This window comes from Canis lupus, chromosome 35, assembly GCF_011100685.1.
Source record: "Canis lupus familiaris isolate Mischka breed German Shepherd chromosome 35, alternate assembly UU_Cfam_GSD_1.0, whole genome shotgun sequence".
Lineage (NCBI taxonomy): Eukaryota > Metazoa > Chordata > Mammalia > Carnivora > Canidae > Canis > Canis lupus.
The window spans coordinates 24,180,255-24,232,417 of NC_049256.1; the positions used below are offsets into that span (position 1 = coordinate 24,180,255).

The 52,163-nt window shown below is 40.9% G+C and overlaps 2 protein-coding genes, 1 long non-coding RNA gene and 1 pseudogene across 5 annotated transcripts; 1 reads left to right on the forward strand and 3 right to left on the reverse strand.

The window, feature by feature from the left end:
- Positions 1-472: 472 nt before the first annotated feature.
- LOC111094035 lies at positions 473-2,435 on the reverse strand (annotated as a pseudogene).
- A 19,257-nt stretch (positions 2,436-21,692) lies between these two features.
- On the reverse strand, positions 21,693-27,782 carry LOC102153227. The gene is made up of 4 exons (XR_005384405.1): positions 27,226-27,782; positions 26,882-27,149; positions 25,636-25,740; positions 21,693-22,736 (listed from the first exon to the last, which is right to left on the reverse strand). It is a non-coding gene; the product is annotated as an uncharacterized LOC102153227 (long non-coding RNA).
- Positions 27,783-27,833: 51 nt separating this feature from the next.
- GMNN (geminin DNA replication inhibitor) lies at positions 27,834-37,223 on the forward strand. Of its 3 annotated transcripts, none has more exons than XM_038584290.1 (7): positions 27,834-27,977; positions 29,650-29,707; positions 33,466-33,543; positions 34,155-34,302; positions 34,907-34,989; positions 35,265-35,375; positions 36,853-37,223. In XM_038584290.1, exons 2-7 carry the CDS (start codon positions 29,657-29,659, stop codon positions 37,012-37,014), a joined length of 633 nt encoding a protein of 210 aa, XP_038440218.1. In that variant the 5' UTR covers positions 27,834-27,977; positions 29,650-29,656; the 3' UTR covers positions 37,015-37,223. The 3 variants fall into 3 exon arrangements, with proteins under 3 accessions (XP_038440218.1, XP_038440217.1, XP_038440219.1); XM_038584289.1 differs by lacking the exon at positions 27,834-27,977 and adding an exon at positions 28,191-28,342; XM_038584291.1 differs by lacking the exon at positions 27,834-27,977 and adding an exon at positions 28,453-28,536.
- A 10,686-nt stretch (positions 37,224-47,909) lies between these two features.
- ARMH2 (armadillo like helical domain containing 2) lies at positions 47,910-50,588 on the reverse strand. Its single transcript, XM_038584286.1, has 2 exons — positions 50,251-50,588; positions 47,910-48,426 (listed from the first exon to the last, which is right to left on the reverse strand). The coding sequence occupies exons 1-2, from the start codon at positions 50,516-50,518 to the stop codon at positions 47,999-48,001; spliced, it is 696 nt and encodes a 231-aa protein (XP_038440214.1). The 5' UTR covers positions 50,519-50,588; the 3' UTR covers positions 47,910-47,998.
- Between the last annotated feature and the right edge of the window lie 1,575 nt (positions 50,589-52,163).

Here is a 52,163-nt window from a genome sequence, read left to right on the forward strand (position 1 = left end):
TAGTCTTTAGTTAGACTAAAAGTATATCATAATCCCAGGATATGTATCTTTCTTCATGATTCCTTTCTCCTAATTATTTTAGTGAATTCATAAGAAAGCAGCCCTGTCAAGATTATTTGATTATTAAAAAGGTCTGAATGGGACTCATCAGCTAGATATTTGAGAGCATTCAATATGTAATATGGAAGAGAAAATTGATAAGGCAACTATTTTACTTTAAAAAGCCAACCAGGGATCCCTGGGTGGAGCAGCGGTTTGGCACCTGCCTTTGGCCCAGGGCGCGATCCTGGAGATCCAGGATCGAATCCCACGTCTGGCTCCCGGTGCATGGAGCCTGCTTCTCCCTCTGCCTGTGTCTCTGCCTCTCTCTCTCTCACTGTGTGCCTATCATGAATAAATAAAAATTAAAAAAAAAAAAAAGAAAAAAGAAAATATAGCTTTAAAAAAAAAAAAAAAGCCAACCAAGACCAAAACCAATGCTTTCATGACTTCCTATTAATATCAACTGTTTTACTTCTGTTAAATCTGTGGCTGCCACAGTTTTACCATACTTGGGAAATAATAGAAAATTAAAAAGGAAACTATCTTCCCTTTTAAGATAGTTCCTTTTTTAAAAAAAGTTTCTATTCCAGTAATAAACATACATTGCTTATTAAAGATCATCTCATATGCTGTTTTCTACATTTTGTTGATTTAAACATCCAACTTTATTGTTCCTTTAAAAAATAAATAAATAAAACACCCCACTCAAGGATTCAGCAAGCCTCTTTCCTTGTTCCTTATCTGATGCATCAGCGCTGTTCACTACTCTTTCTCTCTCTCTCTCTCTTACTCTCAAGGTCCATTTCACCTCAGCCTGGGCTTATTTCTCCGTGTAAATGAAAGCATAACTCCTCAACAGCAAGCGACTTCTGAAGGGAAATTCTCTCCTTTCATTTAGATAACAGAGGGAGTTGGTTGGACAAGCTTCTCTCTTTTGATGCTAAGAGGATTAGATGGGTCCTTTCAAGTGAAACAGATTCATTAGCTCTGTGAAGCATTAAGACCAGAAACTCATGTGTACTGTGTGTATTTAACCTGTGAATGGGGTTTGTGAGCATTAACTTTAAATCGTCTGTGGGTATTGGGGGAGAGACAGAACTTGATCATGACCAAGTGACATCCTGCAACTCTATAATTGAAAAAGATGATAGTTCTTCTGCCTTAATCTCCACCAAATCTTTCACCTACATCTCTAACATAAAAAAATCATGTTTCTTTTTTACTTGTATTCCTTCCTCTGAATAATTCTGGGTATAGTTTTTCAGTAAATGTGCAGAGGCCAGAAGACACTGAGCTGGAAGATCTAAAGGAAGGAACGGTGAGTGGTCCTCGAGCCAGACATTCTCATGGTTTCTCCCACAGGAAGCAATTTCTTTCCATCTTCTGGTGCCTGATAGGCCGTTAATAGGGGACAAAATGTTCTGGTTCTTAACTTGAGATAAAGAATGGAGCTGGGGCTGTTTAGAAAGCCCGTGTTAGAGGGCCAGGCAGAAAGGGGAGTTGGTTAAGTGTTCTGAGCAGGGACATTAGAAAATTCAGGGGGAGGAGGAAGCAAAAAAGGAGCAAAAGCATCAAGAACACTTTAAGTGGGCCTGTTAAAAAAGTCTATGCAGAGAGATAAACATGGCAAGATGGTGATGGTTGTTGAATCTATGTAGCAGGCATACAGACTTTCATAGTATTGGTCTTTCAGTCTTCATGTATACACAAGTTTCCAAAATAAATAGGATGTGAGAAATCTGTGAATAGGGAATGTATGTTTGAAATTTTTCTTGCAGGAAGTTTCTTGCAGGAAGTTTCATATTCTTCACAGCTGATACAGCACAGGCTGGAACTCCTGCTATGCCAGCTTCAGACTTCTTCAGGGATCAGTGTAAGACACAATCTCATTCATGTCGGTGTCCAATACCATTCCCCCCAGCACCATTTCTGCAAAATACTGTCGACCTTGTCTACAGGGAGAATTAAATCCAAGTATTTTCAAAAATACTTGTCAAATGTTTTGAGAATACCTGGATTAGATCTAAAATGCCAACTTCAAAAATAAAAATAAAAAAATAAAATGCCAACTTCATTCTCTGGAGAATCCCCGTGGAAGACAAAATATAATGCTGTGTGCAATGTCCATAAGTGAATTTGTTGTCAGATCCTCCAATTAATAACCCTCCTTCTAGGAGGATTACAAACATTTCACCTTTCTTAGATACCAAATGCAAAATCTCCCCAACGGTTTGCTGTTGTGGGTCTTCACTGTAGGGCAGGTAGAATGTGGAGAGCCACTGCTTCCCCAGGTTGTTGAAAATGAGGATCGCCCTGATCACTACTGGGCCTGGCAAGGCTGACTGGTGGATGCCGAGGGCCAGGCTGGGGCATCCTTTTCCTACTTGGATTTTTTAGTTGTCTTTTTGTTTGTGGTTGCCATTGGTTTTGTTTGTTTATTTCTTTTGGAAACTTCGAAATAAACATGACAATAGAGATAATGAACGGGTACAGAAGGGAAAAGAATGGGTATCATGAAGCACCATCTACATCATCCACTTTCTACAATTACCAACATTTCCTGGGCTGTTCCGTGTATTCCCCACACTCTATTTTTTCTTTTTCTGGAGTATTTTAAAATAAATCAAGATAGATGTCATATCATCTCACTTATAAGCAGAGGAATACTTTCTAAAGATCCAGGCTTTTTCTTTTTTTTTTTTTTTCCTCTTTCTTTTTTTAAAATATGCCAACAGTGTTATCATCATACCTAATAAAATTTATAGTGATTCCTTAATAGCATATATTTTGGAGTAAAGTATTAAGCTCCAACAATTCTAAGAATAATTTTGGGTAATTTTCTTCTATTTTTAATTCTTTTAAAAATTGAACTAATATAATGTTGGATAAATAAATATCTGTATTTGCTATGGACTAAATGTTTGCATTCCCCTCCACCCAAATTCATGTGTTGAAACCTAACCTCCAAAGTGATGGTATTTGGAGGTATGGCCTTTGGGAGATGATTAGGTCATGAGGGTGATTAGTGCCCTTATAAATAGACCCCAGAGGCTCTGTCGGTAAAGCATGTGACTCTGGATCTCAGGGTCATGTCTGAGCCCAATATTGGGTATAGAACTTACTCTTTTTTTTTTTTTTTAATAGATGAATACTTTAAAAAAAAATTATTTTTAGTGATCTCTCCACTTAGTGTGGGGCCCAAACTCACAACCCCAAGATCAAGAGTCACATGCTCTTCCAATGAAGCCTGCTACTCCCCCCTCCCATTACTCTAAAACAACAAGTCATCCCAGAGAGCTCCCTTGTCCCTTCCACCATAGGAGGACGCACATGAATTAGGAAGCAGGTCCTCACCAGGCACTGAATCAGTCCACACCCTGATCTTGAGCTTCCAGCCCCCCAAGTCTATGAGAAATAAAATTTTGTTGTTTATGCGCCACCCAGCCTACGGCAGTCTATTACAGCAGTCTGCAAACAGTAAGACAATACTTCTGCAAAGGCATTTAAGAAATTGAAGTTCATGTTTTCCTAGCTGGTTTAGTCCATAGAGTATATGACTCTTGATATCAGAGTTGTAAGTTCAAGCTCCATGTAGGGGGTAGAGATTACTTAAAAACATAATCTTTAGGGGTGCCTCAGTGGCACCATTGGTTAAGCATCTGGCTCTTGATTTCGGTGCATGTGGCAATCTCATGGTTGTGGGATTGAGCCTCATGTCAGGCTCCATGTTCGGCACTTCATGAGAGTCTGCTTGGGACTCTCTCTCCATCTCTCTGCGCCTCTTGCTTGTGCACATGTGTGCACTCTCTCTCTCTGAGATGAATAAATCTTGTATATATATATATATATATATATATATATATAATCTTAAAGGAAATTGAAGATCAACAGAACTATTGTGATAAAAGATAAATAACAGCACTAGTGCTCAGAAAAAAACAAACAAGGAAGAATTTTACATAAAATCTCAAAAAATATTTGACATGACTATTGCCAAAAGTATGATAAAAACAAGTATTCTCATAGCTTATTAGTGGGTATGTGAATTGGTTAGCATACTAGGCAGATGGCACTTTAGAAGGGTAACTGAAGGAAGTTTGATGAAAGGATTATTTATAGATGTGCCCAGAGTTGAGGGAAACTACAAGGGTTGGTGAAGTACCCAAGGCCCTGCAGGAAGTGGTTGCCTTGGGGCCTCATGCAGCCAGGGGAGGGAGCATCCACTGAAATGCACTGGGAGTGAGAGGAGAAGGGGGGTGGAGCCGCCCAATGAGCTTTTGGAAGAGGAATGCAGCCACTGCCAACCACAAGCCTGGGGCTCCTTCTTCCCACCCTCCCATCCTGCGCCAGTGTGTCTCACAGGGAACTGACTGGAAGCCAGTGGGTAAAGACAGGGTCTGATACAGTTTTATAGAGGCTGGCCTCTGAAGAGCAGAGTGGAGAGAGCTGATGTATCTCCATACAGAGGGGCAAGCAGACTATCCAACATGGAGACAAGGTGACGTTATCTATCAGTTTTACCTGAACACCTCTGGATCTAGCAATTTGACTTCTGAGAACTCACCCTACAGAAAATCTCCAATGCAAATCAAGCTGGAAAATGAAAAATAGGAGTATTTTGTATTTGTCGAGGAGTATTTTGTATTTACTGTGTATGAGGGACCAAGCAAGGCATTTTACACTTAATCCTCACAAGAACCCATGAGTTTGGCACTAATACTATGGGCATTTTACACTAAAGGAAATTACAGTTGAGTAAAGCTAACACAGGGCCAGAGAGTTCATAAGTGACAATAATGGGACTTTAATTAAGTCTTTAACGCAATCTGTCTGACCCCAGTGTTGAAGCTGTGAGTAAATCTACAGCGGCACTGTCTGTAAAAACAAAAGCCTGAAGTACAGCCTAAATGATGCAATTTCGGTCCAAGGTGAATCAATTATGGTACATCTACACAATGAAATACTATGCAGCTTAAAAAAAGAATGGACTTGGGGCACCTGGGTGGCTCAGTGGTTGAGCATCTGCTTTGGCTCAGGTCATGATCCCAGGATCCTGGGACTGAGTTCCACATTAGGCTCCCCATAGGGAGCCTGCTTCTCCTCTGCCTGTGCCTCTGCCTCTGTGTCTCTCATGAATAAACTTAAAAAATTAAAAAAAAAAAAAAGAATGGAGCAGATCTATATGTGCTGCTATGGAAAGTTACGCAGTATGTGGGGGGAGAAACAAAGGTACAGAACACTGTGCCAATTTGTACATAAAAATGAAAGGCACACAAGAAGCTGAACAAGGGTTATCTTCCAGTTATAAGAACTGGTAATTCAGGGAGAATTTTTCAGCGTATACCTTTTAGTCCTGCATTTTAACATATCTATTTTAATATATATATTACTTTTCAATAAATATGTGATTTTAATATATTATTTTCCAATAAATACATGATTGAATAAAAAGTCACACATCACACATGCAAATGTACATAAAGTTTCCAAAAGAATATTAGCAGGTAACATTAGTAGAGCACTAATCTAAATGTTTTAAGGTTTTATATATTTATTTGACAGAGAGTGAGTGCACACAAGCAGGGGGAGGGGCAGAGGGAGAGGGAGAAGCAGACCCCATGCTAAGCAGGGACCCCCCCCCCAACAACATGGGACTCGATCCCAGAACCCCGGGATCATGACCTGAGTCAAAGGCAGATACTTAACTGACTGAGCCACCCGGGTACCCCTAATCTAAAGATTTTTTTTTTTAAGATTTTATTTATTTGTTTATGAGAGACACAGGGGGAGAGAGAGGCAGAGAGATACAGGCAGAAGGAAAAGCAGGCTCCATGCAGGAATCCCGGGTTTCCAGGATCAGGCCCTGGGCTAAAGGTGGCAGTAACTGCTGAGTCACTCGGGCTGCCCTAAAGATTTTTATAAGTATTATCTCTAAATATGCAAGAGAACCATATTAAGTGGGTATTGCTATTATCCTCATTTTTAAAATGGAGGAAGAGAGGACTGTGGATACGAAGAGATTAAATAATTTGTCCAAGGTTACCCAAGGTAGCAGAGCTAGTATCTGAACACTAGTTGAGAGTCTAGCTTGAGAGCCAAGGCTTCTAAATAAGTTCTTAATGAATATTTTGGTTTCTGATACTTTGTCTTAACACAGTATTAGCTTTTTCCAACAATTACACTGTAGAGCTAGTTCATTTTAATGTATAGGCAATCAGGTGCACCTAGACGGCTCAGTTGGTTAAGTGTCTGTCTTTAGTTCAGGTCATGATCCTGCGATCCTGGGATAGAGCCCTGTGTTTGGCTTCCTGATCAGTGAGGAGTCTGCTACTCTCTCTGCCCCTGCCTTTCTACTCATGCGTTGTCTTTCCCTTTCTGTCTCTCTCAAATAAATAAAATATTAGAAAAAAAAAGTAGTGCATAAGCAATCAAAATTTCCAAGTTTTTTGTTTGTTTTATGATTACCAAGCCTAGTCTCCTTGTATTTGTACAAAAATCTTTTTACACATTGGCACAGGAGGTGTGCTTATCAGATTTAAAAATTATCCACAGAGCCACTAAACTGGACAGTGAGTGATGGGCTGATCTCTGTGAGACACCACCTGGACAAGTTGACTCTGATATACTAATAATACAGTGTGTGTGGTTTAAAGGGGTGATTAATCTGTCCACATTTCTTTATCATGGCCACAAGATGACATACTAGGCTTTCCTCATCATTTTGCTGGAATCACTGGTTTTATTCCACTGATTTAGCACTATAATTGTACTTCCATCACTACCCTCTCCCTTTTTTTTAGAAGAGTCTGGATTGAAAGGACTTGTTTACAGAACACAAGGGGGCTTCCTTTTCTTTTTAATAATAAATTTATTTTTTATTGGTGTTAAATTTGCCAACATACAGAATAACACCCAGTGCTCATCCCATCAAGTGCCCCCCTCAGTGCCCGTCACCCAGTCACCCCCACCCCCCGCCCTCCTCCCCTTCCACCACCCCTAGTTCGTTTCCCAGAGTTAGGAGTCTTCATGTTCTGTCTCACAAGGGGGCTTCCATTACCATGTCATTCTCACAGATGCAGTTTGCTCATAATTTTACCAACAATTTGATTTTCAAATTTACTAGTTCCTATTTTGAGAATTAAACTTCCTCCTCCTTTTTTCCCTCAAAATTTGAGATTTGTTTCTTTGCCCAGTCTTTTAGACTCACAGCACATGGGCCAGTTCCTACATTATCCTATTTTGTCTAGTTCTGGACACTTCATTTTAAACACCTGCGGTGGTATCATTTGATGCTCTTACACATTCTTTTGGGCTTCAGTTCTTTGTTAAAACGTTGCAGGCTACTGTAAACATTGCTTTACGAAGGAGGAGAAGAAAAATAATTGGCTATTTTCCTTGCTTATTGCTCTCTTGGCATTTATGCTAATTTCATCAAAGCAGCAGAGATTCCTGTTCTTCCTGTTTCTTTTTAAATCCCAATATGCTTCAGCCCTTTTCCTCAAGGTGGGGTGGGAAACTGGACAAAGTCTCCCTTTTGTCACCTCCATCCTGTTGCCCTCCTAGAGGAGCAGCCATGAATCTGCCTGGATCCAGGTCAGTGGCTGGGATACTCTGCTTGTGGGAGGGGCACTAAAGGGCACTACTCTTCTCCTCCTGGCTATAGTGGTAGCTGGGACAGTTGCTATTTTTCTCTTCTCTGTTTACATAAAACCTCAAGCAGGGGTGCCTGGGTGGCTGTCAGTTAAAGCGTTCAACTCTTGATATTGGCTCAGGTCATGATCTCAGGATTGTGAGATGAGCCCTGCATTGGGCTCTGCACTGAGCATGGAACTGCTTAAAATCCTCTCCCTTTTCAGGGCACCTGGGTGGCTCAGTAGGTTAAGCATCTGCCTTCGGCTTAGGTCATGATCTTGGGGACCTGGGATCAAGGCCCATATGAGGCTCCCTACTTATCAGGGAGTCTGCTTCTTCCTCTCCCTGTGCCACCTCACGCCCCCCACACTTGTGCATGCATGTGCTCTCTCTTTCTCTCACTGGAATAAATAAGTGAAATCTTAAAAAAAAATAAAATTCTCTTCCTTTCCCTCCCCACCCTCTAAAAAAATAAAATAAAAAATAAAACCTCGGGTGGTCTCAGTTCGTTCTTGGCAGAAAGATTTAGGTCCTGAGTGTACATTGTGTCCTGCGGCCTGGTTTACCAGAGCTACAAAGGCAGTCACAGGAATCCACTTAGAGATGAAGGGGAAGCCGGGAGAGGCTTCTGTACACTGCTGCCTCTTACACATCTCAAAGGAAGCAGCAATGGTTGGCCTGAAGCAGGGTCTGGATATCCTGAGTGCAATTCCAGTACCTGCTTCCTGAGTCTACACCTGAACTTGCTCAGAACAGCCCTGTGCTTGGTTTTTATTTTTATTTTTTAAAAGATTTTATTTATTTATTCATGAGACACACAGAGGGAGAGGAAGAGACATAGGTAGTACTCCATCCCAGGACCCGGAGATCACAACCTGAGCCAAAGGCAGATGCTCAACCACTGAGCCACCCAGGCATCCCAGTGCTTGCTTGGTTTTTATACTTCCCTTACCATCTTGAAATTATGAGCAGTTTTTTCTTTTTTTAACACAAGGGCTCTCCTGTTCATCTGGCACTGGACCTGCCCCAATGACGCAGCCAGGCCTGATCTACCTGTTACTGCTTCTATGGGGGAGGAAATAACTCTGTGGTGGGTTTCATAGAGGCTGTGGAGGTTCTTGCTTAGAGGGCATTCGGCCGTTTTGAGGAAGGTACGCTGCCTTTCATCTTTCTTCCAAACCTTTTAAAATCCCGCACTTCTGAGAAAACTCTGCTCACACTGGTCCTTCAGATGCCTGCCTCCCTCTTCTCTTCATTTTCACAGACACACACCATTTTGACTGGAGCTTGCTTTTCTGATTTTCTTAAACACTCTAGAGTCTTGAATCCAACACAAATATGGTTGGTGATCTATTTTGGTTCTTTTCATTGAATTTCTTTTTCAATCTATTTTCCATAAGTCTATTTCAAATCTTAACCCATAAATTCCCCAGAGGAAAAAAAAAAGTTGCATTAGCAAATCTGCAGCACAAATAAGGCATCCTCTAACTTCCCCTGCTTCTCCTTTCCATGGACAGGAGTGGCTTTAGCACTTCTTATATGCCTATTCCTATGTACCTTGCTCACCCACAACTCTTTTTTTCACTCTGGTAGGGAGAAAGTGATTCTTATACATACCCATTTCAAAATTATTTATCAAGTTTCTTTTTTTTTTTAAGGCTTTATTTATTTATTCATGAGAGAAGAAAGGCGTGCAGAGACACAGGCAGAGGGAGAAGCAGGCCCCATGCAGGGAGCCCACCGAGGGACTGGATCCCGGGTCTCCAGGATCACGCCCTGGGCTGAAGGCCACGCTAAACCGCTGAGCCACCCGGGCTGCCCATTTATCAAGTTTCTTGCAAGAAAATAGCCTTTCTTGGGAGGGTGGAAAGTAACTTTGCTATCTCTGATAGATAGATTCCTTGGGTTTTTTTTTCTTTAGTCTAAGAATGTGCCAACTATCTAGAGTAAAGGTCAGCAAAACATGGTCATCAGGCCAAATTCAGCCCATGGCCTGTTTTGTCTTGCCTGAGAACTAAGAACAGTTTTTATTTTTTTAGGGTGGTAAACACACACACACACACACACACACACACACACGCACACACACAGTGTGCAATAAAGGAAACCTAAAATATTTACTATCTGTCCCTGTAAAGAAAAAAGTCTCCCAACTCTGGATTTAGAGAACTGTAACAATCTGCTCTCCCTTCCCACTGAAGTCAACAGAAAAAGTTACTCTAAGCTTTGGCAAAAGCAGTCTTCAAACTCCACTGGGTCCTGAATCCTGTGTTTTCTTTCTGTTCTCTCTCCGCAGCAGCTGTTTCTAAGCATGTCTACTGTGCCTAAGAGCATTACACTGGGCTCTATGCTCTTGGCAAGCCCTCAGACCTTTCTGAGGAAAGTATTCCCAAACACAAGCTTTCTACATAAAATATCTGTGGTTTGTGCCCTTCACCAGAAGCCAACCCTGCTGCCCGGGCAGCAGTCCAAGGCAGCCAGGGTAGAGGGAGGGAGAACCTCCCTTCAAAGAGGACAGTACAGTGGCACCCTGCCCAGTGGGGACGCTCCTGCTGGGGAATACTAGTAGACCCCCCCACCCCCAATAAGGCACTCTCTTTTAGGACCTACAGATACTTAGGTGTACTCAAAAAAGAGAAGCCTCAAAAACTCAGGTTATTTGGGGGCACCTGGCTGGCTCAGTCGGTGGAGCATGCAACTCTTGATCTCAGGGTCATAAGTTCAAACTCAACATTGGGAGGGAGAGATCACTTAAAAAAAATTAAAAGGACACCTGAGTGGCTCAGTGGTTAAGCGTGGCTCAGTGGTTAAGCGTCTGCCTTTGGCTCAGGTGGTGATCCTGGGTCCTGGGATCAAGTCCTACATTGGGCTCCCCACAGGGAGCCTGCTTCTCCCTTTGCCTATGTCTCTGCCTCTCTCTGTGTCTCCTGTGAATAAAAAAATAAAATCTTAAAAAAAATTAAAATTAAAAAATAAAACCCCTCAGGTTATTCATTCAGTTCTCAGAGGACTGTTGGTAATCTTGGCTTTGGAAGTACTTCAACCCAGAGTGACTGATCAGCTGCTGAGGGGGCGCTCCTATAGCATTTCTGGGCCCTGTGCCTCCATGCAATGTACTCCCATGTCTCTTTCTTGCAGTGTATGCAAGCCTTAATAAATGCAACATCCACTGCAGTTGCGAGCCTGCATCAGTTTCCCCTTGCTCCAGGTGGTCTTACTCCTGCTACCCTCACCTGCCCCTTGCTAAGCCTCTTTCTCAGCCTTTCCTTCTGCCACGGGGAGCATTTCTGTGTGGCCAACCTAGGGGAATGGGGCGGTGTAGCGTTATAACACAGCCCTCATGCCTGCACCTGGTGGACTGCATAGCTGGTCTTCTAACCACCATCATGAGCTGGCAATTCTAAACAACATCAGATAAAATACTCCTTCCTGAAAACAATCTTTTGCTGGTCAGTTCTAAACACTGTAGCAGTTACTGTTGGTTTTCCTAAAATAAAACTTGAGCACTTTTTATTATTCCATTAATAAACATTATACTCTTCACGCGGGTATTCAGAGACCTCCGGGTTATGTGCTTGGCATCCCACACACCCAGCCTCAGCCACACACAGCTGGTTTGGGGAGTACGTGTCCAGTGGAATCAGTGCAGTTCACTTTGGGTACAGCTCCTGTCTCCAGTCCCTGGCGTACTGTATTTTTGCTTTTAAATACTAGATTAAGGGGCACCTGGGTTGCTCAGTCAGTCAAGAATCTGCCTTTGGCTTGGGTCATGAACCCAGGGTCTGGGATGGGGCCCCACATTGGGCTCCCTGCTCAGCGGGGAGCCTGCTTCTTCCTTTACCCCTCCCCCTGCTTGTGTTCTCTGTCAAGTAAATAAAAAAAAAAAATCTTTAAAAAAAAATACTAGATTGAGAAAAAAATGATAGCACAGTCATTATACATATAGGTAGAGAAACAGAACTTGAGTCACTTTAATTCTGTCATATTTTGAGACCACCTGGAATTCTTATCTGTGTTTAAAATTCAAAACTGTCAGTGCAAATGGAGAAGTTTTGTAAGGACAGATTTTAGTTCACACTTGAAACATTTTACTGAATTTGAGTAAAATCTTTAAAGTTGACATTTCCTTAAAAAAAAAGTTGAAACTTCTTTTTAAATTAATTGTTTAAGGATCAGTGGTTGCCAAGGGTTGTAGAAAGGGAGGGACTTGAGAACCTATCTAATCATGGGCACCTGGGTAGCTCAGTTGGTTGAGTGCCCGACTTTTGGTTTTAGCTCAGGTCATGACCTCAGATACATGAGATCAAGGCTCGCATCAGGGTATGGAGCTGGCTTAATATTCTCTCTCTGCCCCTCCCCCACTCTTAAAAAAAAAAAACATATCCAGCAGGACCATTTAGTATTTTCCTCTAAATTGTATCTTTTGCATGCAAAACAAAAGTATCAAAGTATTACTTTCTTCCCTTTTTTGTACTGTAATTTATCAAAAATCTTTTTCTTACACAGAAAGTTCAAAACAGAAAACTTTCACTTTCTGCATTTACTTTCTGGTTGTTTTAATATTTGCCTCATTTCATGATTCCTGAAAATAACATTTGTTAAAAATGATCCACACTAAATAAACTAGTCCATCCAGACAATGGAATATTATTCAGGATGAGAAGAAATGAGTCATGAAGAGACAGGGAGGAAACTTAAATGCATATCAGTAAATGAAAGAAGCCAATCTGAAAAGGCTACATACTGTTTGATTCCAACTCTGATACTGTGGGCAAGCTCAAACCCTGGAGGCAGTAAAAGGATCAGTGGTTGTCAAGGGTTGTGGAAAGGGAGGGATGAATAGGTCGAGCACAGAGGGTTTTTAGGGCAGTGAAAATACTCTGTATGATATGATGTACACATGTCTTACACCCTGGTGCAGACCCACAGAATGTACAACACCAAGAATAAACAAAGGTTAGGCTTTGTGTGATAAAGAGGTATCAAAGTAGCCTCCTGACCTGTAACAAATGTGCCACTCCAGTGCAGGCGCAGGATGTTGACATCCTGGGGAGGCTATGCCTGTATGGAGGCAGAGGGTGTATGGGAAAATCCTATGCCTTTGGCTCAAGTTTGCTGTGAACCCAAAATTGCTCTTTAAAAAAACCCCACTCTGGGTGTTTAATGAGCTCAGTACACCCCTGGGCATCCCTCTTACAGCCCCCCATTCTTAGCTCACACACTCTCCCGCCTTCCCAGCAGTTACACTGACTTCACAGCTTTATCTGTTTCTTCCCTTGCCCCCTGCAACTTTTCCCTGGTTCCTGGCTCCTCTCTAGCAGCATTTAAACATGCCCAAACATTTCCTATCCCTTGCCAGATTCCTTTATAGAGTTTTCTGTGTTTGCTGGTTCCACAGGTTCACCTGCTACTTTACCCTCAACCTGCTGCAGTGTGATGGCGGTACCCACCCCTAAGATGCCATGCTCGCCTGGTTTCTTTTGCCTCTTGGGTTGTTCTTTTTTCTGTTGCTTACATATCAAAGGTCCTCAGACTTAGATCCTGAGATCCTTTCATCTCCTGCTCCACAATGTTCTTGAGTGATTTTATTTATTCAGAATGAGGACACTTCAATTCTGTCATATTTTGAGACTACCTGGAATTCTTATTCAAGAGGAATAAGAATATTATCTAGAGATCTAGACTCAAGACTCAAGAATATAGACTTGAGACTTGAATATATAGACTCAAGAATAAGAATCTTATCTAGAGGACACCTAGACTCAAAGAAGTAACCTAAAGTCATGTTGTATGACAGCATTAGAATGAGGGTCATGTGTAATCTAAGTCGACCGTGTGCTAGACACTGTGTTTGGCCATACAATGATAATGAGATGGTATCCCTCCCCCTCCAACTTTTGTAACCTTCATAGTCCTTCCCTTCCGTCCTCCCTTCCACCCCCCCCCCCCATTCCATTGGGCCCTTGCCTGTCTAGTTCAGGTCTCAGTTTATTTTATTTTACTTTTAAAAATATTTTATTTATGTATTCATGAGAGACACAGAGAGAGGCAAAGACAAAGGCAGAGAGAGAAGCAGGCTCCATGCAGGGAGCCCGATGTGGGACTTAATCCCGGGACTCCAGGATCACACCCTGGGCCGAAGGCAGGCGCTCAGCCACCCAGGCATCCAAGGTCTCAGTTTAAAATGTCCCTTCAGGGCACTTGGGTGGCTCAATCTGTTAAGCGTCTGCCTTTGGCTCAGGTCATGATCTCAGGGTCCTGGGATCAAGCCCTGCATTGGGCTCCCTGGTCCATGGGGAGTCTGCTTCTCCCTGTCCCTCTGCCCTGCTTGTGTGTGTGTGCTCTCTCTTAAATAAATAAAATCTTTTAAATCTTTTTTTAAAATTTTTATTTATTCATGATAGTCATCACAGAGAGAGAGAGAGACAGGCAGAGACACAGGCAGAGGGAGAAGCAGGCTCCATGCACCGGGAGCCCGACGTGGGACTCGATCCCGAGTCTCCAGGATCGCGCCCTGGGCCAAAGGCAGGCACTAAACCGCTGCACCACCCAGGGATCCCAATAAAATCTTTTAAATAAATAAATGTCCCTTCATCTGAGAAATCTTGCCTGACTACTCTTGAGACTGGCTGTGCCTCACAGCACCCTCTACCTATTCCCATGCATTTCTTACTAGGGCTTCTAATTGTTGACTTGTCTATTTTTCCCCATTGGCATTTACGTTGCTTACAGTTTAAGACCTTTCCTCTGCTTGAGCAAGAAGAGCAGAGTGAGCCATGCTACTGGGAGCCACACCAACTCTCCTATTTTGCCAGGGCAATGGACACCAAGCTCATTGAGGGCAGCAGAACTCTGTCTACAGGCACCATCATACCCACAATACTTAGTGCAATACCTGGTATATGGTAATTACTCAGAAATTGTTTGCTCTTTGAAGAATGAGTGGAAAAAAAGAATGAATGAGCCACTTGACTTTATGCTAAATGTTGGAACAGAACTTTGAGAAATGTCCTATTTCTTGGGCAGAGAAAAGATCACAGAGGAGGAGGGCTATTCTGTTGGGAGGTGGATTAATGGACTAGCCGACTTCTGGAGGTTCCTACGGATCCAGTGATTCTGGTTTTGGAAATAGGATTTATTCATCCTTGTTACTAACATTTTGAAGAATGTTACTTCGCAGAGATATTAATGAAAGTATAGTTTGCTCAATAGGTGAGAAAATCAATATTGTATAATAGCTTGTTAGATGCAGAAGTCTTTCAAATTTAAGTTCGGCTTTTAATCACGTTGGATAGTATTGCCACCTAGTGGGGAATATAAAAATTATTCCTGGAACTACATACCGAGACTACTGGGTAAATTATTGTGGATAAGGTTATTAATGTTCTGAAACTGAACCTAAACAGGCTATTTCAAGAAGAATTCTGTTGGCCTGGTATTTGCTGTAACTCAGGTGATCTGACTGACCTGCTGATCACAAGGTCAACTGAAATTTCTAATAAGGAAAGTTCAACATTTCTTTGAAACTTTGTCCTTAAAATACATTCCACTAAGAGTGTGCACAGAAAAAAAAAAAAGAGAATACTATAGTCAATATTGTATCCAAAATGTACTTGAATTAATTCTTTTCTCTATTACCCACCGAATACACAGGATTGCTTTAGGGTTTGCTTTTGTTCACGCATTTTCATTTACTTTTTCCAACATTTTATTATAAAAATTTCAAACAAGCTGAAAAAATTTTACAGTGAACATCATCTACACACCCACTACCTAGAGTCTACCACTGCTTTACCACATCCATCTAAACATCCCCATATCTATCCATCTATTTTATGTTTTTGAAGCATTTCAAAATAAACTGCAGATATTGGCTCATTTCCCTCTAAATACTTCAATGTCCATTATCATTAACAAGTTTTTATTTATGTTTTCCTTTTTTTTTAATTTTTTTTTTTTTTTTTTATTTATCTATGATAGTCACACACACAGAGAGAGAGAGGCAGAGACACAGGCAGAGGGAGAAGCAGGCTCCATGCACCGGGAGCCCGACGTGGGATTCGATCCTGGGTCTCCAGGATCGCGCCCTGGGCCAAAGGCAGGCGCCAAACGGCTGCGCCACCCAGGGATCCCTATTTATGTTTTCCATTTATGAAATACATCATTCAAAAGTAAAGAAGTAGATCCTCAAAAGTCTCACTCCTATCCTGTTCTCACTCCCATTAAATAACTACATTCCATTTTCATTCATTCCTGATTGAGCCTCTCTGTTTCTTTTTTATGAATATATAAGTACAGACATATATTCTCAATACTTTCTTCACTAAGGGTAGGATGCTACATATACTCTCTCATTCCACTCTTTTCACTTAATGGCATATCCTGAGAATTCTCCATTTCAGAGAACTTCCTAATTCTTTGTTTATGGCATCATAGTACTACATTGCATAGCTAAATTGTAATATTTTCAACCCACCTTCTATGTACTATGCAATTTACATGCCTTTCCAATCATTAGGCATCATAGATCATGTCATAATGAAAAGCCCTGCACACGTTATCTTAAATTTATGGTGGCAAACCTTCAGAGTAAACCCCCAGAAGTGGAATTGCTAGGTTCAAAGTCAATGTGCATATGGACAGGGCAGCAATGAATTGGTACAAACAGCCAATTAATACAGGGCTTTTACATTCTGCACTCCCACTAGCCATGTATGAGAATACTTGCTCCCTCCCAGCCTTGCCTAGTGTTTCATTAGTATTCTGTTTCCTGTAGCAAATTATCACACTCTTATCAGCTTAAAACCAAACACATTTATTATCTCATAGTTACTACGTGTCAGCAGTCTGAGCACAGCTTAGTTGGGCCCTGTGTTCATGGTCTTACAAGGCTGTATATGATGTGTTAATAGGGCTGTGTTCTCATTTGGAGGCTCCAGGGAGGACAACTCTGACTCTGAGCCTCTTCAGGTTCTCGGCAGAATTTATCTCTTTGGGGCTATAGAACTCATGGTGGCTGGTTTCTTCAAGGCCAGTAGGGGATGGTTTCAGCCCTCAAGAAAGGTTGAAGCCTTCTGTAGAAGGGCACCCTACTAGTAAGTCAGGGCCACCAGGATAATATCCCTTTTGATTAATGTAAAGCCAACTGATTGGGACCTTAATTACATACAGAAAATCTACCTGCCTTTGCCATATACAATAACCTATTCAAGGGCATAACTCCAAAGATCAGATATCATGGGGGACTGTTTTAGAATTTTGCTTACTGGAAGTACCATAGTCAAGCTTTTGAATATTTGCCAATCTGGGGCACCTGGATGGCTCAGTGGTTGAGTGTCTGCCTTTGGCTCAAGTAATGATCCTAGGGTCCTGGGATTGAGTCCAACATTGGACTCCCCACAGGGAACCCGCTTCTCCTTCTATGTCTCTGCCTCTCATGAATAAATACTAATAAAAAAAAAAGAATATTTGCCAATCGGCTTGGTGAGAAAGTTTCTCAGTACTTTCATTTGTAGATCTCTTTTTTATGAGTGAGGTTGAGTGTTGTTTCAAACATTTAAGAATCATTTGTATATCTTCTTCCCTGAACTCTCTCTTCCTGTCTTTTGTCCTTTTTCCCCAATGAGTTGGTGGTTTTATTCCCTTCAGTGTTTTCAGAGCTCTTTATTAATTAGGGAAATTAGGACTTTATCTGCAAAATATATTGCATACATTTTCTCTCAGCTCATCATTTGCCTTTTGTCTCTGCTTATGGAAATCATCTGGTTTTTAAGATGCTGAAAAAAATTTCAATTTTTCTTTTTTTTTTTTTTTAAGATTTTATTTATTTATTCATGATAGTCACACAGAGAGAGACAGAGAGGCAGAGACACAGGCAGAGGGAGAAGCAGGCTCCATGCAGGAAGCCCGTCGTGGGATTCGATCCCGGGTCTCCAGGATCACGCCCCCGGCCAAAGGCAGGTGCCAAACCACTGCGCCACCCAGGGATCCCTCAATTTTTCTAATCAATGTGTAGGCTACTATGATCTAGGCTAAGTAAAACATACCTAAAGGCCCACATATAGCACATGGGCACCATCCACACCATCCTGCCTTTTAATTCTGCACCAAAAGTATCCTCTAAAGACAGTTGACATATATACATATACTATATATACACACATACTACGTAATTTTTAATATCACTTGAGCCATTAATTTTGAACCTCCATTAGTAATATGTTTCACTATATCACATCCCTTAGCTATGCTTCTACTACATCAAATGGTTTGTCAAAAAATAAATTGGGGGACACTCAGTGGTTGAGTGTCTGCCTTTGGCTCAAGTAATGATCCTAGGGTCCTGGGATTGAGTCCCACATAGGGCTCCCCACAGAGAGCCTTCTCCTCCCTCTGCCTATGTCTCTGCCTCTCTGTTTTTCATGAATAATAAAATCTTTAAAAATAAATAAAATACAATAAAAAATAAATTGGTGGAAAAATGTGTGGTTGCCAAGGTTTTTTTTTTTAAGATTTTATTTATTTATTCATAGAGACAGAGAGAGGGAGAGGCAGAGACACAGGCAGAGGGAGAAGCAGGCATCATACAGACAGCCTGATGTGGGACTGGATCCAGGGTCTCCAGGATCAGGCCCTGGGCTGCAGGCGGCGCTAAACCACTGTGCCACTGGGGCTGCCATGCCAAGGTTTTTATAGCCAAATATTTTCCAGTATTTCCACTTCCTCACTCCTTGTTTAATCCTTTTTAAGTTACTACTCTTAAAAAATTTATTATTGAATGTTTCAAACATATAGAAAAGTAGAGGGGATAGAATAATAAATTCTCAGGTATTCATTCATGTATGCTAACCTCAATGGTTATCAACACAAGGCCACTACTATTTTATTTATACCAATGGCTCTCATTGTGGGTGATTTTCCCCACAGGAGTATTTGTCAGTATCTGTATTTTTTTTTAAGATTTCTTTTATTTTTAAGTAATCTTTACACCCAACATGGGGCTCAAACTCACAATCTTGAGGTCAAGAGTTGTATGTTATACTGACTGAGACTGCGAGGCCCCACTCAATGTCTGTATTTTTGTTCATCACAACTGAGGAGCAGTCCTGGCAGCTAGTGGATAGACACCAGGGATGCTGCAAAGGTCAGCCCCCCACAACAAAGAGTTATCTGGCCCAAAATGTCAATCATACCCATGTTAAGAAAATCTTATATTTTTACCCTTCCTTCTGAATTGATTTATGTCAAGTATCAGATATACCATTAATCTATAAATAGTATTTATAGGTTAAAAACCATTAGAGTAAAAACCACAATACCATTATTATTTTTTGTTTTTATTTAATTTGTTTTTATTGAAGTTCGATTTGCCAACATATAGTATAACACCCAGTGCTCATCCCATCAAGTGCCCTCCTCAGTGCCGGTCACCCAGTTACCCCAACCCCCCACCCGCCTCCCCTTCCACAACTCTTTGTTTGTTTCCTAGAGTTAGGAGTCTCTCGTGGTTTATCTCCCTAATTTTTCCACCCAGTTCCCTCCTTTCCTTTATAATCCCTTTCACTATTTCTTATATTCCCTGTATGAGTGAAACCATATGATGATTGTCCTTCTCCGACTGACTTACTTCACTCAGCATGATACCCTCCAGTTCCATCCACGTCGAAGCAAATGGTGGGTATTTGTCCTTTCTCATGGCTGAGTAATATTCCATGGTATATATAGACCACATCTTCTTTATCCATTCATCTGTCAAAGGACATCGTGGCTCCTTCCATAGTTTGGCTATTGTGGACATTGCTGCCATGAAGATTGCAGTGCAGGTGTCCCAGTGTTTCACTACATCTGCAGCTTTGGGGCAAATCCCCAGCAGTGCAATTGCTGGGTCGTGGAGCAGAACTATTTTTAACTCTATGAGGAACCTCCACACAGTTTTCCAGAGTGGCTGCACCAGTTCACATTCCCACCAACAGTGCAAGAGAGTTCCTCTTTCTCTACATCCTCCCTAACATTTGTTGTTTCCTGCCTTGTTAATTTTCACCATTCTCACTGGTAGGAGGTAGTATCTCAACCACAATACCATTATTATACCTAATGTCTTAACATCATAAAATACAGTGTTCACATTTCCCTTATTACTTTTTTATAGTTGGTTAATTCAAACAAGATCCACTAAGTTTTGCATTTGTTAATATCTTTTCTTATATTCTACAAATCCTTCCTGATAGCTTTTTAACTTGCCATTTAGTGGTTGAGAAAAAAAAATCGATTATTTGTCTTGTAAAATTTCCTATACTTTGGATTTTGCTGATGGCATTCACATGGTGTTTAACATATTTCTCTATTTCCAGTACTTCCTTAAACTGGCAATAGGTTTTCAATTCAGATTCAATTTTGGAGCAAGAATACCTTTTAGGTGGTACATTTACCTTTAAAGAGATTTTCAGGAAAAAAGCTGGTGAATCTTTGTTTCTAAGTATAACCCGGTGATCTAGAAAATAAATTCTTAACTCTTGACATTCTCATGTTAGAAAATTTAGGAGCAGAGAGAGTATGAAGAGTTCATACTCTCCACCATTTTCTCATATGGCAGCCTCACCTAGGATAATGAGCGTTCTAGGGGTCCCCCAAGCCTAGAGAGTCCCACGCAACGTCCCTACTGGCAGCCCAGTGCCTAACTGAGATAACTGGAGTCTAAGATGAAGAAGGGCTTCTAATTTCCTGACAGCCTCTGGTCAATTTGGATCTAGTCTCTTGGGCATAATAATAAACTCCACTCTGCGGGGGACTGAAAGGACAATCTGATTTAAAACGAACTATTCATCCTACTCCTTAGAGGGAAAAACTTGGTGATCTTCTAAAGGAGATCAGGTGTCTTTCTCTGCAAGCACACAGGTGCACAGGTATCAACGCACCCCAAGGTCACTGGAGTGGCAACCAGTTAGCACAACAGCTGTCCTGGCAGATAATACGTAGAAGGAGATTTTGCTGAGTAAACTACATTCCTAGTTTTCCTGTTAATACCCAATAAGTGCTGGTGAGGGAGGTGTGCAGACAGAGATCGTCAGTACCCAGCAGCTAAAGGTTCCCAGGGACCCCCACGTACCCTCCCCCACCCCAGGGGCAATATTGCAATAGAATGGGTCTGGTCTCCAGGACACACCTTCCAGAGAACAGAGTCCTCTGGCACCCTCGAGGGTGGATTTCAGATAAGCTCCAGAGGGATTTCCAGCAAGTTCCCTGGATGCAGCACCAAGGCACTTCCCTGCTCCTAGCATGCCCTCTCCAACAAAGTCCAGATCTCAACACAGATGGGTCTGCCCTGAACGCTGTGTTTCAGCTAGTGGAACAGGAGTGGCTCCTTCGACTGCACTCGTTCGAGTTCTCTGTGCTTCCCTGGGTGCCAAGGAAGAGCACCTAAGGAATGTCCTCTTCTCTGGGATCCAGGCCTCACTGGGGGAAAACTGACATTAGCAGAAGTTGCTGTGCTGCTGGAACTTGGAAATCTTCCTTCAGGGACTGGACGATGAATTTGAAGCCGAGGGGCAATCAGTTGGTCCCTGGCACATGTCCCGACACCAGCCCTACTGCTCACAGTTTCTTTGTGTAATAGACAGGTAGTATTTGCATTGTTCACTCAGCAGGTTTTTGTGCTGACTGAAGTGAAATAGCGTATGTGAAATGTTTCATAAAAGATACAAATGTTAAGATAGGATTAAAGTTATATGGCTTTAAAAATGAAGTGAAATGAAATGAAATAAAATTATACAGCTTTAAGGATGCCTTTTCTTGGTTTCAGGTGCTCTGATACCATCTTTGCTGACTTTTCTCAGGCCCTGGGCCACTTGAGGGTCTCCCTAGCCAAGCTCTGCCTCCTGGTTTGTTATTTGCTGACATGCAGACACTCAGTGGCAGACAAGGCAGTTTCTAACCCTCCATGAGTGAGGGGATTCTCTGTATATTCTCCCCAGCGTCCAGGTAGTCTCTCCTAGGGACCTGCTTGTATTACCTCAGTCAGCTTCTTTATTATTTAGCTTTATTGTAATATAACTCATGTACAATAGAATTCACCTATTTTAAGTATACAGTTTATGAGTTTGGTTAATTATATACAGTCTTATAACCCCCACCACATTTTCTTAGCCCTCAAAAAGCACCCTTGGCCTCGACTACTTTTGAGAGCTTGACTTATGTCCTTGTGTTTTCCATTTTCAATACTCTGGCTCACTTTCTGGTCTGCTCACCTGGTTACCGCATTTCATTTTACTGAGAAATATATCTGTTTTCATCCTACCACACAGACAGGAAGTAACTGATGGGTTTAGTGATCAATGACTGAAGAACCTTTTCCTGGCTCAATTAAAAGGTTCACTCTAGGGGTGCCTAGGTGGCTTAGTCAGTGAAGCGTCAGCCTTTGGCTCAGGTCATGATACCAGGGTCCTGGGAGCGGGGAGGAAGGGCAGAAGGTGAGGGAGAAGCAGACTCCTTGCAGGGAGCCTGATGTGGGGCTTGATCCCAGGACACCAGGATCACGCTGTGAGCCAAATGGTGAGCTCAACCACTGAGCCACGCAGGCGCCCCTAGAATGGACGTTTTAATACAGTTTATGGGCTAATCTTCCTATACCAGGAAGCCATATACCCAGAAGGTCTCCTCCCTTTCCTGAACCACTGGCCACTTTCCTTTGAGCTAGTTCTAAACTTTTCTTCTGGCTCAAGATTTTTTTTTTATATGCTATTATTTTCATTCCTCTTTTTGAGCCTCTCACTTTTTCCTAATGTCTATGAATAAAATTTTGCATCTCCTGTATTATTTCTACATTTACCAAAAATTTTCTGACAGATTAGAGGAACACATATTGTGTTTCATCAACATATTAGCACAGAGGACAGAACTTCCTGAGATTGGTGATGTGTGATGTCAAAAGTTGAAATTTTGGGTCTCATTCAAAACTCACTCAGAAATTATTCTTTTTCCGGTTGCCTGGCTGGCTCAGTCAGTAAGGCATATGACTCTTGATCTCAGGGTCATGAATTCATGCCCCACGTTGGGTGTAGAGATTGCTTAAAAAAAAAAAAAAAAAAAAAAAAAGAATAAACTTAAAAAAAATGTATTCCTTTCATTAAGAACAATTTGAACAGATTTTCAAAGAAAAGGCTTTTTCCTCCTCTTGAGAGACTTTTTAAACTTTTATTATTTTTTTTTAGGTAAGCTCTGTGCCCAACATGAGGATAGGACTCAGGACCCTGAAATCAAGAGTTACGTGAGAGCCCTTTTAGAATGCAGGAACTGCTTAGTTCTGCTTCAAATACAATAAAACTGAAATGACAATAAAAAGGAAAAGATGGTGGGGATTGCTAAGGTACTTGGCTCTGATCAGTACTGGAGTGTAGCTGACTACTCCCACTCTGAAGTGAGAAGCAAGCAGTTGAGTTAGGATAGAATAGGAAAGATGGAAAGCTTTCTGTTATGGGTTTAATTGTGTCTCCCACCACCATCAATTCATAGGTTGGAATCCTAACTCTCAGTACCTTACAATGTGATCTTTTTTTTTTAAAGATTTTTTTTATTTATTCATGAGAGACACAGAGAGAGAGGCAGAGACACAGGCAGAGGGAGAAGCAGGCTCCATGCAGGGAGCCTGACATGGGACTTGACCCCGAGTCTCCAGGATCATGCCCTGGGCTGAAGGCGGCCATAAACCATTGAGCCACCTGGGCTGCCCCACAATGTGATCTTATTTGAAGACAGGGTCTTTACAGAGGCAATATAGTTAAAATGATAGAGTAGAACCCGTCTTCCTCAGTTTGGGCTATTATGGCAAAAATACCAGAGACTGAGCGGCTTCAACAACAAACATTTATTTCTCACAGTTCTGGAAGCTGCACATTCTGTCTGGTGAGGGCCTGCTTTTTGGTGCTTCTTGGCCATCTTTTCAGTGTCCTTACATGGTGGCAGGAGTGAGGGAGTTCTCTGGGGTCTCTTTCATAAGGGCACTAACTCCATTTATAGTTACTGCCCAAGGGCCCTCTCCAAATAGTATCACATCAGGGATTAGGTTTAAAAGGTTTGGAGGGATACAAACATGCAGTCTGTAGCAGACCCTATCCCATATGACTGATGTCCTTAAAAATGGGGAAATTTGGACACAGAGACACATGTAGAAAGGAGGATGATGGGAAGAAGAATAGGGAGAAGGTGGCCATTTTTAAGGCAGGGAGACAAGTTTGCAACAGGTCCTCCCTTTATAGCCTTCACAAGGAACCAGCATCTGCCACTGGAAAACAGAGCTGCAATCCTTCATCTAAACACGCTTAAGAATTTTTGGTTCCTTTGAAACTGGTAAGACGTAAGGCATATAAGGCATAGTTTGCTCTCTCCTTCATATACGATGTTCCTATTAACCCATCAGCTGAGAATGGGCTGTATTGTGTTTCTAGGCCTTCCTATCTGAAGGGAATCCAAGTACATCCTCAGTCAAGGTTCAGGCAAGGCTTTCTTTCCCATTGTGAGGGCTAATTTTAAGTCAACTTGACTGAGTCTTGCAGTGCCCAGATATTTGGTCAAACATTACTATAGGTGTTTCTGTTGGGTAACGGTGCCTTTGAATGAGATTAACATTTAAGTAAATAAACTGAGTAAAACTTTCATAATGTGAATAGGCCTCACACACTCAAATGGAAGCCTGACCCAACTGCCCCCCCAACCACCACCCCAACCCCATCCCCCCAGGCACCTCCAATAAGAAATTCTCCTTGCCTGATGGCCTTTGAACTGGGACATTGACTCTGCAGATTTTGGACTTGCCAGCTGACATAATCATGTGTGCAAATTCCTTATATTTCTATCTATCCTATTGGTTTTGTTTCTCTTGAACAAATATACTTAATATGCTTGTCCTCCCTTATGTAGCCAGCTAGCAATTCATTCTCATCATATAAACTGACTCAACAAGTTAACTTTTGTAAAATTAACTGTGAATTTTGTGAAAATTTTCTCCACGTCCAAATCCTCTCAGAAATGGCCTGGGTTTAAGAAATAAAATATAAAGAACTATTAAAGGAAAGAGATTAAGAAGAAAATTTCTACCTAGAGTACACTTGTTTTGAAAAAAGAACATTGACGGCCCATTGTGAAATTTCAGCAGTTTCTTTATACAAATGACAAATACCAGACCCAGATATGTCTTTTGTGAATAGTGAACTTCTCAGGATCAATACTCATTATTCTGAAAAGTGAAAATTAAATCACCCTTTTAAAATACAAATAAACTGGGGCAACTTGCTGGCTCACAGGAAAAGCATGCAACTCTTGATTTTGGGTTCTGAGTTTGAGCCCCATATTGGGTGTAGAGATTACTTAAAAAAAATAATAAGGACAGCTGGGTGGTTCAGTGGTTGAGCATCGGCCTTTGGCTCAGGGTGTGATCCTAGGGTCCTGGGATCAAGTCCCACATTGGGTTCCCTGCAGGGAGCCTGCTTCTCTCTCTGCCTATGTCTCTGCCTCTCTCATGAACAAATAAATAAAATCTTAAAAATAAATAAATAAATAAATAAATAAATTTTGTGGGGTGCCTGACTGGCTCATTTGGAAGAGCATGTAGCTTGAGCATGACCCCAGTTGGGGTCATGAATTTGAGCCCCATGTTGGGCACAGAGATAACTTAAGTAAAATAAATGAAGGAAAGTAAGAAAGAAATGGAACTTTTAAATAAATAAATAAATAAATAAATAAATAAATAAATAAATAAATAAATAAATAAAAATACAAAATGAGAAGAAAAATGATATATAATGGCTTAACTACAAGGTTTATGTTCATCATGAACTATGTTCACAATGTGTTTTATTTTTCATTTTATTGGTACTTTATAATCACCAGTTTACTGCCTTTTATCTTAGAACTGATTTATCATCATTAAAATTAGTCTGTAACTCATATTATCAATTATTAAAATGTTACCTTAAAAAATAAAGACTCTAGGTCTCCTGGCTGGCTCAGTCAGTAGAGTGTGTGGGACTCTTGATCACCAGGTTGTGAGTCCAAGCCCCGTGCTTGGTGTAAAGCCTATATAGAAAAATTAAAAAATAATAAATAATAAAATAAAAACCCTAATTCTGATACGTTGTTTGAATCCAGATTTCTTTTCTGTCCTCAATTTTCAACTTTGTGCACTTCTCAATCTAAAATGTAAATTCAACTATTTGAGTACATTTCAGAGTAGAGGAATTGGATCATTCTATAAATGATCCTATATGAGCTTTTTGAAAAGAATGTAATAAATTGTTATGTGTTCCCCTAGAGCAGTTTTCAGAAAAATAGTATCATGCAATAGGCAATTTCTGAGCTCTGGTTGAAAACCTTGGGACTTTAGCCTTAATAAATGATAAATTTTAAAAAGATACGTGTCATTTAAGCTGGTCCTACTGCCTTTCATTAGCATTTTAGTTTGATATTCTTTATACCATGTTAAACAACATGGTTTTGTTTTTCTAATACAGTATATTATAGTGCTTCTTTCCCTCCTTCTCTCTTTTTTTTAAAAATTTTTATTTATTTATGATAGTCACAGAGAGAGAGAGAGATTGGCAGAGACACAGGCAGAGGGAGAAGCAGGCTCCATGCACCGGGAGCCCGACGTGGGACTCGATCCCGGGTCTCCAGGATCGCACCCTGGGGCCAAAGGCAGGCGCCAAACCGCTGCGCCACCCAGGGATCCCTCTTTTTTTTTTTTTTTTTTAATTTTTATTTATTCATGATAGTCACACAGAGAGAGAGGCAGAGACACAGGCAGAGGGAGAAGCAGGCTCCATGCACCGGGAGCCCGACGTGGGACTCGATCCCGGGTCTCCAGGATCGCGCCCTGGGGCCAAAGGCAGGCGCCAAACCGCTGCGCCACCCAGGGATCCCCCCTCTTTCTCTTTTCGCAAACTGATTATGTTGTTAGGCCAGACTGGAAACAAACAGCTCTATAATGCACAGCAATGGAGTCTGTGCTCAGCTAGAAGTGGCTAATCGATTACAGAAAAATATCCATGATTTCCTTTAAACATGTGTAGCGTGACACTGAAGTGAACTGAAGGATTACATGTGAGCCAATATTACTGCATAATCCTAATCCAATCAATACCCATGATTTCCTTACTGCAGATAAAGCAGGATATTTGGATGTTCAGAGGCAAATTCTGATTAAATGACAACCACTTACTTGTTACTTTTTTCCAGATCCCTTCAAAATCGATTTCCCTATAGATTTTTTTTTCAGAACCAGTATCCAAGTGTACGTTTTGGAGACACTCCCAGTCCTTTGGGGGCTTGAGGATCTTCTGCCTCTGGAGAGAGAAGCATTTCCAGAATCTCTCTTTCCACAGGTGGACTTTGAGTCCGAAGAGCTGAAGTCTCCGTCTGTCACTGCCTAGTGGCGTCATTTAGCCTCGCGGTCTTGTGAAGAAGGGAGCAGAAAACGTCTGACAGGGCTAGAAGAGGATTTTTTTTAAAAAAAGATTAAAAAAAAAATTAAAAAAAAAATAAAAAAAGATTTTATTTACTTACTCATGAGAGAGAGAGAGGCAGAGACACAGGCTGGGGAGCCCACGCAGGACGCCATCCCGGGTCCGGGGGTCGCGCCCTGAGCCGAGGCCGAGGCTCACCCGCTGAGCCACCCGGGCGTCCCTATTTCAGAGCAGCCATGTTTCACTGAGATGCGATGTGAGAGGCAAACGGGAGCCACATCTGTAGTTAGATTCTTTTCCAGGTAGCCTTACTTTAAAAAGTAAAAAAGAGGGTCAGTGAGGGTCGCAGTCCTGGCGCTGAGGGCCGAGCCAGCCCCGGGGTCCCCGCCGACGGCGAGCACAGCGCAGGTCCGATCCGCGGAACCCGGGCTCTGCCCACAGGTGCCGGCCAGGACTCTCCACACGGCGCTTAGTTCTCTCGGAGTCTGCCTCCAGCGGGAGAGCTTCCTCCGCCGCCTGGCCCGCCCTTGCCGAGGGGAGAGGGGGCACCGCCCCGCGCGGGGAGCGCCGAGGGAAGGTCGGAGGGCAACGACCTCCCCGCGGGCACAGGCCCCCGGGCGTCCCCACCCAGAGCCGCGCAACTCTCACCGCGCAGGCGCACAGAGGGGCGGGGCCGAGGCGGGCGGCGATTCGCCGGACCGTCTGACGTCAGCGGGTCACGTGGCCGTCGAGGCGGGCGGGCGGAGTTCGCCAGCTTTCCAGCGGCGCCGGCCAGTCAGGGCAGCGGCCGTGGAGCCTGTGCGACCTTCTCTCGGGTCCGCTACGAGGCTTGAACGCTCCCGTTCCACAAGGGTGAGGGACGTGGTAGGGGGGGCCGCTCGCGTGCCGGCGGCCGGGGCGCGGCCGGGGTCCGGGCGGACGTTGCGGGGAGCGCGGGGAAGGCGGGGCCGGCGGGCGAGGGCCTGCCCCCATTGGCTGGGTCGGTTTTGGCGCGCTCTCCCATGCGCGCTCCCGATTGGCTGGCGGGCGCGTCCAGGTGGGACCCCCCCCCCCCCCCCCCGGCGGGGTGGGAGCTCGGGCCTGTGCTGTGCGCGTGCCCGGGTGTGGGGGCGGGGCGGATCCCCAGCATCTTGCGTTGAAGACCCCCGGGCTTGCCGGCCTGGCCGGTGTCTTCTGCTCATCCGCGCCTCCTTGGGACCCAGCCCGGGGCCGGAGAGGTGAGGGCGCGGAGTTGCCGGCCAGAGCCCCATAGACGTGGGAGAGGCTCTCCTCGGGCGGTGGCTTCCACCCGTTCCAATCGGGACACTCACTGAATTGCCCATTGAGGCTGCAGCCAGACAAGGGACCATGCTGTGCGCTCTCGTGTTTTCTCGTCTCTTCATTTTCGTTTTTCTTAAGATTTTATTTAAGAGTGAGTGAGCACAGGCTGGAGGGGGAGGGGCAGAGGGAGAAGCCGACTCCACTCTGAGGAGGCTCGGATGTGGGGCTCGGACCTGAGCCGAAGGCTGACGCCCAACTGACTGGAGCGCCCCCAGTTCCGTTTTTTCCAGGGTTCCTGACCCAGTAAACGGTTTGGAGATCCCGGGCTGCGACCTGCAGTTTGAAAAAAAAACATTGCTCAATTTAGGGGGTCCCCACCAGCATTTGCTTCTTCACAGGAGATAGAAGTGAAAATAGGGTGCATCCTACAATCCTGGAAATTGTAGGTGCATCCTACAATTTTTTTTGCTTCAAACTAAACTTTCAATGAGTTTTGCGTGTGCTAGGCACAGTGTAAAATGTAGGAACAGATGGGTCATAGTTGCTACATAATCTACAACAATCTAGCAGATCTGTTCGGCAGGCACAGACCTGTCCAGGAGGTGAGAGGTTGGGTTTGGAGAGAGTCTGGCCCAGTGGTCTGGGCCACATTAACCACATTTGCATAATCCCTTTCTCTTCTCTCTCTTTCTTGCTTCCAGCAGTGTCTCAGTACGTGGTGGTGGTTAAACATTCCATACAAATGGGAATACATAATCTCATTAGATCGGGTATTAAATCACTACTAACTTATTGCTGGTCCCCAGAGCCAATTTTTTTTTTTTTATCACTTAAAACTGCCTTTGAAACAGCAAAGTCAGAATGCCATTCTGTAGAACAGAGTTGAGCATACCCATGTACCTGGTGACCATTTCTCAGATTTTTTGAGTCCTCCGTTTAATCCAGAACACCACAGTGTTTAGTAAAATTTGTTTAGAACGCCTCATTTTCTTGTTGTAACAAGATGTTTCCAAGCAGAATTACTGCGCGCGCACGTGTGTGTGTGTGTGTGTGTGTGTGTGTGTGTGTTAAATACAGACGTTAAAGAGTCATGTTAGTCATTGATAAGGCTGAGTTTGGGTACAGTGAGAAAAAATACTAGTTCCACCATCCAGTAGTATGATGTCTATGATTGTAAATACTTTCAACAGCAATAATCTAAACTCCACCTTCAGGTGCAGACCATTTTCTGTTTACGAATGACTAGTCTTTTGTGCTTCATCAGGTTTATCATGAATCCCAGTATGAAGCAGAAACAAGAAGGAGTGAAAGAGAACGTAAAGGTATGTGATGGAATCACTTTCATTTGTTGGAGAAAACATGTGGTTAGAAGCATTTTGACATAATTAAATTTAACCTCGCTATCCTTTCTATGAACTTTGAAGTGCTGAACTTTTAGCCAGAGGATAAGTAACAGTGGAGAACGTAAAAGAAAAATTACCATTGAACAATAAGTTTTATGATCCCATGAACACATGATGTCTTTCCATTTGTTTAGGTCTCTAATTTCTTTCAACAATGTTTTGGTAGTTTTCAGAGTATTGAGTTTTAGACTCCTTTAATCCCCCCCACCCCCCCCCAGCCTTTTTAAAAAAAATTTATTCATGAGACACAGAGGCAGAGAGACACAGGCAAGAAGCAGGCTCCCTATAGGGAGCCCGATGCAGGGCTTGATCCCAGGACTACCGGGTCACCATCTGAGCCAAAGGCAGATGCTCAGCTACTGAGCCACCCAAAAGTCCCCCTATTTTATTTGTAATGGTACTGTAGGTAGAATTTTTACTTGAATTACATTTTCTGTGTGCTCATTGCTACTGGAGGGAAAACAATTCATTTTTGTATTTTGAATTTGATCTTAAATCCCTGCAATCCTGCTGAACTTGTTTATTTTTTAAAGATTTTATTTATTAAAAAAAAAAGATTTTACTTATTTACTCATGAGAGACACAGAGAGGCAGAGACATAGACAGAGAGAGAAGCAGACTCCATGCAGGGAGCCCGATCTGGGACTCAATCCCGACACCCTGAGCCAAAGGCAGATGCTCAACCGCTAAGCCATGCAGACGTCCCTGAACTTGTTTATTAATTAGCTCTAATAGTTCTTTTTTAGTAGATTCCTTAGGATTTTCTGTAAATAAGATTATGATTACTTTCTTTCCACTCTTACATTTTATGAAATGACTTTATTAAAATCCTTTGTATCTTGAGAATTGGTGTCTTTGACAACAGAAACACATTTTGTGTTCTAGTGCACATGTTTTCAGAGTACATCACACTTGTCACCATTTAACCTTGTTTTGCTACACTTTTTGAGTCCCTGTAAGATACCATCATTGGAAATCTTATCCCAAATATATATATATATATATATATATATATATATATATATATATATATATTATTTATTTATTTATTTATTTATTTATTTATTTTTTCCAAATATTTATTCATATAACAATAAGAACAGAGTTTAATTTTGAGTTCATAACTTTGCCTGTAAACGAATTTACAACATAACTAGGTTCTGCCACACAGTTTAGAGGGTGAGGATTCCTGGGAATGAGACCATATCTTCAGGAAAACTATCATTTTGCAGATTTAAATTAAATAAATAAGAGCCTTTCATAAGTGATAGCAGGTGCTTTCTGATAGTTGATTTACCTTGCCTTGGTATGCTTACATTATTTTTTAAAAATAATACTGTACATTGATAATTTGAGTCCATCTCTTTCCATTTAGGATGATGACATTCCCACTGAGTTTTGTGTTCTTAAACTTTTTATTATGAAAACTTTCAAATACTCAGAAATGGAGTCAATAGTATAACGTAATCTCAATTAACTTTCCACTTTTCAACAGTTACCAGTACGTGGCTAATCTTGTTTTATCTATATCTTCACTCCTCCTTAAGCCAGCTAATTAATTTGAGGCAAATCCCAGCTTATATCTTTCAGCAGATCCTTATATATAAAGAAAAATGTCATGTTTACTAGCTAGAATACAAACTATCCTGGGTATAAAAAGAACGGGTTCTGTTGGCTTCTGATTAAGCCTCCAAAACTGTAACCTTTGGTGAATTGTTTAGCATCTCAGCCTCAGTTTACATCTCTGTAAAACAAGGAAATTGAACTAAAACTAGATCTGTAAGAGTACCCTACTAATTATATATATGCAAAATTCCACGTGAGTGGTGCTCTTGTGTGCATTGTTTGTTGTTTTTTTGAGAGAGAAAGAGAATGGGTCATGGGATCTCAAAAGGTTTTCTAAAAAGATTAAGACCCATTAATATCTAAGAACCTGAACCTCTTGGCTCTAAAGAGTGTTACTCAAGGGATGCCTGGGTGGCTCAATGGTTGAGTGTCTGCCTTCAGCTCAAGTTGTGATCCCAGGATTCTGGGATCGAGTCCCATGTCAGGCTCCGTGCATGGAGCCTGCTTCTCCCTCTGCCTATGTCTCTGCCCCTCTCTCTGTGTCTCTGATGAGTAAATAAAATCTTAAAAAAGAGTCTGTTACTCCAATGTGTGATCTGTATAAAGAAAATGTTAATAGCAATATTACATCTTTGAGGCTGGGTGTTTCAAGCTTACATGTATACAAGTTAATTTTGAAAATTGTCATTTTTTGTGTGTGTGACAGTGATTTATCTGGCTTCTTTGGCCATTCTTTGGCCAGCAAGCATTTAAATAAATTAACACCACTTATTCTTAAGGGTCCAGAGTTAGGTTTTCTTCTATTTGTCTGAAGGCTGTTGACTAATCTATAATCTAAATTACATCTGAAATGTTGTTGTAATATTTGTTCTCAGAGTAGTTGGCATTTGTTCTTCAGTTAAATAGTGAGATAATCAGCGGCAGTAGAAACTTGACCCTGGGAAAGGTGAACTCTTGTCCTGTGAAGTGCAGTATGGAATCAGTAACTTTCTCACGCTGCTTTGGTATCATGTTCTTGCTACCCTTGTTTGAGTATTCACCATTGTTTGCTATCCCATGGTGGCAGGATAACTAATGATTTCTGATCAGGAAATATAGGGGAAGCTATTTACACATTATAAGGAAGGCTGTGTATTTTCCAAAAACAGTAGGTGGGGGGCATTTCACAGTGTTCTAGTGTGCCTCTGGCACTGACCTTATGGCTGTCTCCTAATGAATGGGCTGGAGGCAGAACTGCTTCTGCAATCAGGTGAAGACTGGGGGGAGAGGATCCTCTTAGATGTGTGTTTGGTTTTATATAAAGTATGTTCTTGAAATTTGGTGGATACATATAAATGTGTTAGGGAGATATTCACTATTTAAAGGAAGTCAAGGTGAATCTTTTTTATTAGGGGAAGAAATACTTTACTTGGTGTAAAGGTGTAAATAACCTTTTCCTCCATTTTACCCCTTTGATGGGTTTCTACCATAGATGGTATGATGTCTAGTTTCTGTGTGGCAAATCTTTTTAAGAGGAAATACAAATAATCTTGAACTGTAATTTCCTTACACATAGGGCCTGAAGTATTAGAGCTTAGAAATTTTGAAATTTTTTTAACTAGATACGATTAGTTGACAAAATGACTATAATAACAGCATATATTGAAATGGAAGGAGAGGGACGCCTGGATGGCTCAGCGGTTGAGCGAGTAACTGCCTTTGGCTCGGGGCATGAATCCCAGATCCAGGATCGAGTCCTGCCTTAGGCTCCCTGCATGGAACCTGCTTCTCCCTCTGCCTGTGTCTCTGCTTCTCTCTCTCTGTGTGTCTCTCATGAATAAATAAATAAAATTGAAAAGAAAGAAAGGAAGGAAGGAAGCAAGCAAAGGAGAAAAACTGTCAAGTTTCAGTAATAAAATCCATTCTTAGGATTTTTTTCAAATTTCATTACAATTTTAGGGAAATAACAAGTTTGCTAGTTGAATAATTCAATATATTGCTCTGATAAATACATAGCAGATGGAATATTAGTATTCTTAGTGATTTCTTTTCCCTAAATTACAGTAGGAATGAGCGAGTAATAACCCATATAGCAACTCAGTAACCAGATAATAAATTATGTTGACTTTTAGAACAGTCCCATCCCAAGAAAAACTCTGAAGATGATTCAGCCTTCTGCAGCTGGATCACTTGTTGGAAGAGAAAATGAGGTATGTGTAATTGGGCTAGAATGGAGTACAGATGATGCTAATTTTACATTAAAGACCTTTCCAAGATTTCCTTGATTAGAGATTCCTAAATCATTGAAATATGGAAATTATTCAAGAATAAAAATTGCATGTTTCTCAAAGAAGTAGTTTTTGTATTGATAGTTCAATTTAGGAAGTTCAGTTGGTTTGAAGACAGGATGATGTAAGAAGTTACAGATTAGCTTATAGAAGTAATGTTTGATGTTATGGGAACAAAATGTTAGATTTATTCATTTACCTCTGTCTGTAAAGAAAGTCACAGATGAGGGTGTCTGGACTTTTGCAGGTTTGAAAATACTGCCTTTCTGTGGTATTCAGTTGTTTAAACAAAATAATTTCAGCTAGGCTTTAGACCCAAGTCTAATTGAGGATAGTTACTGCAAATTAAATTCCTGAAAAATAACTACATTTTGGTAGAGATTTAAGTTTGATTTTTTTTTTAAGTTCCAAAGATGTTAAACAGATACAGACATGTGAGTGCTCTATTTTTAATACAGACGTGACAAAACCATCTAATTTTCTCATTCATGAAATCAAAATAAATGAGATTAATGTATGTATTTTCATTATAGTTGGTTAAAGGCTTGCCCAAAAGGAAACTTTGGAATGACCAGTTAACATCTAAGGCTTCCAGCTCAGGAGTTGTCACTGTCCCAGAACATAGTGAAAATAAAAATTTTTTTGAAATTACTCTAGAAGCATTTGATCTTATGGTTGCAGGTATGAAAAAATATATAACTTATATATTACGTTTCTAAGTAATAATAAATAATACTTAAAGTATTAATAATTTAGTACTTAAATATTAAATAAAATAATCATTTGTTATACTGTTATGAATTCTGGTCACAGCCATTTAATCTGGAGATACTTGGTATGTAACTATTTTGATACTTTAAAATTTCTTATGGTTGTAAGTATACAAATACTGTGAATTTGGGCAGGTTTATTGTTTGGTAAAATCCAAATATGGATGAAGTATTAAAAGGATAGTGATTAATAGGACAGCTCTGATATTAGAGTGCTTTAAGTGTCACAAGACTTAGAAGTCGTTTCAGTCAGTCAGTCTTCATTTCAGAAGAAAAGAGTAAATTTGAAGAAAGGAATTTGAATATAGCAGAAAATGGAGGGAGCCATGCAGAAATGTGGTTGAGATCATCCTAGTTCTTCCTAGAATGGCAGTGGCTATCAAGAGAGGAAGCTAGTGATGTTCTCTAAGCATTGTGGGAAAGTTTTTTTTAGTAGAAAAAATTGCTGGGTTTTTACAGCAGCATATAATGATAATTTTTTTCAAAGTTTACATGATAACATTAATTTATTTTAGAAAATCCATCCTCCCAATTTTGGAAAGAAGTGGCAGAAAAACGGAGGAAGGCTCTCTACGAAGCCCTTAAGGAAAATGAGAAAGTATGTACTAAATATAATTTGTGGCCATTTTTAATGTTTCAGTATTGTTTTCCTTCTCCTTAGCATGTTTAGTTAGAGTGGTATAAACTAGATTTAATGGTGGTCTAAGAAAAGTTTAAGTAGAAGGGGAGCTCTGTTATCAGAGAAGAAGCTCAATGAGAGCCCAGGGTAGTGTCGTTAGGAACTCGTCTATCAGTTATATCCTTCGGGGCATATTAATGTGGCTTACAGCAAAGCAGATTTATGGAATACTGAATTTTATTTATGTTTTATAGCTTCATAAAGAAATTGAACAAAAGGACAATGAAATTGCCCGCCTGAAAAAGGAAAATAAAGAATTGGCGGAAGTAGCAGAACATGTACAGTATATGGCGGGGTTAATAGAGGTAGGTATTTTAAATTAACATTCATCTGATTCAGAATCATCTATATTTTAATGATTTGACTACTACTAAATAAGTAGTAGTGTAATCAGTAAGTGTGTGGGCTCTGGAATCACATTTCCTGGGTGTGAATCTTAGCTCCCTATCTCACACCATAAAGTTTGTTGAGTTGGGCAGGTAATTTATTTTGTCAGGGCTTCATGTTTTACAATGAGTAACATTTTACAATAATGGGAGTAATAGCATGTACTCTGTAGGTTTGTCTGAGAATAAGGAGTTATAATGATGAAAGTAAAGAGAAGTCTCTGGACATGAGAAGAGCCCAGTGACTGTTAAATGTTGTTATTATCATGAAGCACAAGAACATCTATTTTCTTGTAGAAATGTAAAAAGAGATTTACTTACATTTGGAAAATTTTTCCATTTCAAAGTTGTCAAGTTTTTAGTCATTTTTCTTTTAAGATTTTTTATTTATTCATGGGAGACACTGAGGAAGAGGCAGAGACAGGCGGTGGGAGAAGTAGGCTCCCTGCTTGGAGCCCAGTGTGGGATTCAATCCCAGGACCCCAGGATCACAACCTGAGCCAAAGGCAGATGCTCAACCACTGAGCCACCCAGGCACCCCTAGACAGATTTTAATTTAACTTTAATGCCAGTGTGACATTACTGTTATTTACAAATCTGTTAATTGATACCTAAATAAGTTTGATGGTCTTATCTGACTTTTTAATTTGGAAGAAGCTAATTGTGTTTACAATTAGCCTGGGGGGGAGGCGATGATGAATCCCTGGGTTGGCTCCATGAGCGGAGTGTTAGACTCTTGATTCTGGCTCAGGTCATGATCTCCAGGTCTTAAGATCGAGCCCCAAGTCAGGCTCCAAACTCAGCAAGAAGTCTGCTGGTGTTTCTATCTCCTCCCTCCCCCCTGCACACAGACACACACACTCTCAAATGAATCTTGAAAGAACAAGGAAAAAAATTATCCTGATGACTGTTATTTTACAGTTTTGAACTAAAAAATAGGTCTTAAACTTACTCTTGTTTGCAAGAAATCATCTTACTGATAGTTTTTCAGATGAAAGCTTTTCTTGTACAATTTGAATTGCTTACAGAATTAATGTTCGAAGTTTTCATTGGGAAGTCCTGTAATAGCTCCCTTCACTGACATGTAAGTATTGGCCGACATCAGAAAACCTGGTCTTTGCTCTAGGAGCTTCAGAATTACTGACTTGAGTTGTACTGGGAAGGCACGTTAGCGCTTTAAAAAAAAAGCGAATCATTAAGCGCTGTGACTTTGCTGAAATGTGATTTAGTGTGGTAGAGACTTCGATAGACCCTTGCCTGTCAGTGAATTTAATTGAGAGACATTGTGAAAAGGACCTCATTAGAACATGGAGGAGGGTCAGTTATATCAGCATACTGCTTGTGTACTTGGGTTTTACAGTGTTTACAGTAAATTATTCATTTGTTCTTCTAAAAGAGACTGCATGAGGAACATCAGGATGACTTTGAATCACTGAACAGTCAGGAATTTGATTTGGAAGAGGAAACTGGTGAGGGCTCTGATGTGGAAGATCCAGATGTTGGTATGTGTGCTGAAGAAGCTGTGTCTTCCTCTACAGACACAAAACCACATGTGTGAAAGTCATTGATATCTGACTCTTGAGAAAGGTACTGCCAGAGTTTACCTCCACTAGAGTTCTTTGTAGCTTGTTTGAATCCTGGGACCCCTGTTGTATTAAAATACAAATACTATGTTTTTTTAATCTATAATGTTTTATGTTAATAGCATTTTCTCAGTGGTCAAACATGACTTGTGTATATGATAAATAAACTTCAGTCTCCTGTTAAGCATTGTGTGTATCTGGGAGGAATGAAATCTAAGCAGTCTATAGAAAAATTGTCAATTTCTATGGTTTTATATTGTTTTCATTCTGTTCTATCTTGGAGGAAATAAGGAGTAAATGAATTCTTTTTTTTTTTTAATTTTTAAAGTAAGCACCATACCCAACATGGGGTTCAAACTCACAACCCCAAGATCAATAGCCAGCCGAGTGCCCCTGAATTTCTCTCTTTTTAGACTGAGATGGTTGAGGGTTTTTTTTAAAGATTTTATTTATTTATTCATGATAGTCACACAGAGAGAGAGAGAGGCAGAGACACAGGCAGAGGGAGAAGCAGGCTCCATGCTGGGAGCCCGATGTGGGATTCGATCCCGGGTCTCCAGGATCGCGCCCCGGGCCAAAGGCAGGCGCCAAACTGCTGCGCCACCCAGGGATCCCTGGTTGAGGTTTTTACTCCTAAATCTGATTGTACCTCAAGCTCATTGTAGGGAGTATTGATACCCAGATATGGAATACTATTGATTATGGAGTGTGAATCTAGTATTGAAAACTCCGCACATGGGTCCAATTTGGCTGGTATGATGGGCGCTCTCCTTGAAAGCTTAAAATGGCTGGCAGTTGTTGGCAGTTGTTCTCTAGGGAAGGGGGTGCAGGTGAGCGTCAACTTAGATGAAGGGAAAAAAGCTAAGGGTTGTGACACTTGCTGTTCACATGTTTCACATATGGTACAGTACTGAGTATATTGAGGAATAAGAAGTAAGGGTGAATTAATTAGGGATTTCCTATATGTACTGTTTCAAATGAAGGAAAGGACAGAGGAAATTATGAAAAGTACATAGCATTGGGATGGAATATGTTCTGTGAGAAGCATACAAGTACCTTTGTATAGATTGGCAATAAAGAACATTGTCAAGCTCTAAAGGATTGCTAGGCAAGGTATTTGTCCTCGTAGAACTTGAATGTTCTTAACTCTCATATTGAGTTAGTCTACCTCAGTGTTGAGGGTTAAAACTTACTATAGTGCCTAAACCAAATACTTTAAAAACGGAAGCAGTTATTAATCTACTAGAACAATACTGTCCAAAAAACTTCTGAGATATTGGAAATATCTTTGCTGTCTAGCATGATGACCAGTTAGCCTCACATGGCTGCTAAGCACTTGAAATGTGGCTAGTGTGAATGAGCTGACCTTCTATGTGTAGGTAGCTGCATGAGGGTAGTGGCTGTGTTTGTGCAACTCTGTGTTTTAGGTATGGGCCACTTAGCCTAAGATCAGATTAAGATGATAAATTTTATGTTACATGTTTCTTACTACAGTAAAAAACAATTTTTTTTTTTTTAATTTATTTATGATAGGCACAGAGAGAGAGAGAGGAGAGAGGCAGAGACACAGGCAGAGGGAGAAGCAGGCTCCATGCTGGGAGCCCGATGTGGGATTCGATCCCGGGTCTCCAGGATCGCGCCCTGGGCCAAAGGCAGGCGCCAAACCGCTGCGCCACCCAGGGATCCCGTAAAAAACAATTTTAAAGAAGAATATTACGGGTTAAGGGTAGAAGGCAGTCAGCCGAGAGGCTATTCGAATGAATGAGACGTAGCAGAAGAGGGTGGCCTGGCAAATAGAAACTATTTCTGGGAAATGCCAAAGATGGATCGCCCGGATTTGGTGGTAGGGAGCAGAGGAAAGGGAAGTGAGGACTTTACAATTTAAAAGTTACTGCTAGGGGATCCCTGGGTGGCTCAGCGGTTTGGTGCCTGCCTTCTGTCCCGGGTGTGATCCTGGAGTCCCGGGATCGAGTCCCCCCATTGGGCTCCCTGTATGGAGCCTGCTTCTCCCTCTGCCTGTGTCTCTGCCCCTCTCTCTCAGTCTGTGTTTCTCATGAATAAATAAATAAAATATTTTAAAAAAATAAAAAAAAAGCTACTGCTATTTAAAAAAAATAATAAATAAATAAATAAGTAAATAAGTAAATAAATTAATTAAATAAATAAAAGCTACTGCTATTAATAAAAGAAAACAAAGGGAAAATTATAGTGACCTTGGGTTTGGCAAAGATTTCTCAAACAGAACACAAAAAGCACAAATTACATAGTAAGTTAAACTTCATAAAAATCAAAAACTTCTCTTTGAAAGACTTAAGGAAAAGACAAGCCATAAACTGAGAGAAAATACTTGCAAAATTTCCAACAAAAGATTTGTATCTATTAAGAACTTTTTTTTTTTTAAGATTTTATTTATTCACGAGAAAGAGAGACATACATAGGCAGAGGGAGGAGAAGCAGGCTCCATACAGGGAGCCTGATGTGGGACTCGATCCTGGGAATCCAGGATCATGCCCTGAGCCAAAGGCAGACGCCCAACCACTGAGCCACCCAGGTGTCCCTAAAGAACTCTTTTAAAGTCAGTAAGTAGATGATCTGGCTTTTAAAATGGGGAAAATTTGGATGCTTTACCAAACGCTGTATACAGTGAACAAGCAAGTGATAAGATGTCACTATCCTCAGTCTTTAAGGAAATGCAAATTAAACCTGTAGTGAGCTGCTGCTGACCTATCAGAATGAAATTTGCAAGACAAATACATGACTGTACTGTGGTGACATACTAAGGTTATGAAGCAAGTGGATCTCCTGCAGTGCTGGTAGCCGTGTTAAATATTACAAATGCTGTGAAAATGGCCATTTCTTAAAAACACATTCCAAAGGATTCAGCCATTCTACTCCCAGGTATATTTACCTAACAAATAAAAGCAATGTACACAATGAAGACTAGTTTGCAGATTTTCACAGTGATTTCTTTTTTGTTGTTTTGTACAATTTTTTTTATAAAGATTTTATTTATTTGAGAGAGAGTGAGCACAAGCAGTGGGGAGGGATAGAGGGACAGGCAGAATGCCTGCTGAGCAGGGAGCCCAACATGGGGCTCAGTCCCAGGACTCGAGGATCATAACTTGAGCCGTAGGCAGTTGCTTAACCAACTGAGCCACCCAGGGTAGGAATTCTGCTTCTCCTTCTGTCCCTCCCGCCGCCCTCACTTGTGTGCATGCGCGTGTGTGTGTTCTCTCTCTCTATTTTTTTAAAATAAAGTATGAGCAGAGGGAGAGGGAGAAACCAGCTCCCCACAGATCAGGAAGGTGAACATGGGACTTGATCCCAGGACCCCTAGGATCATGACCTGAGCTGAAGGCAGATGCTTAACCGACTGAGCCACCCAGGCACCCCAATAAATAAAATCTTTAAAATGTTTTGTGTAAAGCCTAGATTAGGCTGAACTTGTCAATATATTCAATATGGTCAGCATTACATACTAAAATAACCAGATGGCCCACAAAAGGGTTTGGAGTAGGGGAAAGTAGATCCCTATTAATACAAATGGATAAATCCTAAATAAAAGGATAGATCTAATGCAGTTAGGTACTGAAAGATAAAACATTATGACAAGTTGGGGTTTAAATCCTAGGGATGTGAGATTGTCTCAGTACACACTTGAAATTCTTCACATTCAAAGGGGGAGAAGGAGAAAGCCCATAATCCTGATAAAACAGAATTGATACAATTTAACAGCTAAGCTAGGAAAAGAAATTTTGACTTGATAAAAGCTATGTTTCTAAGCCTAACATAGCATGGTAAATGGTTAATGGTGAAGCTTTTAGAAAGAGCTGTAAGGTCACGAACTAGAGAAGAATGGATCACAATTATGAATTCTTTTCAAGGTCTCAGCCTGGTGCAATCAAACCAAATAAAGCTAATTATGGGAAGGAAAAAAACTCATTTACATAAGAAAATCCCAAGAGCAAGTAGAAACAAGTGGCCAGATTTTAAAATAACCCTAAATTAATTGCTTTTTTATATGCCAGCATAGACAAGTGTAGAAACTGGGTGTAGTGGGGGGAATGGGAAAGAGGGGGAAGGTTGGTGAGGATCTGTGATGAGAAGTAAATGTTATTAAGAGATGTGGGATGTGCTGAACCGGTGGCTCAGCAGTTTAGCACTGCCTTTGGCTTGGGGTGTGATCCTGGAGACCTGGGATCGAGTCCCACGTCAGGCTCCCTGCATGGAGCCTGCTTCTCCCTCTGCCTGTGTCTCTGCCTCTCTCTCTCTGTCATGAATAAATAAATAAAATCTTTTAAAAAAGAAATGTTAAAAAAAGGATGTGGAAAAGATATTCTAAAAAGTTCTGGAACATGTTGTTACCTCTTCTTGCCTTCCTTAAAGTTCTTTGTAAAAAATAATAGAAATAAATAAATAAGTTAATTAATTAAAAAAATATAACCTAACTCTGTCTACCATGAACAAAAATGGAATTTGCTGGAAGAATATCATGGTCCTGAAGAAGTAGAAACCAGAGTGGCACTGGGGATTCTCTTAACAGAGGTTCATCAGCAGTGTCTAAGTGCTGTCTGATTTTCTTTCCTTTCCTGAAATGGCAAGACATAGCCTAACTCAGTGGGCAAGATAGCTTGGTTGACATTCTCTTAAGACTACATCAAGGGCCAGCTATCCCCTCAAAAGAAATTGAAGTGTCATCAGAAGAATTGATTCTAGTTAGCCAAAATGCAACACATGTCTGCTACACAGCCTCGGGGCCCTTGCAACTTTGCTGTTTATAAAACTGACCCCTACTCACCCTGCCCCCTTCAGGATACTGCAGTTGAATTTTAGGTTTTAGCTAAGTAGGTCATTAGGTGAACCCAGAAGGACAGGAGTTGGCCTATCAGAGCTCCCGGGGCCTCTGGGTGGGAGAACTCTGAGGTGTGTGTGTTGTATATTTACCAGAGCAGTTCCCCAGCAAGATCATTGAGTTCCATTTACCCACAGTGTAACTTTCTTGACAACAGACCTTCTACTGGCTTTCTTCCCTTCCCTGTTGCTAGTTCCTTATATCATCCAAACACAGTCCCTGCACTCAAAATTCTTAACGCCAGTCAGCTTCTAGAACTCAGAGAGATGTTGGGGAACTATAAGGAGGAACAAAGGAAAATCAGGTAACAAATTGTTAGAACTTTGGCACACCAGTTTTAAATTAAAAGCTAAGCATGAGGGACACATGGGTGGCTCAGTGTTTGCACATCTGCTTTGGTTCAGGTCGTGATCCTGAGGTCCTGGGATTGAGTCCTGCATTGGGCTCCCCATACGGAGCCTGCTTCTCCCTCTGCCTATGTCTCTGCCTCTCTCTCTGTCTCTTATGAATAAATAAAATCTTAAAAAACAAAAACAAAAACAACAAAACACACACTACCAAGCTTAGAATGAAAATGTCCCCCAAGGCCTTTATATTACATCTGAGCCTTATATTTCACCACCTTCAACTTCCAGATGTGCCAGAGACCAAAAAAGAATTTGAATACAACAATATAGCTAGGCTGCCTTACAAGCTACACCTCTATAGATCAAATGTTAACCAAAAGCTCTCTAAGCATTGTCAGGAGAGGGGGCTTTAGTAATTCCTGGTAATGCACATGAGTCAAACACAGCCATTTAGCTCCTGAGTCTCCCTAGATCCTATTACACACGATAGTAAACTACAAAAGACATAATCTTACCCTGATGAAGCCACTTAAAAGTCAAGGTGAGGGAAAAGTGACAAAGCAGAGCACAGAAAACTTAAAAACAGATGAAAATATAAGCATTGCTAAGCAATCCTTTTCTAGAAATCTATTCCACAGGTACACTCACACTTGTGAAATGATCCATATTTAAAATTATTACAACTTTGGGATCCCTGGGTGGCACAGCGGTTAAGTGCCTGCCTTTGGCCCAGGGTGTGATCCTGGAGACCCGGGATCGAATCCCACGTCGGGCTCCCAGTGCATGGAGCCTGCTTCTCCCTCTGCCTGTGTCTCTGCCTCTCTCTCTCTCTCTCTCTCTGTGACTATCATAAGTAAAATAAAATAAAATAAAAAATTAAAATAAAAAATAAATAAAATTATTACAACTTTAACCTATCAGAAGACTAGGAATTATCTAAATGTCCATGCTTACAAGCCTGGTTTATATAAATTATAGTTCAGTTATACAATTATACTCTGAAGCAGTAGAAAAGAAGAAATTCTTTAACATATAAAACCAAGACTAAGATAAAGTACTGCTATGTACAACAATATTTTTCACAGAACCAGAACAAATTATTCTAAAATTTATATGGAACTGCAAAAGACTCCGTACAGCCAAAATAATCTTGAGAAAACAGAACAAACCTGGAAGTATCACAATCCCAGATTACAAGATCTACAACAAAGATGTAGTCATCAAAACAATATGGCACTGGCACAAAAAGACACATAGGTCAGTGGAACACAATAGAGAGCCCAGAAATAAACCCATGTTTTTGTGGTCAATCTATGACAGGAATTAAGAACATACATTGGGAAAAGACAATCCCTTTTATAAATGGTGTTGGGAAAACTGGACAGCTACATGCAAAAGAATGAAACCAGACCACTTTCTTACACCATATGCAAAAATAAACTCAAAATGGATTAAAGACTTAAATGTGAGACTTGAAGCCATAAAACTTGAAGAAGAAAACAGCCAGTAATTTCTTTGATACCAGCCATAAAAACATTTTTCTAGGTACGTTTCCTGAGGCAAAGGAAACAAAAGCAAAATTATACTATTGGTACTTCACTAAGGTAAAAAGCTTCTATACAATTAAAGAAACCATTAACAAACAAAGGCAACCTAATGAATGGGAGAAGATATTTGCAAATGATATACCCAATAGAGTTGATAATTAAAATCTATAAAGAAGTTCTACAACTCAACACCAAAAAGCCAAATAATCCGATTAATAAATGGGGAGAGGACCTGAATAGACATTTTTCCAAAGAAAACATACAAATGGCCAACAGATACATGAAAAGATGTTCAACATTGCTAATCATCAGAGAAATGCAAATTAAAGTCACAATGAGACATCACTTTACATTTGTCAGAATGGCTAAAATAAACACAAGAAATAAGTGTTGGTGAGGATGTGGAGAAAAAGAACTGTGCAGTGTTGATGGGAATATAAATTGATGTAGTCACTCTGGAAAACAGTATGGAGGCTCCTCAAAAAGTCAAAAATAGAACTACCCTATGATCCAGCAATTCCACTACTGGATATTTACCCAAAGAAGACAAAAACACTAGTTTGAAAAGGCATAGGCATCCCTATGTTTAATGTAGCATTATCTACAATAGCCAGGATATGGAAGCAACCCAAGTGTCTCTAGATAAATAAATGGATAAAGAAGATGATATAGGTAGATATAGAAGATGTGGTATAGCTAGAAAGATAGATATAAGTGTATAAAAATGTGAGAAAGATATATTGTATTATATATAGGTATATATTCCACTACATTATATTTCACATATAATGGAATATTGTTTAGCCATAAAAAAAAAAAAATGTTGCCATTGGCAACAACATAGATGGACCTAGAAGGTATAATGTTAATGAAATAAGTCAGAGAAGGGCAATTACCATATGATTTCACTCATACGGAATTTAAGAAACAAATGAAACAAAGAGACAAACACAAAAACAGACTTAAATACAGAGAACACCCTGGTGGTTGCCAAAGGGAAGGTGGGGGAGAATGGGTAAAACAGATAAAGGGGATTCAGAGGACACTTAATTGTGATGAGCACCAAGTAATGTATCGAACTAATAATGAATCATTACATTGTATACCTGAAACTAATATAACACTGTATGTTAATTATTCTTCAGTTTAAAAAAAGTAAACACTGGGATAAAAACTATTAGTCTAAATTAAATGTTACTATGTATTAAAAAAGACTAAAAAAATAAAACGAGACTAAAGAAAGGGATATAGGTATATTTTCTTGGATATAGACAGAACACCTCTGGAAAGTATAGAAGAAGCTGCTACTTTTCTAAATCCGGCGTTTCCTTCGAGGAGGGCAAAGCTCCAAGATGATACCACTCCTGGTTTCAGCAGAGGTGAATGACTTCCCTGACTGAGGCTTTGGGGAAAATAAACGGAATGTGTTCAGCTGGGTTCTTTCCTTCTGAGGAGCGAGGGCTTTGACGTGCTCTGCTGCTCTTCCAGGGTCGAGGCAGGCTTCATGTCATATGATCATTGAAGAAGAATAAACACATCGCTGGACATGGAAGATCTCCAAAAATTTACTTCCTAATAATTCTTCCCGAGACTAGTGGAAAACTTGCTCCAGATTGAAATGGGGGTGTGAAGCAGAAAAAGGAAAGAAACAATAGTATAGCGGAAACATAGGGGTCCAATGGGGGAGGGGAGGGGGGATTCCTGGGTGTTGGAGGGAAACCCTAAAATATTTGTTGGCATGTGGCAGGTGCAGATCGGAACAACAACATAGTGGGCTGCATGATGGGCTGCTTCCAGAGGGAACCAGAGAGGACTATTAATGTGAAACTCTTGAGAGTACTGGAACAGCTACAGGGAGTGGGGATGGATTAGTGAAGCTAAAGTAACAAAACAAGGGAACGAACAAGACTCCAGGGAAAACAGAGTTGTATGAGGAAGGAAATCATATTACATGATAACTCAGCCATGAAAAATATTAGAGTATTCCTATTTGTTTTAATTAAGTTACATGATAATTAACAATGACATAGTTAATGCATCTTTCAATGATGGCATGATTATACTAAGGAGAAGGAAGGGGACGCCTGGGTGGCTCAGCGGTTGGGTGTCGGCCTTTGGGTCAGGGCGTGATCCCAGAGTCCATGATCGAGTTCCACATCGGGCTCCCTGCATGGAGCCTGCTTCTCCCTCTGCCTGTGTCTCTGCCTCTCTCTCTGTGTCTCTCATGAATAAGTAAATAAATCTTAGGAAAAAAAGAGAGCAAAGAAGGGCATGTGGACACAGGCAAGGGACAGGGTTAGAACACTACGTCCTTATCTGTCATATTAAGAAGTAAAGGGGAGAGGGATCCCTGGGTGGCTCAGCGGTTTAGCCCCTGCCTTCCGCCCAGGGCGTGATCCTGGAGTCCCGGGATGGAGTCCCACGTCAGGCTTGCCTGCATGGAGCCTGCTTCTCCCTCTGCCTGTGTCTCTGCCTCTCTCTCTCCCTCATGAATAAATCTTAAAAAAAAAAAAAAAAAAAAAAAAGCAAAGGGGAAAAATACCTAAAGTTGAAAAGAAATAAAAATTAGCAATGTATAAGGGGCACCTGGGTAGGTCAGTTGGTAAAGCATCTGCTCAAGTCAATGATCTCAGGGTCCTGGGATCGAGCCCTAAGTTGGGTTCCCTGCTCAGAGGGGGAATCTGCTTCTCACTCTCTTTTTACCCCTCCGCCACTTGTGCTTTCTCTTTCTCTCTCATATATAGAAATCGTTTTCTTAAAAAAAGAAATTAGAGACCTTGCCTGCACTTACCCTGAGCCAGTGGCTCTACTCACCCTGCATCCAGTGAGGTGCACCACGTACCTGATGCAGAGTGGACATGGGCAGAGTGATGGTGGTGGCCAGGCTTGGACTGGGGCTGCTACTTCTGACGCTGCTCCTACCCATGGAGGTTTATTCAAATCAAGCAACTTATAACGCTTGCAAATAACTCCTCCCCCAGTATGGAGTACCTTGACTGCCCCACATCCAGCTAACCCCACCCTCAGGCAAGCTGGTGGTGCTCTGCTGTCAACAGCCAGTTTCTTCGTTTTGTTTTAAATATTTATTTATTCATGAGAGACACAGAGAAGGGGGCAGAGACACAGGCAGAGGGAGAAGCAGGCTCCCTGCAGGGAGCCTGATGTGGGACTCAGTCCCAGGACCCCGGGATCATGACCTGAGCCAAAGGTAGTTGATCAACCACTGAGCCACCCAGGTGCCCCAAAAGTTTTACATTGTTGAGCAACCACTGTTTCTTGGGAACTGAACTCTTTCCTCTGAGGCTTTGAATTTGACATTGCATTTGATTTTTTATATAGTAATTGACATGTGCGAGGGCAATGATGGATTGGAGCCTACCCCAGATCGAAGCATAATGAGTAAATTTTGCTTCTATGCTTATTACTCATTCCCATTCAACAAGAGTGCCAGATTCACTTTGCTAAACTGACTGCAAAGGGTAGAAGTATGTTGACTTCAACTAATTTCAAAATGCTTATTTCTGCGTATGTTGAATACTTTTTACAATTAAAAAAAAAAGATCAGTTTTGAAGGTAAAATTGACAAATCTTGGAACTAAAAAGGCAAAATATGTGCAGGAGCCAAAATTGGAAATCAAGTATTGGGGAAGTGAAGACTGGAAGCTTGCTTACATTACATTCGGAAAAAGTTTTATACTCTTTCTGTAAATGCTGGATTTTTTTTCTTTTTATTAAACTCTGAATCAGAATAGTCACATTTGGAATCCTTTCTGTTTAGTCAATATTTTTAGATAGTTAGAACCTTGTTCTCAGCCTAAAGTGGGCTTGGTTCTGGAGAGTAAATCTTTTCACAATTGCCTAGATGCATAGAAAGCTTTTTATTTTTATTTATTTATCATTCATTCATTCATTCATTCATTCATTCATTCATTCACAAGAGACAGAGAGAGAGGCAGAGACATAGGCATAGGGCGAAGCAGGTGCCCTATGGGGAGCTGGGTGCGGGACTTGAGCCCAGGACCCCAGGATCACAACCTGAGTCAAAGGCAGATGCTCAACCACTGAGCCACCCAGGTGTTCCCTACATAGAATTTCTTAACTATCTAAAAGAAAACACTGAAAAATACCATTTCAACTTTTTTATTATTTCTTTCCATTTCCAGGCTAAAGCAGTGGGATAAACAGCCGCACCAGGTAGCTGCATTTAGAAAAATTAATTCCTGTGAAATCCAATTAGGAAATACAGTACCTCTGCATAATTCTCAGGCCACCCAGACCAATTCTCGGTTGTCAAAATTTGCAAGTGATATTTTAGAGTAGTGTACTCTTTAAGCTCCTTCATGCAAGGCAAGTTATTGCATGTCATGACAGAGAGAACGTAACAAGTCCAAAATTTAACGAGGAGGTTGCTGTTTATTTCCCTTTTGATGGTAGAATCAAATCTGTCCTCAAGAATCTCAACAAGAATAGGAATAAACTTCAAACGCTTGGCTTTTTTCTGGCTGACAGGGTTTAAGTAACACCAACTGGCTATACCCTGGAGCAGCAAGATCTTCGCTTTGGGTGCCATTGGGTGATTTTGCAGCAAGTGAGCTACTTCTTTCATGTACTTAGCTACAAATTTCCCAGTGGTTGGTCCTCCTAGAAAACAAGTATTTGCATTTCAGAAGTATTTGGTCTATCTAGGAGCTAGTGACATTTGAGTGCTGATGTATCTATATTCTTTTTGTTGTCTAATAACACTTGAATACTCAGAATTGTCTTTTTCTTTTTCTCCTCCCTGGTGTGTTGCTGTAAACTTGAAAAAGTGTGTTGATAAGCAAAAAATATGCCACGTGCTGGCAGTTCCCTGCCTGCTAAAGTCTCCTCCCAGGTTCCTTTATTCAAGCACCTAGGCATCAATATGTCAAGGTGAATAAAACCATCTGTGCTCCCTCATGGTCTCATTCCTGATTCTCTGTTTCCAGGATGTGGAAAATGCCAGAGATTAGGCCAAAGGAAAAGAAAACCCAAAGGCCGCCCTGCAAAGCCATGGTCTGATTGAAAAAAAAAAAAAGAGGTTTTTTATGAGTTGTTGTCCAGTGCTATCCTGTTCTCTCTGGTTTCTCATTTATCAGCCCAATTTTTGCAGATCTGGGACACACATGACCTTACAAGATTTTCCTTGCTTTGATTACTGACCCAACCAGGTCCTAGAAGCTACTTTCATTATATACTTGAACCCCAGATTTCCCTAGTTCAAATCTCAAACCCCAAGAAGGTACTAGCCAAGAAAACATTGGATGAAGAGTATTTAGACAGTGAGGAGTAACTGGCATGGTTGGCCAGATTCCAGCCACTGAAGTTTTGATCTGGCTTGGAATTCACTTATTGGCACTACCTCAGTCCCACAGGTTAGAGGATATTCTAGCCAACAGCTTTCCCTGAATCCTGGGCATAAGCCCTTCCCTGCCTTCCACCCATATTACTAAGGCTACATAACATGCAGTTAAGGAATTCTGACCCTTTTATAAATAGCTAGCTTTTCCCCCAAATGATGAAAAAAGCTATACAGGGAACTGGCCTTCTCAAGTGGTGGGTGCTGTTTACCCTTCCTTCACATGAGAGTCTCCTGACTTCTAGCTTTATGCCAATGGTTCTCCCTCATTCTGGCACCTAGGACCCCTTGGCCCTTGAAAACGGTAAATGTTTTCTCTCACGGACACCACTTGAAAAAATTTGGTCTATCAAAGTCCATCTAAGGTAACTCATTTTTCCATTAAAAAAGTGCTCAGTCTTATCTATGATACTTAGAGCTACTAGCCAGAGCTTCTGATCAAGAGACATGTTGTTGCAGATTATCAGTAAACTTTTATCGTATATCCTGAAATTTATTAGAAAAAAGAGTGGAGTGAGTTTACACCTGACAATCACTAGAGTGGCATGTGTTTAAGCAGTTTACCATTTGACTTTCTGGCTGAATATCCATTAACAGCTGCTTTTCCCTGATGTACTGAGTATCTTTCCTAGTAGGTGTTTTAATAGCATAAAGCTTTTAATTGATTTTTTCTAAGGCAGCTTCTGTGAGACACATTTTTACAAGGTAAAATATCAAGTAGTTCTACTTTGTGTTGACATCATATTACTGGGTTGGAGTTACATCAATTCAGTATAGATTCTTTGATTTTTTTTTTTTTACATATTAATGAGAGCTTTGTTAGACAATTTCAGCATATATGGTTTTAATGAATAAAAGTGAGAAAATCCTTAGTCCTTTATTTGATGGACTTACTCTTTAAAAAAGTGAGATCCTCGAGAAAATGGTAACTATCTTTGGTGGTACAAAGATAAAGAACTAAGGATTTGGGTGAAGGAAATGTTACTGGAATCTTAAGACCAGAGCTGTGAAAATCACTAACTTACAGAGTGATGATAAGCAAAAATATTTCAAAAGACCTATGTCAGCATGACTGGTTAAGTCAGTACCTGTAAAGGATAGTAGTCCCATTCTATTTGCAGCTTGAGCCCTCTTCTCAATGGCTAGAGATTCATTCTTCAATAAACGGCCAAGCACCACAATTTTTTCCTTGTGAGAAATAGTCTCAGCTAAAGGGATATCTTCTTCCTCTTCATTCTTAATGAAAAAGCGTTTAACAGTGACATTCCAGAACTTCTGGGAGCGCCTATACAGCCCCGCAAAATACTGGTGAATCTGAGCACAAAATTGCATAAAGTAAGCATAGGCCTTAGCCATTGTGTGAAAAAGGCCAGTGAGTGGTGCGTCAGTTCCACTTCTGTTCTGGCAGCAACTGAACTGATTAGTCAAGAACTCTGGAATGCATCACTTAGCAACACTGGAATGGAATACACAAATCAGGGGAAGCATGGATGCCTTCATTCTTCAGGCTGGTGGCGTGGAAGGTATCCTACAATTCCAGCTAAACCAAGTTTACTTTCATTTCTCTGGTGCATAGAACCTCGACTTAGACCAAATTGGTTTCTTCTCACGCACACTAGGTGCATTTCTGCCTTTGCACCTTTGCTTGGGCAGCGCCGACTAGGAACTTTCCTGTTTTACTTTGCTTATTCCAACACCTACTAAGCTTCCTTCCATAGTTCCATGCGTATTTTGCTTGTTTGTCATGTAATCAGACTTTTTCTTCGCATCATTGATTTCCTATATTGATCCCATTTTGCTGATAAGATAGAGGCAGACAAAAGGACACTTGCACAAAAACTGTCTTTGTTGTAACCCAGCTGCATCTGTGCACACGTACCCTGACTGCCCTATTATGGACACCTTCTCTGTTCATGCAGTACATTTCAACAATCCCTTGGCCCACTCAAGAAGATTGTTCCACAGTTCTTCTCTTGCCTTAACTAATTTTTCCATTTTAACTGGATTGTTTGCATCCAGTTGGCCAGCATCCTGCCTCCAGCATGCCGTACTTTTTCTCATTAAAAAAATAAAACACTTTTTTGACCTCATACCATCCCTCCACTGAGTTATCGCTCTGCTCCCCTTTATACAAAAACTCTTCAAAGAGTTGCCATCCTCACCGTTCAAGTATTCTTCCATCCTCCCTTGGATGTACTCTAAAGAGAGATTTCAAACCCATGAATCTACTGGGATTACTCATCAGGGTCACTGATGACTTTCATTCTGCTGAATCCAATTCTTGGTCTTCAGCATTTGATATTTTTTCTTTGAAACACTTTTTTTTTTTTGCCTAACTTCTAAGCTGTCATACTTGATTTTTCTTCAGGTTGCCACCCTCCATTTTCTGTTGCTGGTTCCACATCTTTATGATCTCTAAATCCTGGAGTGTCCCAAGGCTCAGGCCTTCTAGCTCCACTTTGTTTCGATCTATACTTCATAGATAAAATAAACCAGTCTCGTGGCTTTCAGTATCATTCATATGCTGATGACTTCCAGTTATATATATATATTTTTTATATATTTTAAAACATATATTTAATTTTAAACATTTTTTAAAATTAATATTGATTTTTTAAAGATTTTATTTATTTGACAGAGTGACAGAGCGTAAGTGAAGAGGAGAGGAAGAGGTAGAGTCCTCACTGAGCGGGGAGCCCAACGTGGAGCTCGATCCCAGGATCCTGAGATCATGACCTGAGCTAAAGGTAGACATAACTAACAGGATCACCCAGGCACCCATAAACATTTTAAAGTATCTCTACACCCAATGTGTGGCTCAAATTCACAACCCTGAGATCAAGAGCTGCATGTTCCATCAACTGAGCCAGCCAAGTGCCCCCCCCAACCAATTTTATTTTTAACTGGATTTCTCACCTGATCTCCAAACACATTCAGTTATCAACTTGATAGCCTCCATATGGATGTCTAAGAGGCTTCTCAAATATAACATGTCTGAATC

Coding starts and splice junctions, on each gene's coding strand:
- GMNN (XM_038584290.1), top strand. CDS start 29,657: ATGAATCCCAGTATGAAGCAGAAACAAGAAGGAGTGAAAGAGAACGTA. Junction 29,708..33,465: donor GAGTGAAAGAGAACGTAAAG/GTATGTGATGGA, acceptor GTTGACTTTTAG/AACAGTCCCATCCCAAGAAA. Junction 34,303..34,906: donor ATTTGATCTTATGGTTGCAG/GTATGAAAAAAT, acceptor AATTTATTTTAG/AAAATCCATCCTCCCAATTT.
- ARMH2 (XM_038584286.1), bottom strand. CDS start 50,518: ATGGCTAAGGCCTATGCTTACTTTATGCAATTTTGTGCTCAGATTCAC. Junction 48,427..50,250: donor GGGACTACTATCCTTTACAG/GTACTGACTTAA, acceptor CTTGTTTTCTAG/GAGGACCAACCACTGGGAAA.